A 70,479-nucleotide genomic window follows, 5' to 3' on the forward strand; every position below is an offset into this window, starting at 1 on the left:
TAAAATAAATATAATGAATAAAATTAAAAAATATATATATATTTTTATGTATTATAAGGCCAAGTTTGGCAAGTTGCCAAAAAGTCAAAAAATTACTTAAAACATTAAAAAGTTATCACTATTCACCAAAAGTCAAAAATTATGGTTGCACAGCTCATAATCCTAATTTTCCCCTACACACTAATTTATACAATTTTTTAATACACATTTTTCTATAAAAAGTCAAAAAAATTAACCCAAACAACCATATTTTTTTCCTAAATTTTTTAGTCCAAAAAGTCAAAAAGTGTACTTATTTAGGACATCCCAAACAATTTCTAAGCCTCCGTTTGGGAAGTGGGTTGGCTTTTTGACTTTTTGGCTTTTTTGGCTATTTTAGCCTGGGCTAAAAAGCTTGGTTTGGGAAGGGCTTTTTGACTTTTTGGCTTTTTTGATTTTTTTGTGAGAGAAGAGTGTAATGATTATGGGTTGGATGTGATGTTTTGTTTGTTGTGGCTAAAATAGCCTATTTTGTCTTTTGTGGCTATTTTAGCCCCAACCTTGCTTGCCAAACGGACCCTTAAGTGTGTGTGGATGTGTATGAAAGAGAGAGAGAGTGGAGTGATGTGAGTGTAAGTGTAAGTGTGTGTTAGAGAGAGAGTGAGAGAGTGAGTGTGTGTGATATGGGTGTAAAATTATTTATTATTTTTTATTGATGCGTGTTTTCAAAAAACACGTTTTCATGTTGCACGTTTTTCAATTGTGTTTTATTAATTAACACGATAATTAGTAAACGCGTGACCTTAATTAAAAGTGTATTTTCTAAACATTCTTTCATAATTTTGTTTATTTTGTCTGTCTAAACCACAAAAATATTGAAAGCGTGTTTAGTAAACACGTTTCAACTTAGTTTAGAAAATTCAGCAAAACTGGACTTAGTTTGAGAAATAAATTAGTGTAAGGGCTTAATTTGGAAAAAGCCCCGTGAATTTATGATAGAACGTACGTGAAAACTTATAACAATATAAATCTTATATAAACCCTTTTGTGTTTGTGTATTTTCTCTTTGAATAAAGATTGAGACCCCATTTTCCCTCCATCCCTTTGACCCCCTTTCTTTTTTGATTGGTCACTCTTTCTTTTTATTTTTTTTTTTTTTCTTCTCCTCCAATCACCACCCTCCACGTGTGTGTGGGGATGGTGGGGATTGAAGTTTGAAGGGGTCTAAATCACTGTTGTTTCTCTTTTCTATCAAACTGTTAAGTAAGGTCTTATTTGTCATAATCTAAAAAAATCAAAAAGTCACTATCCTATTGAAGTCACATTATCTTATTTAAGTCACATCACATCCCTATCATATCACTTTAAACTCAACCTATACCCAACCCATAGTTCATAAAAAATCAAAAAATACACTTATTTTGATCATCTCAAACAACTTCTAAGTTGTCGTTTGGCAATAGACTTTTTTTTCATTTTTTTTTTGTGTGACTATTTTAGCTTTAGATTAAAAATTTGTTTAGTTTAACTTTTTAAAATTATTTGACTTTTATGAAAGAAAAAATAAAATAATTATAATTTAAATATGATACTTTACCTTATTAACTTATTTAATATATTTTATCTTTTATGTTTTTTAAGTCAAAAACACCCATTGGCAAACGAAATCTAACTCTCCCTTTACTCTTCTTAACTGTAAAGTTGCATTTCTTTTTAAAAACAACTATTATTATGCTTTCTGTCCCAAAATATTAATTCATTTTGAAAATTTTAAATTTTTTGGTGGTAATTATTACATTTTAAAAATATTAAAATTTTAAAACTATCATTTGGTAGTACAGTTATTATATTTCAAAAATAATAATGTTAATAAATTCCAAAGAAGAACAAAATAAAAAATTTATATTATTTTAGTTCTTAATTTTTTAAAATATATTAATATTTTAAAGTAATAAAAAATAAAATAAAAGATTAATATTTTGAGAATGAGGGAGTATTTGTTCCATCTTTATTAAGAATCTTTCTACAGTATTTGTTTCTAGAATATCCTAATATTTAATTTGCTAAGTTCCCATGTCATAATGGTGGTATTTATAAATGGAGAATTCTATTGTACCATTAGTTGTATCATTTTTCTCTTTAATTATGATTAATTTTTTTTCTTTAGTTGTAATATTATTTTTAGATATTTAGTTATAACTTTTTTTATGTTTAATTATGACTTTTTATTTTATTTTTAATTATGACTCAGAAAATATGAAATTATGTAATTTTTTTTTATTGTAATTATAAAGTGCATATGTACACACCAGATCATAGTCTTTCTCTTTATGAATAGAGTAAATTACTATGCCTACAAAGTTTGAAAGAAAATAATAATTACATTGATACTTCATTTGTTTTGATGAAAAATATTTTTATAAGAAATGTTTTCTTATATTTGGTTTCATTCTTGAAAACTTTTTTCAAAAGATGCATTAATGCTTGCATTAGTAGGGGTGGTAGTGGCGGCGGCGAGTGAAAGTGTTGGGATGGTCGTGGTGATGGTGGTGCAAGAATATTAGTGGCGGCGGTGCTGGTAGTGATGAGGTAGAAGTAGTGGTGGTGTGGTGATGGTAGAGGCGGTGACGGTGATGGTGATGATAGTGGTCATGGGTGTAGGGGTGGCACTGGTGGTACAAGTGATGATTGTAGTGATATGTTATGACATTGATAAAGTTTTTGTTCAGAAAATGTTTTTTATTTTTTAAAAGTAAAAAATAATTTTCACCAAAATAAACTTATTTTCGATTGGCTATAAAAAAATATTTTTTGTTAACTTTTATTTTTCGTTGTACCAAACTTTATAAAATGCAGAAAACATTCCTATTGTTTGGTTATCTCAATTTTTATGAAAATTAAGTTTTTTATTTTCTGTTTTTTCTTGGGGGTTGTTAGTGATTTTTAAAAACATTTTATGGAATTTTTAAATTTTTGGTATACCTAATCTAAATACATTTTAAAAATACAATAGTTATGAAAAAAAATTACTAAATACAAAAAAAAATTATTTTGCAAACAGCCAATATGAAAGGAAAGAAATAAATAAATAGCGTGGCATTATTCTATTTAAAGAAGCAACATCAAAAATTATATTTGTGTAGATTATAATCATAGGCAATTGAATTCTCAAGTCCGCAAACAACTTTTAAAACAAACAATACGTGGTAGAGTAGACCGATAAACTACCAAATAGTTTGAACTCAAATTGTGTTTATATCATTAAAAGTTAATTTTAAGATAATTTTAAATACATTTTGAAATTCGTTAAAGTTTTTGAATAAAATTTAGACAGTCAATTTCTTATTTGGTTGGATTCAATTAGATGAATAAAACTATGGCTTCGTTTGGCAAGAGGAGTTTGGGGCTTTTTTAGCTATTTTAGCCACAAAAGACAAAATAGGCTATTTTAGTCACAAAAAATAAAACATCACATCCAATCCATAATCATTACACTTTTCTCTCACAAAAAAAGTCAAAAAGCCAAAAAGTCTTTCCCAAACCAAGCTTTTTAGCCCAGGCTAAAATAGCCAAAAAAACTAAAAAGCCAAAAAGCCAATCCACTTCCCAAACGGAGGCTATATAAAAATAATAAATTACTTGAGTTAGACTTGACAAAAACTCATTTGTAAAAATTTAATGAACCAAATATAAACAAATTTTAAAGTTTATTAAAAATTCCAAACCAAACTTATAGAGTTAAAAGTTTGGTTCAATCAATTCATTTAAAAATTTGTACAATTATATATTACGGGATGTTTTGAAAAGTGTTTTTTTTTTTAAATTTTGTCTTCAGTGAATTTTAAAAAAAAAATTAAAAAACTTTAGATTTTTAGACTCAGCTTGACAAGATGAATTGAAAAATTATATTTTGTCAAAAAAGTTCAAAAAAGACAAAAATAAGTATTTTTTTTTTACTTATTTTTTGTATTTAGTATTTTTTTGGAATTTTTCAAAAAAAAAAAAAAATTAGATTCGTTTTCGACAAGACAGGAGTAAAAAATTTTGACATAATTTTAAAAAATATTAAAATTAAAAAAATTGAGAAAAATATTTTACTTTTTGTTTTTTAATACCAAAATGGGCCTACATTTAGGCCAAGTTTGGCAATCCAAAATAAGTACATACTTTTTATCTTTTTATCTTTTTTTCATCACATCATCTCTCTACTTTTCTGCACATCTTTTCGTAAAAAGACAAAAAATGCACTTATTTAGGTCATCCCAAACAACCCCTTACTCACGGAAATGGCACTTTTGTAAAAGGGAGTAGTTTCCCTCTTGTTTGTCATAAGATTGGAAACTGTTATTGGATCTATGAGTCTTCATTATGGATTTTGTTTCGATAATTTAAATTGTTTAATATGTAGAACTCGTCGAGTATTATATACTCATAAGAAATCACGTTGATCGAATATCGATAATTATATGATCAAATCAATTTTTTATCAATTGTTTTTTTTCAGCTCATTTTTATATGTATATGAAACTGATTTGATTACATAGTTATTAATATCTGATCAACATAATTTTTTACGGATATATAATATTCGGCGAGTTCTACATATTAAACTTTCAAATTATTAAAATAAAAATCGTAATAAACTTTTATGGGTCTAACAGTACCACCAAATCTGATCACGGATGGAAAAAAACCCAGCCCATTGTAAAACCGTACTTGCTAATTGAATTGAAATAAAACATTGAATTGAGACAAAGCTCTTCTCTTTTGGTTACATAATTGAGATAAAGCTCTTCAAATAGGTTTTCAGGTGTACAACCCTCATTGGCCTTGTTTGGCGTTTTTGGCTATTTTTTTTGGTTAAAATTCATAATAAAAAAATAAAATAAACTAAAATAATTAATAAAATAAAATGTTACATTAAATTCATAATCAATTCACTTTTTTTTTTTTATAAACATTACATTCAATTATAAAAAAATCTAATTATTTTTCCAAACACAAAAATTTTAGTGTACTAAAATAGCGGGATGTTTTGAAAAGTTGGTTAAAAGTTGACTTTTTGATTTTTTTAACTTATTTTATTTTTTTGTGAATAAGTTATGTGAGAAGTGATGTTGTTGGAAAAATTGGTTTATATAGGCATATTTTGGGCTACCTTTGAGCCCAAAATTGAGTGGGCCCCAAACGTCTTTTGGGGTGGGTCCGAAGAGGTAACATGTTCCTTGCCGTGTGGCAAGTCACACGGTGAAGACGGTTTGTCAAAACCATTTATGAGTGAATGAGAACATGACGTCGTTTTCGGGTTCATAGAATGAACATTTAAAGTTTTTAATGTGGGTTTCCTTGTAATGCTTGTCTTACATTGAAACTATAAAAGAGTTTTGTTGAGTTTATAAGCTCTAACCTACAACACTTGGGTTGGGCCCAAAGGGGCACCCCAAGTTTGTAGAAGGGATGAGTTATGGACAAAGTGAACCTTAGCCCAAACCACCAAACAGGCGCGCGGGTGCCGCCGTCCATCCGGCCGTGCCGGACGTGGTTGTGGGTTGGGTCAGTTCTTGTATTAATTTTTTGGACAAAATTTATTTGAATTTTTTCAAAAAAAAATATTGTGGGAAATTAATTCCAAATTTGAATTTGAAATTCAAATTTTTTCCAAACTTTGTGTCTCTTCCTCATTCCTCCACAGGTTCAATTTTTGAACAGGTTCACTACCGAAACTGTCCAGCAAATCCAGGTTGTTTTCCAAACAGATTCAATTATGTAACTGCTATGAATCTGTTTGAATTTCAAAGCTATATCTGTTTGAAACAAAGTGGTATCTGTTCAAATAGGTTTCATACCTGTTCGTATTCCTCACAACACCTGTTCGGGTCAAATATTTGGCTATAAATACAGCCAATTTCCAATAGTCCGTATCATTCAAAATCAGTCTGCAAAATACCTTTTGCTGTCTAATTATCATCTTTGATGCATTGTTCTCCATATTAATTTTAGAATAAATATTCAGAGAGTTAGAACATAGGTTTGGTTCGCCGAACAATTTGTTTTGGAGTGTTACTACAAATTGGTTAAGATCATTGTATCCTGGGAGATAGACGCCACTCAATCGTAAACACCGTAGCGGGGCGAATCTGTCTTAAGGACAGATTGTCACACACTTAACTTGGTCTTTTGATTTTTATTTGGTTCGACAAAATAAATTCTGTAAGCTTTATTTTATTTTGTTTGAATTGGTTTCAGTTTATTTTATTTGCATGGAAGATTGTTCCTACAATCTTAAGACAGATTCGAATTATTCTGTTTACAGAATTTTTCGTTTGTTTCATTTTCTCTTTCTTCTTTTAAGAAAAATTATTTTCTGTGGATTTACAAAATAATATTCTGGTTGGAAAAACAAATAATAATTATATGCTATTTGACAGATAGTAGTAATATACTGTCTGTTTTCTTTGACAAATAGTAGTAATATACCGGTGTCATTAACAATTCATAATATATTTTTGTGGAATTTTTTTAGAAATTAATTTTGGTTTTTAGAAACTATTTTCTAAGTTTTCATTAATTAAAATTCTGTTTCAGTATTTTCATTATTGAAGTGAAACAGAAATTTAATTTTCTGTGTGGAATTAATTTGGTTAAATAGAATTTTATTTTATTTCCAAATTAATTGAAAAATAAAAGTCACATTCTTGTTTCTTTTATTTTTACAGAATTTAATTTTGTGAATTTAGATTAATTTTCTGTGTAGTATAAATTCTAATTATAATTTTGTTTGATAAATTAGAATTAATGGCTACTGAAATAAATGCTCAAACAAGTACTACTGTGGTGGCTACGATGACGCCAACCCACTCTCCTGTGGTGACAGTACTGGTAAATCACGCCGAGAAGCCAGAGAAGTTCTCAGGAACTGATTTTAAAAGATGGCAACAGAAAATGTTGTTCTATCTTATAACTCTAAACATGGCTCATTTCGTCCGTGAAGCTGCTCCTATTTTGAAAGAGGATGAAACCAACCGGCAAGTGGTTGCTGCAGTTGATGCCTAGAAACATGCTGATTTCCTTTGTCGGAACTACATGTTGAATGGACTTGACAACACATTATACAACGTCTCAGTCCTATCAAGACAGCAAAGGAACTTTGGGAGTCTTTGGAGAAAAAGTACAAAACGGAAGATGCCGGCTCAAAGAAATTTGTAGTTGGCAAATTCCTGGACTTTGTAATGGTTGATTCTAAAACTGTGATCAGCCAAGTTCAAGATCTCCAACTCATTCTGCATGACATTCACGCAGAAGGCATGTCTCTCAGTGAATTCTTCAAAGTTGCAACCTTAATTGAGAAATTACCACAAGGTTGGAAGGAATTCAAGAACTATCTCAAACACAAGCGCAAATAAATGTCTTTGGAAGAATTAATTGTACGTTTGAGGATTGAGGAGAACAATCACAATTCTGAAAGGCGGGCGGGTAAGCATTCTATGGAGTCTAAGGCAAATGGGGTGGAGCATGCTTCAAAAACCAAGAAACGAAAGCCTTCTGAAGAAAGTTCATCACAAGGCTCTAAAAGGGGGAAAATTAAAAAATACAAGTTTAATGGCAAGTGTTACATATGTGACAAAGAGGGACATCGGGCCAAAGATTGCCGTAGCAAAAGTAAAAGCAAAAGAATAACAAGCAAGAAGCCTGCTCAAGCCCATATGACCGAAGTGGACAATATTTCCAATGGTGTAAATGACATCAATCTTTCTGCGGTGGTTTCCGAGGCAAATCTTGTCAAAAATCTTAAAGAATGGTGGGTGGACACCGGTGCTACTCGCCATATCTGTGCCGACAAAAAGATGTTCACATCTTATTCTACAGTGGACAATGGTGAACAAGTTTTTATGGGAAACTCCTAAACTTCCAAAGTTGAAGGACAAAGCAAGATTGTTTTGAAGATGACATCTAGAAAAGAACTCACTCTCAACAATATAATGCATGTACCGAACATTCGCAAGAATCTTGTTTTCGGATCTTTCTTGAGTAATAATGGGTTTAGGCTAGTATTTGAGAGTGATAAATTTGTATTTACTAAGAATAAGATGTATGTAGGAAAATGTTATATGTCTGATGGCCTTTTCAAGATGAACGTAATGACCGTTGTACCCTCAGTTATTAATAAAAATACATATTCTTCTTACTTACGTGAGTCTTCAAATTTATGGCATGGTAGATTAGGACATGTTAATTATGGATCTTTGCGTAGATTAATTAATATGGAATGTTTACCTAAATTTGACGTTGATTCAAATCATAAATGTGAAATTTGCGCTGAGGCAAAATTATCCAAAACTCTTTTTCATTCAATTGAAAGAAGTTCGGAACCACTTGAATTAATTCATTGTGACATTTGTGATTTTAAGTCAATTCAAACAAGAGGTGGGAAAATATATTTTATCACTTTTATAGATGATTATACTAGATATAGTTATGCTTATTTAATTCGAACCAAGGATAAAACTTTGGAAACTTTCATTCAATATAAGAATGAAGTTAAAAATCAATTTAGTAAGAAAATCAAGAAACTTAGAAGTGATAGAGGTGGTGAATATGAATCACGTGAATTTTGTAAAGAACATGGAATAATTCATCAAACCACTGCTCCTTACTCACCTCAACAAAATGGAATTGTTGAAAGAAAAAATAGGACTTTAAAAAAAATGATGAATGCCATGTTAATAGGTTCTGAATTACCTCAGAATTTGTGGGGGGAAGCAATACTTTCTGCTAATTATATTTTAAATAAAGTACCCTAAAAGAAAGTGAATCAAACACCTTATGAAATGTGGTATGGTAGAGTACCACCCTACAAATACTTAAAAGTGTGGGGGTGTTTGACTAAAGTAGCTATTCCTAGTTCTAAAAAGACTAAGATAGGTCCTAAGACCATTGATTGCATTTTCATTGGTTATGCTAAGAATAGTAGTGCTTATCGGCTTTTGATTCATAAATCAGAACATATCGAAATGCACGAAAATACTATTATTGAGTCTCGAAATATATTATTCTTTGAATATGTATTTCCAAATAAGACTGGATAAGAGGCTAGTAACAATAAAAGATCTCATGATGCCATTACTAGTCAGGATCAAGAACATGATCAAGAACAAGAGCAAGAGTTAGACTAAAATGAGGAAGAAGAACCTAGGCGTAGTAAACGTGCTAGAACCTCAAAAGCTTTTGATCCAGATTTTCTAACATTTTTATTAGAAAATGAGCCTTTAACTTTTAAAGAGGCTATATTCAGTCCTGAAGCTCTTTTATGGAAGGAAGCTATCAATAGTGAAGTTGAATCCATCTTGTAAAATCATACTTGGGAATTAGTGGATTTGCCACCAGGTTGTAAACCTCTTGGGTACAAGTGGATTTTCAAAAGGAAATTGAAAGCGGATGGATCAATAGACAAATATAAGGCAAGATTTGTGGTCAAAGGTTTTAGACAAAAAGAAGGTCTTAATTACTTTGACACATACTCGCCAGTTACTATAATAACATCCATTAGAATGCTAATTGCCATTGCATCTCTATACAATCTAGAAATTCATCAAATGCATGTGAAAATCGCTTTCTTAAATGGTGAGTTAGATGAAGAAATTTGCATGGAACAACCATAAGGTTTTTCAGTTCCAGGAAAAGAAAAGAAAGTGTGTAAATTAGTTAAATCATTATATGGTTTAAAACAAGCACCAAAGTAATGGCATGGAAAATTTGACAAGGCAATGATGTCAAATGGATTCAAAATTAATGAGTATGACAAATGTGTTTATATTAAAAATACAGACAAAGGTTACGTCATTGTCTGTCTTTATGTAGATGATATGCTCATCATAGGTAATAATAATGATATGATTAAAACTACCAAGAAAATGTTAAATAAACATTTTGATATGAAAGACATGGGCATTGCTGATGTAATTCTTGGTATGAAAATTACCAAAACATCAGAAGGTTATGTTTTGTCACAATCTCATTACATTGAGAAAATACTTGACAAATTCAGCAAAGATGATGATCATCTTACTAGAACACCTATAGATGTTAATTTGTTTCTATCTAAGAATGTACATGAAAATATTTCTCAATTAGAGTATGCCCAAATTATTGGAAGCTTGATGTACTTGATGAACTGCACTCGCCCAGATATAGCTTATGTAGTAAGTAAATTAAGTAGATATACGAGTAATTCGGGAGTAGAACACTGGAAAGCAATTATAAGGGTTCTAAGGTATCTCCGATTTACTCGTAATATTGGGCTGAATTATACTAGATATCAAGCAGTACTTGAAGGATACTGTGATGCAAATTGGATATCAGATACTAAAGACTCAAAGTTCACCAGTAGGTATGTCTTTACTCTTGGTGGGGTAGCTGTATCATGGAAATCTTCCAAGCAGACTTGCATTGCTAGGTCTACTATGGAATCAGAATTCATAACTTTAGACAAAGTAGGGGAAGAGGCAGAATGACTTCGCCACTTCCTTGAAGATATTCCAATATGGCCAAAACCAGTGCCTGCTATATGCATACATTGCGATAGTTAATCAACAATAGATAGAGCACAGAGTCATATGTATAACGGTAAGTTTAGACACATTCGTCGTCGACATAATACCGTAAGACAACTACTCTCTAATGGAATTATTTCCATTGAATATGTAAAGTCTAAAGACAACATAGCGAATCCACTAACTAAAGGGTTAGCAAGAGAGTTAGTTGAGAATTCTTAGAGGGGAATGGGACTTAAGCTTATTAAATAAGAGTTTCCACAACGGCAACCCAACCTAGTTGACTGGAGATCCCAAGATCTAGGTTCAAAGGGACAACCGAGTTGTGTATGACTCAGAAGGATCACTGAGGAGTTAAAACCCTACCAATTTCTAGGATGAAGTAAGTGATGTCTGCAGCATTTTGGTTTAAGTAAAATTTTAATGATTCTTATATCTTGGTAAACCTAGTGGAGCATGGTAGGATACTCTTCATAAGAATCACCTATGTGAGTGTGAACTGGGCCGGTTCTATGAGATTTGTGAAGGGCTACAATTCCCTAGAGCACTCATGAAATACCAGGTTGTTCAGGGCCAAAATGAACACAATAGTGAGAACTAAACTGTGTATGGGGATATACTGTGTGAGTTTTATTGCCTTGGTTTACACAAACGACTGAACAATTTAAGTCATCATGTTCACTGGTTAGCTAATAAATCTGATAGTGTCTCATAAGGGAAGGTTCAAAGCTAAAAGCTACCTATCCTTTGCAGAATATTTCCAATTTATGTACTCTCTGAAATTAGATCATGTTGTTGCATTTTCTCTCCGTCAAATTCTATTCATGTGGGGGATTGTTGGAAAAATTGGTTTATATAGACATATTTTGGGCCAACTTTGAGCCCAAAATTGAGTGGGTCCCAAACGTCTTTTGGGGTGGTTCCGAAGAGGTGACGTGTTCCTTGCCGCGTGGCAAGTCACACGGTGAAGACGTTTCGTCAAAACCATTTATGAGTGAATAGGAATATGACGTCGTTTTCGGGTTCGTGAAATGGACATTTAAAATTTTTAATGTGGGTTTCCTTGTGAGGCTTGTCTCACATTGAAATTTTAAGAGAGTTTTGTTGAGTTTATAAGCTCTAGCCTACATCACTTAGATTGGGCCCCAAGGGGCACCCCAAGTTTGTAGAAGGGAAGAGTTATGGAGAAAGTTAACCTTAGCCCAAACCACCACACACGCACGTGCGTGTCGCTGTCCGTCCGGCCGTGCTGGGTACGGTTGTGGGTCGGGTTGGTTCTTGTGTTAATTTTTTGGACAAAATTCATTTGAATTTTTTCAAAAAAAAATATTGCAGGAAATTAATTCCAAATTTGAATTTGAAATTCAAATTTTTTCCAAACTTTGTGTCTCTTCCTCATTCCTCCATAGGTTCAATTTTTGAACAGGTTTACTACCAAAACTGTCCAGCAGATCCAGATCGTTTTCCAGACAGATTCAATTATATAACTGCTGTGAATCTGTTTGAATTTCAAAACTATATCTGTTTGAAACAAAGTGGTACCTGTTCAAATAGGTTTCATACCTGTTCGGATTCCTCATAGCACTTGTTCGGGTCAAATATTTGGCTATAAATACAACCAATTTCTAGCAGTCCGTATCATCCAAAATCAGTCTGCAAAATACCTTTTGCTGTCCAATTATCATCTTTGATGCATTATTCTCCATATTAATTTTAGAATAAATATTCAGAGAGTTAGAACATAGGTTTGGTTCGCCGAACAATTTGTTTTGGAGTGCTACTACAAATTGGTTAACATTATTGTATCTTGGGAGATAGACGCCACTCAACCGTAAGCACCGTAGCGGAGCGAATTTGTCTTAAGGACAGATTGTCACACACTCGATTTGGTCTTTTGATTTTTATTTGGTTCGACAAAATAAATTTTGTAAGTTTTATTTTATTTTGTTTGAATTAATTTCAGTTTATTTTATTTACACAGAAGATTGTTCCTACAAATGTGGCTTAGAATGAGTTAAAAGCTGGAAACTGACTTTTAACTAGCTTCTCAAAAGAGGCAAGCAACTTTCCAAACATCCACATTGTAATCTAGGGTTTTGGTTATGTTTTGATAATTCAGCATTTACTTACTAGGGTCAAATACAATATATTTGTAAAAAAATTAAATTAATTAGATATTAGTAATTCTTTAATTAAATAATAGTTGTAATCAATTTTATTTTTAAAATTATATTTATCATTCAATTTTTTATATATAAATGTGATTTAATTGAATGACTATCAATATTCTTTCAATATATCTTAAAAAATAAGCAGTATGAATTATCAAAATATAACCTAAAATGAATCCAAAATTTCACATAACAGTTACTAACAGCCTGTCAATCCCTTTTAATATAATTCCAACCTTATCCAACCTGAGATCACCGTAAAAAAACATTATCATAACAATTGATGACTTTGTCCTTTTTTAGATCGAATAATAATTGATAACGAATGATTGATGAATTTGTGACGTAATTAATAATTGAGAAAACATCATTTTCTCCCTCAAATTTTCATGTATTTTTTAATTGAACTTTTAGATTTTAATTAATATTAAATTGGCGTCTAAACTCTCGAAATTTTGATCAATTCAGTCATTATCATTACATTCCGTTTATAATTAGACAGAATATGCTGACTTGACACCAAAATTTATTTGAAATTTCATTTTACCTTTCAAATTATACCTTAAAAATCAATTTGCCTCCCAAATATAAAAAAAAATTAAATTTAAATATTTAATAAATAATTTTATCTCAATAATGAAAAAAATTAAATTTTAAATAATATATACTTTGCAAAAAAAAATAATAAAAAGAATATAAAAATTATCATTTAGAATTATCTCGACATTGTAAAGTATGAGAACTTTGACAAACATATCATACTCTATACCAAGTACTTATCGAATTTTGAATTTTTTTTCCATTCAATTTTGAAATTATTATTAATCGATTAATTCTATTAAAATTAATTTGGATAATAAACTAGTTACAATTGTACACTCACACACATATACAGTAGCCAATAAATTTTCGGCTCAATACGTTTTTCTAGGATTGACTCGAGATAATTTGAGACCTATAAAGCATAAGTACAGGTATGAGTATTGATATTGATGTGATACAGGTACGTCGACAAAATAAAATTCAAAAAAAGTAGAGTACAACTTAATACATTTGTAAAAAAATATATATATATTTTTAATATGAAATAATACAAAAAAATGATTAAATGGTTTAATTTGTTAAATCCAACATATGATTAACATTTAATGATAAAAGTAGAGGTAAAAGATAAACCAAAATTAAATATAATTATATTAAATAACTGACAAATCAAAATTTTAAAATCATACTAAGCACAAAACTAAAAATGAAAAATAAGTATCGTAAAAGGAATTTTACCTTTGTAGTAGAAGAAAATATTTTTTGATTGAGGTACAACACGACTTGAGTATATACTAGATATATCTGGGTACGTCAAAAATTAAGAAGGAAAAATTTGAGTATATGTTTTGTATACCCAAAATGTATGCATAAATATTATATGTCGGTAAGTATCCGGTACAGATACAATATGTTTATCGAATAATCTCAACATTATTCTAAATAAGGATTTATATATATATATTATTTAATTTTAATTTTAATTTTTATTATTATTGAGAAAAAATTATTTATTAAATATTTAAATTTAAATTTTTTATATTTGGGGCCAAATTGATTTTTAAGATACAATTTAGGAGATAAAATAAATTTTAAATGAATTTTAATACCACATCAGTATATTTTGTCAAATTATAGATAGAATGTGACAATGAAGGTCAAATTAATTAAAATTTCAAAATTTTAAATATAAAATTAATATTAATCAAAATTTAAAGTCAACTTAAAAAATATGTAAAAGTTTGAGGAGTAAAGGGTGGTTTTGGGATGATGTAAGGCTTGGTTTGCTATCTTTAAAAAAAAGTTAAAAAGTCAAAAAGTTACTATTTTATTTAAGTCATATCATTTTATTTAAGTCACATCACCTCTCTACAACGTAACTTCAAACTCAATTCATATTTAATAAAAAGTCAAAAAGTATACTTATATAAATCATTCCAAACCACCCCTAAATAAATACACTTTTTAATTTTTTATGAAATATGGATTAGATTTAAAATAATGTGTTAAAAAAATGATATAGTTTAAATAAAATGATATAAGTTAAATAAAATAATGACTTTTTAATTTTTTTTTTTTTTTAAAAATCATACAAAAACAAGGCCTAAAATGGTGTTTCCTCCTACTAACTTCGTCATAAATGAATAATAAAATAAGGCACCCAATTTCACAACTAAAAGCCCTCTCTCTCTCTCTCTCTCTCTCTCCACTTTGTCTCTCTACCTTCAGATTTTTTTGTTTTCAATTCTCCCTCGCTAGCCTCCGAACTTTCTGTATCATCTCTCTCTAAATTGATTGAAGACTTGGGAGAGAGAGAGAGAGATATGGAGCAGAATCAGGGGGATGTGAATGATATAGAGAGTGAAGGAATGGTGTACGAAGAGAATGAGTTGCAGAGAAATGGATCGTCGTTTTCGGAGAAGAGTTTGAGCGGTGGGATGATCAGAGAGCCTCTTCTGGTGAAGAGCAGGAGGACGAACACTACCTCTCAGATTGCCATTGTTGGGGCTAATGTTTGCCCCATTGAAAGCCTCGATTATGAGTACGCATTCAATTTTTTTTGCTGAAAATTTATGTCATTTGCTTATTTGGAGATTATTTTGTGGAGAAGATAATGATTGTATATCTAATGCTAAAAATTTCAAAAATTAAGTCCCATGTACATCTACGTGTGTCTCGCACTCATGTAAAATCTTCGATAAAATTTTTAGTATGTCTAACATTTTTACACTATTATGGACATCATGTCCAATTTTTGCTTGGTTCTGCTCTTATAGATGGGAGGAATGGGAGAAATGAGACTCCAACCTTATAAATATTTTATTTTAGTTTTCCTTATTTGAATTATATATATCAACCGTTAGTATGTGTGATTTGAAAACAGATATTTGATCTTGGATCCATCAAGAAAGCAATTATTTGATGTAGACTCCATTATTTTTTCACGATCTGGTGCTTTAGAGAGAGAGAGAGAGAGAGAGATAGACGTGTGTGGAAACATTTGAGGTCAACGTTTGGGGTGATGATTATTGCAAAAATTTTATAAGACAACCACATAAAGATTTTTAGTTATTTTTTCCTAATAAACTTTAAGCAGAAACTGCACGACTTTCAGGCCTTATATATGGGAACCTTGATTCTTAGTTAAAAACGAAAAAGTCTCGAGTTATCAAATTATTCTCTCTACTTTTTCTTTGTTCTTTTTTTATTTTGGGTAAAAGGCTAGAAGTACCTCATATAAGCTGCATCAATTAGCGTTAATTACATATACACTTTATTTGCACTTTGGGTTGTTATTTTGTTCAATTCCAAAGTATGTGAAGGAATTGTTTACTTTTTTCCAAAGCATTGTCCTTGCTTGTTTGGTTATGTGCACTTGGAATGTAGAACAAAATATTTTTAGTTACTAGTGTGCTCCTACTTTGTCTATAAATGAAATGATTAGATTATGTTAGAAAAATCTACTGATTTATTAAGGACACTATTTGCGGTGATTCATAGTATTATAAGCCATAATTGTGTCACTGTACCTGGAACTGAAACATTCAATGCGTGAGTTGTACGGTTTCAAAAAATGATTGCAGTCGTCTTGGCGGTTGTGATTGTAGAGTGTAAATGCCGTATTGTAACGGTTGCGGTAATCGGAATCGTAAATTTTTTAATATTTCACACAATTTGAAAAAAAAAATACCGATACGCATACTTTTTTTTCTTTTGAAAATCACATTTATAAGGGTTTAAAATAGATTTTGATTAATTTTTGTTAATTTTTAAGTATGATCTAATATATTTCATATTTTTAAATCACTATAAAATGACCTTTTTACATTTTATTTCAGTAGTTAATGACTTTAAGAATAATTGATTTTAAATGTCTGTAAAATTATTTTTAACCAATACCTGAACTAACTAAATAAAAAAATTTATAATTATTAAATGAAATGATTATAAAAAAAAATTATGTCATAAACAAAAAATATTTTTGAGTTAATGATTCTTCTTTTAAAAAATATTTTTTTAGACAATACTTTACAGTTAACTAAATAAAATTATTTACTATTAAGTAATAAATGAAATGATTATAAAAATAAAAATTGTGTCATAAATAAAAAATATTTTTGAGTTACTAATTATTTTTTAAAGACATTTTTTAGACAACACATTATACAGGGGCGGAGGCACTCAAGGGCCAGGGGGGTCACGTGCTTCCCCTGGGATTTTGGAATTTTTTTTTTTTTAAACATAAAGAAAATATTTTAAATAAAAAAATTTATAAAAATATTATTTAAAGTGAAATGTCAATGACATTTTTAAAATTATGAGAACAATAATGGTTATTTTGATTGAAAGTAAAGAGACTATGATAAGTTATATTATTATTTATAAATATTTCAATATAATGGTAATGTCTATAATTATTGACATGCAAACATAATTAACTTCAATGAAGATATATGAAATTTATTGGATTGTTACGTACATTTGACATGTAGAGTTTGTCCTTCATATGTTTTTTTCCCTTCATAACTAAAATGACCACTATATAAATTATAATCAAGTAACGCATCTTCAATTATAAAAAAAAAATAAAAAATTACAATAGGCCATAACTAATATTAAAATGAGTCATAATTAACTATTACTTGATATATAGTAATAACCAAAATAACAACCACAAGAAGTTATAGCTAAATTATATCTAACACTACAATGTGTCATAACTAAAGACCACGAAAATCATAATTACGACATATGATAGACACTTTTTTTATGGTGTGTTTTATAGAATTTCTCTACTAAAATATATTATTTCTATCTCGACTTATCTTTTTTTTTAATTTTTCAATCAACCTATAAATAGTTACTCCCCAATATTTATATAAAATTTAATCTCAAATTCTATAATTTAAAATTCACATTTATCCAAATGCACTCTTAATATTTAAGTTTAGTAATATCTCATTGTTGTTTATTATAAAAATAAATAAAATAAAAAAATTGCTTGGTTAGAGTTTTCCAAAAATACTTTTCAGAAATTCTATTTTGTTGTTTTTCGAATTTTTTTATTTATTTTTACTGAATTTTTTTAATATTTTAAGCAATTTTTTTAATTTTTAGATATATCAAACATAAATATACCTAAAAAGTAAAAAAATTGTGAAAAAAATCTTTTAAAAATTCACTAAATACCAAAAATACATATATATATATATGAAAATTTTGTACATTATTTGTATTTTTATGTATTTATTAATTTTTTAAAATATTTTTTCACAAATTTTTTAAATACATCCAAGTAAAATTCATCTAAAAAAGTAAAAAAATATTTTAAAAATTTTAAAAATATTCACCAAAAACCAAAAAACACGAAAATCAAAAAATTTAATTTTTAAAAAACTTAATCCAAAAAACTCAAACCAAACACACTGATCTTATTATTAATTTGTGCCCACTCTCCATCAAATTCCTGGTTACGCCACTGGTAACAAAATAAAAAAATATTTACAATTAAATATTAAATGAAATGATTATAAAATAAATACAATCACTATTTATATATTTTTTATTTTACATGCTAATGTAATGAAATAAAAATTTAAAATTAAATTATAAAGAAAAAAAATTCATACAATGTTTTTTCCTTGGACTTGGATCACTTGAATATGCGGTTTTTTTTTTTTTTTTTTTGGGTAAGATTTTTTTTTTCTTTGCAAAAAAGCTATTCAAAATATTATAATGGTGTGTAATGGGCCGTTATGGCCATTACGTAATATCGAAACGGCCATTACACATGTGAATTTCCGTCACACACAACACGGGTGTAATGGGTAATATTTACCACCGCAACCGTTAAGTAACGACCGCACCCGTTACATAACGTCGCTTTTTAAAACCTTGATTGTTATGTATTTTTGCAGGATTATTGAAAATTATCTTTTCAAGCAGGACTGGAGGTCTAGGAAAAAGGTTCAGATATATCAGTATGTTGCTCTCAAGTGGACATTTGCACTTCTTATAGGATTAAGTACAGGATTGGTGGGCTTCTTTAATAACCTTGCTGTTGAGAATGTTGCCGGTTTTAAGCTTCTACTTACTAGCAATCTCATGCTCCATGAAAAGTAAGCCTGTGTTGTCTTTATTGATTAATTCCTCTGGTTCTGTAGAGTACTTTTACTTTTGGTGCTAGAGTTTTCGTTGTTAGTTTGGAATATCGTCACATTTGGATCACTTTACGTCATCTCTGAGGTTATTATTATTAAAACATTGTCTTCATTGATCAATCCATCTGGTACATTTATTTTTGGTGCCACAATTTTCATTGCTAGTTTGGAATATTGTTTTGGACCATTCCTCTTCTTATCCGGACTTGAATTCTGTAACAGAAGAGAGTTATACAATATTGGCTTACCCTAATTTGGGTGAGACCATGTCTATATATAATCAATATAAGATACATAAAAAAAGAATTAAATAATTATACAATCAAACCCTAAAATTAAATTCCTAAATTAAATATATAATATTCTATATTCTAACATTCCATACTCTAACACTCTCCCTCAAGCTAAATCAAAGATGTCAACCAACCCCAACTTGTCAATGGAAGATCGAAGTAGGGATGGTCCTACAGATTTGGTGAAGATGTCGGCAATCTGATCAGAAGATGAAACAAATGAAGGACATACAATGCCAGCTTGAACCTTTTCTCGGATAAAATGAATATCAACCTCAATATGCTTAGTACGCTCATGAAGCACAGAATCAGAGGCAAGTAAGATGGCAGACTTATTGTCACAAAATAGCTTGGAGGAATTATTCTCCTCAAAGCTTAACTTAGTAAGAATGGACCGAAGCCATAGTAACTCACATGTCCCATGAGCCATGGCGCGGTATTCAGCTTCAGCAGATGATCGAGAAACAACAGCTTGTTTTTTGCTTTTCGATGACAGAAGATGGGTACCAAGGAAGGTGCATAACCCAAAAGTGGAACGTTTATCAGTCAATGAACCAGCATAGTTTGTATCAGTAAAACAGGACAATCCTGTCTAAATCCCACCATTGAAGAATAAACCCAAACCTGGACATGACTTGAGATATCTCAAGATGTGGTGAACAGCATCAAGGTGAGCAGTACGAGGTGAATGCATAAACTGACTAACCACACTTATAGCAAATGTCAAGTCTGGTCATGTATTAGTCAAATAGATCAAACGTCCTACCAATCTTTGGTAGCGAGTTGGATCAGAAAGCAACTCACTAGACTCAGCCGAAAGTTTCAAATTCGGATACATAGGAGTAGAAACTGGCTTGCACCCCATCATACCGGTGTCCCGAAGAAGATCCAATGTATACTTCCGTTGGGACAATGATATCCCACTATGAGAACAAGCTACTTCAATCCCTAAGAAAAATTTGAGAGGACCCAAGTCCTTGATGTCAAAAACTCGACTAAGCTCCTGTTTTACCTTAGCAATACCAATGGTGTCATCTCCCGTAAGGATGATATCATCCACATAGACCAACAAAATAATACATCCACCAGTGGGCTGATGACGAATGAAGCATATATGATCGGAGTGACACTGAGTAAAATCCATGGATAGGATAACAGAGCTGAAACGATGGAACCATGCATGAGGAGATTGCTTGAAGCCATAGAGAGACTTACGCAGACGACAGACCTTGTCAGTATACTCCCGCTCAACCCGAAACCCGGGTGGAGGATCCATGTAGATCGTCTCAAGTAAGTCCCTATGGAGAAAAGCATTCTTGACATCAAGTTGATGAAGGTGCCAAGAAGAAGAGGCAGCTAAGGAAATAAATAAACGAACAATGGTCAATTTAGCAACCGGTGCAAACGTAGCCCTAAAGTCCTTGCTAGGAACCTGTGTACAGCCCTTAGCAACAAGACGAGCCTTATAGTGGTCCACTGTACCATCAACTAAGTATTTGACGGTAAAAACCCACTTGCACCCAACAATCGTCTCACCAGAAGGTAAAGAGACAAGATCCCAAGTGTGATTATGCTCCAAAGCAGCCATTTCAGTTTGCAGAGCGGCAACCCATTGGAGATTCTGGAGAGCCTCAGACACAGACCGCGGGATAGAGACCGACTCAAGTTGGCCAAGAAAAGACTGATGAGAAACTGAAAGGGCATCATAACATAAAAACTGGGAAATAGGGTGATTAGTACTACTAAACCAACCAAAGATTATGGGACGGTGTTCACAGGTTGATACCGGGAAGGAGCGGGGGAGGGAATAGTAGAGGGTGTACCTTGGCCTGAGGACGAAGAAGATGCTGGAGGGGGTAGAGCACGAGGGCGACGAGAGTATGTCTGTAATGGCGGAGGACTAGCAGGTGCAGATACAGGCGATGAGGAAGAAGCAAAGGAATCAATGATAGGAACAGGGCGAGCACTTGGTGACACAGCAGAAGGCGGTGCACGCGAGGTGGAATCCTGAAACACAGGGTTAGAACCAAAAAATGGCATAGCTTCGCAAAATATGACATCCATAGAATGATAAAAACGACGAGACAATGGATCATAACACTATAGCCTTTAGAGAGAGCAGAATAGCCCAAGAAGATGCATTTAAGAGACTTGTTATCTAACTTGGTCCGAGTAGGACTACAATCCCGAACAAAACAAGTACAACCAAACACACGAGGAACAAGAGGAAATAACACAATATCTGGTCAAAGTAATTGAAAAGGGGCACCCGTGAAGAATCCGACTAGGTGTCCGATTAATGAGATAAGCAGCAGTAAGCACAGCCATATGCCAGTAGGACTTAGGGACATTCATTCCACAAAGAAGACACCGGACAACAGACATAATATGACAATTTTTATGTTCAGCAATCCCATTTTGTTCAGGCGTGGAAGTACAAGTGAGTTGCTGCAAAATTCTTTACTGATTAAGTTGGGAGCGAAATGCATCAGAGATGTACTCCCCCCCCCCCCAATTATCAGAACGAACATTGCGTACAACGGTATGGAATTGGGTTACGACCATTTGGAGAAATTGAATAAAAAGTGGAAGTATATCATACTTCTTTTTAAGCAAATAAACCCAAGTACACCTAGAATGGTCATCTATGAAAGTTACATAATAGCGATGCCCAGAAAAAGCCAAAAGAGGAGAAAGACCTCAGATATCAGAGTGAATAAGGTCAAACATACAGGGGGCACGATACATGCGAGGAATATAAGAAGTACGAGTATGTTTAGACACAAACAACACAATGAAACTAATGATCCTTGCAAGCTTTATTAAGTGACGGAAAAAATAAACATAAATAATTAAAATTTGCATGTCCTAAATGAGCATGCCACAAGGCTAAAGTTTGAAAAGAAAACACATAGGAAGACGACTCAGGTAACACAGCTGCTTGTAGGCCAGAAGTGGTAAGTGGTAAGATGAGAAGGTAGTGGGTCCCCGAAGTAGTATAGCCCGTCGCGCTAAAACCCCCTGCCAAAAATCTTCTTCGAAGTCAGGTCTTGTAATAAACAATGAGTAGATAAGAAAATAACAGCACAATGAAGGTTTTTAGCAAGGCGACTCACATAGAAGATTATAAGCAAAACGGGGCACAGGTAAGACAAAAGTAAGTGTAATATTAGATAACAATGACACATCACCCTTATATTGGACATGTGAAATAGACCCATCAGCAAGACATACAGTCTAAGCAGTAATAGAGACAGGAGAGGATAAACAAGAAAACTCACCGGTCATATGATCATTGGCCCCAAAATCCAATACCCAAATAGGTGCAGTGCGAACATGAAAGGCTGTAGGAGTATCTGTAGCGAGCGTAGCAGTGGAAGGAACACTTGGAGACATGGTAGTGAATGAACCAAGTTGCTCTTGAAGGGAACCAAGTTGCTCTTGAAGGTGACCAAGAAGAGAGCACCACGAAGCCGAAGTAATGGCGTCACATAAAAGAGATGCTACCGAATACACCGGTAGCCCAACACAATAGAAAATCAAACTAGAAAGTGTTTACCACATCAACACATGAACCCTAGAAGGGTAAAGAGAGAAGAACAACACCCAGGAGGGGAAGCCGCACTAGACCCAAGGCAGGGAAGGCCTAGTTGGCACCTAAGGAAGTTGCGGCAGTGAGGAAAAGGGATTGTCGAGGGGCTGAGAAGGAAGAGGAAAACTTTCGGCTGGGTGGAGGGAAGAAGAAGGGCTATCGCGTGGCTGGGTAGGTGGTTTAGGGCCGCCAGCAATAGAAGATAAGGGTGGTGGGTGGCTAGGGTTTGGCTCTAATACCAAGAAGAGAGTTATAAAATATTGGTTTATCATAATTTGGGTGAAACCATGTCTATATATAATCAATATAAGATACATGAAAAAGGAATTAAATAATTATACAATCAAACCCTAAAATTAAATTCCTAAATTAAATATACAATATTCCATATTCCAATAGTAACAATTGGAGGTACATTGAGATGTCCAATTGTATTTTGGCCATCACATTTGTACATTCATAATGACTCATTCCCAAAGGTTTCGAAAAGCGGTCATAGTAACGGTTGCGGTAGTGCGGTTGCAGTTGCGGGATGTAAAGGCCATAACATAACGGTTGTTGTAACCGGAACCGTAAATTTTTTAATTTTTCGCATAATTTGAAAAAAAATTACCGATATGCATATTTGTTTTTTTTCAAAATCACATTTATAAGGGTTTAAAATAGATCTTGATTAATTTTTGTTAATTTTTAAGTATGATCCAATATATTTCATATTTTTAAATCACTATAAAATGAGTTTTTTACATTTTATTTCAATAGTTAATGGGTTTAAGAATAATTTATTTTAAATGTTTATAAAATTATTTTTGACCAATACCTGAACTAACTAAATATAAAATATTTACAATTATTAAATGAAATGATTATAAAAAAAATTGTGTCATAAACAAAATTTATTTTTTGAGTCAATGATTTTTTTTTTAAAAGACGTTTTTTCAAACAACACTTTACAGCTAACCAAATAAATTATATACTATTAAGTAATAAATGAAATGATTATAAAAATAAAAATTGTGTCGTAAATAAAAATTATTTTTGAGTTACTGATTATTTTTTAAAGACATTTTTTAGACAACACATTACAGTAACAAAATATAAAATATTTACAATTAAATATTAATGAAATGATTTATAAAAGAAATACAACCACTATTTATATATTTTTTTGTTTTACATGCAAATGTAATGAAATAAAAATTAAAAATTAAATTATAAAAAAAAAATTCATACATGGTTTTTTCTTTAGGCTTGGATCACTTGAGTATTCATTCTTTTTTTGTAAGAAATTTTTTTTTTTCTTTGGAAAAGAAGCTATTCAGAATATTGTAACGGTGTGGCCACAAATACCAAAACGGCCGTTACACATGTGAATTTCCATCACACCGCAAAAGTGGGTGTAACGGGTAGCGTTTACTGCCGCAATCGTTACGTAGCAGCCGCAACCGTTACGTAACACCACTTTTTAAAACCTTGATTCTTGTATTGTAAGCAAGAGAACTATTTAAAGTTGTTTACAATTGAAATACGGGTGTAACGGGTAGCATTTATTACAGCAACCGTTACGTAACACCACTTTTTAAAACCTTGATTCCTGTACTGTAAGCAAGAGAACTATTTAAAATTGTGTACAATTGAAATGCCGTGCATTTCTTGAGGAAGGAGTAAATTTTTGCTTGATCTCATGTTTCATATAGTTCCATGTGGCTTGGTGGTGTATGTTATGCACACTGTTATTGGAGTGTGATGAATCCATTAAAATTCATACTATTACTATTACATCAATGACTTGGGCATTTGGTTGTTACTTGTATAAAATTCATGGTCATTGGCAGTTAATTCTCACACTTGCACCCAAAAAGCTTGGTTTTCTTTTTGTGTTTGTAATATCTAAAATAATAGTAGGCCATAGGACATCCCATAAAATTATTTTCTACCCCAACAGAGTAACTATAAGTGGCTCTAATTCCAGTGCAGGTACTATCAGGCTTTTGCAGCATATGCAGGTTGTAACCTGGTTTTGGCAATTGTTGCTGCAGCCCTCTGTGCTTATATTGCCCCTGCTGCAGCCGGCTCTGGCATACCTGAGGTGAAAGCCTATCTCAATGGTGTGGATGCTCATTCTATTTTGGCTCCAAGTACCCTCTTTGTAAAGGTTTGTCAGAACCTCACTATAATTCTCTCTGTCTCTAACACGCACAAACACACTAAAGTCAATTACCTTGTGAATTATTTCTGAATTAGTTATGATATATTTATGAATTAGTTGTGCATTAGAGGGCATCTGGCGTGACCAGTGACTAATGCTATATGTTTGTGTCTCTCCATTCTGTTCATTTTAATCTGAAATTCAGTATTTCAGTTGGGGCATCAAGAAATGTATATTTAGAGATTTAGCCATTTTCTTGTGGAAGGAAACTAGTAGTGGTCTTTTTTTAGTTGGCTAATTGTTCTACTTGTCCTTAGCATTGGTGTCACATCTTAGATAGTTGCCTATGTCTTTGTCAGACTAATTTTTTCCCCAATTGGACTCTTCATTCAGTGAGTCAAGGACCAATTCTCTTGCCCTTAAAGGAGTATGTATATCTTCTTGATAGCATGCTATGATACTACCTAATGATCCATTTTGAGTTTTTCATCTTTGCTTTGGTTTGCTCTTTTTTCTGTCATTGTTTAGCCCATTTCCTCTGAATTTTAGGTGAAGATCACTCCTCTTCTGTACGTGTTCATAGTCCTTGCTTTCTATTTCTTTTATTGCGTCTCTCTCTCTCTTTCTCTCTCTCAAACGTTCCTTGTCCTTAGAGGAAGAAGCTAAAAATAATAATTTAGATTTGGAATCTTACAGTTGTCCTTACACACATTAACCTTTTTGAGTGTTCCTAGCTTTTATTTCTCTATCTTGTCTCATCAACAAGGAGACGGAGCTTGAGAGTACATAACAAGTATGTTTTCATTTTCCTTAGGCACAAGAAAGGACCATTTAAGTCTATTAACTTAGCGAGTTAAACATGTTTCAACATGTCACACATCCCGAATGAGAAATTTGAACACCTAGACAGCATTTGCTGATACTTTTCCAATGTTAACAGAATTGAGTTTATACTGACTAGACAAGTATATTCCATTGGTTTGGTTTCAATCTCTTGTCTCTTCTGAAAAGTACATGAATTCAAATCTGAAGCTTCAGTTCCATTTTCAATATAACCATTCTTATTTGTAATTTTCTGCGTCTACCCTTGTCACTTAAATCTTAGGGTAAATTACACTTAGTGCTATTGTACTTTGACCAAACTCTCACTTTAGTCCCGTAACAGTTAACTCCCTACACTTTAAGTCAAGGTGCATTCTCTCCCTTCCATCCATCTTCCATTAACGAAGTTGACAAAAATTTTCATTTGAAGCATATGTGACATTTTTGTTGTCTCATTAACACCCTTACACTCTTACTAAAATTTCACTTTAGTTCTTTTCTAACACTTTCACAAAAATCTCACTTTAGCCCCTTCACTTTCAATTGTAGTAGTCAACTCCCTACACTTCAAATTATAATCAGTTTTCCAAGCTGTCTAATGAGCTGGGAGGAAGTGTTGGTCAGCCCCAAAACCTGTCTCATAAACGGCTGGACGAGCTACGTTGCCAGGTTTAATGCAGCCTGCTGCTCTCCTCGGAGAATTCCCCTCGCGGATGGGGGATCGACACTCGCTCTACGATGTTATTGAGTTCCCTCCTAGGCAGTCCTATAATGCTATCTCCCCCCTTTCCAGAAATACGTCAGGAACTACAGGCGCTTGCTGGCTTCCTACTAATGGTGAGGATATCGGGACGAGGGCGGTGTCCACCTGAAACTAAGCAAGCTGTCCAACCCCCTACACTTTAAATTGAGTTAATCTTACCCTTCCATCCATCTACCGTTAATAAAGCTAATGGAAATTGAAAGTGGAAGGACTAAAGTGAGATTTTGGTGAAAGTGCAAGGGTGCCAAGTGTAATTTACCCTAAATCTTATCACCAAGCACTCGAGACTTAGCATGCAGACTGACACAACTCATTGTTTTGCTGTTAATCCATGTAAGATTTAAATTTTTTTCTGCTTCTTTTTTATTGGCTATAGCAGTTTGAACCTCATTGCATGTCAATAGATTGTTATATTAGTGTATGTATGCCACTTTAGTGCTCAGAGTGAGTTTTGATTTAGCAAGGTGAAAATTAGAATGGTTTGTTTTTCTCGAGGCTTGCTCAGACTGTTAGTTGCTTCACGGCTGCTATCATAAACTTATTTTCAATGCATTTCAATTCTGACAGATTTTTGGTTCCATATTTGGAGTTGCTGCTGGATTTGTTGTGGGAAAGGAAGGACCCATGGTACATACTGGCGCCTGCATAGCCAATTTACTTGGACAGGGAGGTTCCCGCAAGTACCATTTGACTTGGAAATGGCTCAGATACTTCAAAAATGATAGGGATCGACGGGATTTGATCACTTGTGGAGCTGCTGCTGGTGTAGCAGCTGCCTTCCGTGCCCCAGTTGGCGGAGTTCTCTTTGCTCTTGAAGAAGTAGCTTCATGGTCTCTCTCTCTCTCTCTCTCACACACACACACACACACATGCACACACAACCTGTACATTTCGACTCGTGTTGTCGTTGGATTCATTATCATTACATCCGAGATCATGTTTGTTGATAACAAGGGATTAGCGAACATGTTAACTCTGTAGATTTATATCTGGCTTCTTTTGCAAACCATGGCTTCAATTTTGTTAGTTATTTTTGTCAATGTTTTGTTCTGCTTGATGGCCATATCTACAGTATAAAGTTACTTGGAGAGAAAAAACGGATGAAAGAGTGAAAAAAATAAAACGAGGTATGAATTGAAGTAGAGCACGGTGATCACTTGGTAACCTAAAGGAATGATGAAATTGTTCAGATATCTAGTTTTGCTTTCTTTTCTCTTGTAACTGTGAATAGAGCTTTGAAGTTCATTCTTCTGTAGGCACTTACCTTATCCTACTTTATGTCTTTTAGGTGGCGGAGTGCTCTTCTTTGGAGGACTTTTTTCACAACTGCTGTAGTAGCTGTGGTTTTGAGATCTCTGATAGAATTTTGTGAGAGTGGAAAATGTGGACTATTTGGGAAAGGAGGTCTGATCATGTTTGATGTCAATTCTGCAGTGCCATCTTACAATGCACCAGATTTGTTGGCAATTATATTACTTGGAATTATTGGAGGTATTTTCGGAAGTTTTTACAATTATCTTGTGGACAAGGTTCTTCGCACTTACAGTATCATCAATGAGTATGCCCTCGTAATCCCTCTTTTATTAATAAGAATACAACTTATTATAGTTATTGAATGCCGTTGAAGTGACAATTAGCTGATTTAATTGGAAATAGAATTCAGAAATCTACCCAATATTTTTGTAAAGCATGTGTCACATAATGATAAATATTGTATTTCAATATCCAATCAACTTTTCATCATAATAAATAACCAAACCAAACCTTAAGTCCCATTAAATGAGGTCGACTACATGAATCCTTCTTCTCCACTCAATTCTATTAATGACCATTTGGTTAATCAAATTAAGGAGATTTATATCTTTATTTACTACACTTGCCCACGTCAAGTTAGGTGTGCCCCTTCCCCCAACACTTCCATCTACCGTCACTCAATCACATCTCTTCACTACTGCTTATGTTGGCCTCTGTTGTATATGACCAAACCATCTCAATCTATTATCTTTCAACTTATCTTTTATCGGTGGTACTCCTACCCATTCACGAATATACTCATAATACTGTCTTTTCTAGTCTTGCCACACATCTACCTTAGCATCCTCATTTCAGCAACACGCATCTTATCTACATGTTTCTTAGTTGCTCAACATTTCGTCTCATACAACATCACTGGTCTATAGCTGTTCTATATAACTTTTCTTTTAGTCTAGTGCTCGTTTATCACACAGTACATCAGACGCGCTCTTCCACTTAACCCATCATGTCTTAATTCTATGGACCACTTTCGCTCCAATCTCTCCAACCGTTGTGATAATCGATCCTAAATAACGAAAATGTTCACTCTTAAGCAGTTCTTGGTTCTCAATCTTCACTTCTCCTCTACTTCCATGGTTAGTGTTACTAAAATTACACTTTATGTACTCTGTTTTAGTTCTAATTATCCTAAATTCTTTAGATTTAAGTGCTTCTCTCCATGTCTCCAACTTAGTTTTAACTCCTTCTCTAGTCTCACCCACTAACACGATATCATCTGCAAAAAGCATATACCATGGCATGTCATCCTGAATATTTATTGTCAACTTATCCATAACTAAAGCAAAAAGATAAAGATTTAAAGTTGATCCGTAGTGTAGCCCCACAATAATTGGAAATTTACTTTCACTTGCCTTTTTAGCAGGCGATCTAATAGTGATCACCACACCTTCATGCATGTCCCTAATCATATCAATATAACCTTTGTCACCATTTTATTCTCTAACACCCACCAGATTATATCTCGAAGTACTTTATCGTATGCTTTCTCAAGATTGATAAAAATCATATGAATGTCTCTTTTCTTTTCTCTATACATTTCTATTACTCTCCTCAAAAGATAGACCGCTTCCATTGTTGACCTATCCGGCATAAATCTAAATTGATTCTCTGACACATCTGTTATATCTTGCAATCGACATTTCATCACTCTCTCCTACACTTTCATTATATGACACATCAGTTTGATTCCTCTTTAGTTGCAATTCTTGACATCTCTTTTATTCTTATGAATTGGCACTAAAATACTCGTCCTCCACTCTAGCATTTTCCTAATCAACAAAATCTTGCTAAATAACCTAGTCAACCAAGCAATCCCCTTTTTAGGAATATTATCGGGTCCTAAAATTTTATTCAATTTCATATTCTTAAGTACAATCTCCACTTCAAAGTTCCTAATCATGTGATAGAACCTATAGCTTGGTTTTCCTTGTTACTGTCTACTTCCTCCCCTTTTGACTTTCCTCCATGTTCCTTATTTGACAACTTCTCAAAATAGTTCTTCCGCCTCTCCTTAATCTCTTCATCTTTCACTAACACCTTAGAGTCTTCACTCTTGATACACTTAACCTAATTAACATCTCTTATTTTCCTCTCTCTCATTTTAGCAAGTTAGTATATTCTCTTATCTCCCTCATTACTATCTAGTTTAGTGTATAGGTCATCATAGGCTTTCAACTTAGCCTCTCTCACTACCTTTTTGACCTCCTTATTAGCCAATCTGTAGCTCTTAAGGTTTTCTTCAATTCTATCTTTCTGCCACTTTTAAAGCACTTTTTTTTTCGTATTTACTGCTGCTTGAACCTCCTTCCTCCACCACCAAGTTTCCTTAGAGTTGAGCCCCTTTCCTTTCGACTCTCCAAGGACTTCCCTTGAGATTCTACTCATACAATTGGCCATCAAGTTCCACATAGTATCAGCATCATCTTCCAAGTCCCAATACCTTCTATATCTATTCTTTTGTTAAATATTTCTAACTTATCCCCTTTTAGGTCCCACCATCTTGTCCTACGACGCCCACTATCCTTCCTAGCTTGGTATTGCCTTTTAAAGCATAAATCTAGTACAAGTATCCTTTGTTGAGACGTCGGGCTCTCTCCAGGAATTACCTTACAATCGTTGCACTTTAGACAGTCTACTTTTCTTACTAGAAAGTAATCTATTTGGCTCCTAATTGACCCACTCTTAAATGTTATCAAATGCTCCTCTCTTTTTATACCTAGTATTGGCCTCCACCAAGTCAGAAGCCAACACAAAATCTAAAATACTCTCTCCAGTCTCATTTTTATCACCAAAACCATACCCACCATGCACCCTTTCATAACCTAGTTTATCGATTCCTACATGGCTATTGAAATCTTCACCTATAACTAGGTTCTCTCCTACGGGTATCTCCTATAATACCTCATCCATTTGGTCCAAAAAATCTCTTTGTCTGATTATTCAATCCTACTTGGGGAGCGTATGCACTAATAACGTTCACTATATTCTCTCCAGTAATTAGTTTAACGAACATAATCCTATCACCTTTCCTAATGGCCGCAACTATATTTTCTACAAGATCCTTGGCAACTATTATTCCTACCTCATTCCTGTGCCTATCCTTGCTACTATAATATAGTTTAAAACCGGTATCCTCTATTTCCCTAACTTTCGCACTCGTCTACTTAGTTTCTGATATGAAAGCTATACTAACTCTCCTCCTAATCATGACATCTACCAATTCCATAGTCTTACCAGTTAAAATTCCTACATTTCATGTGGCTACCCTACACCTATAGTCTTGGACTAGCTTCTTTATTTGCGCTCGTCTAGGAAAACACAGCAACCTTTGCTCAATTTTCATTGCCCCTAGGCGTCGATTCGGCGCCCCTTGCTCAACTTTTCGAAACACCTGGAGGCAAGCGCAACGCGTAATTTAGGGGGAACGACCTAGCATTTAATCGATTCAAAGTAGGAATCATTTTCATAAGGGATCCGAGCGGTGTTTTTACCTGTTGGTTATTGGTTACCTAACACACAACCCTCCTCCTTTACCCGGGCTTGGGATTGGCAGATTGTTAGACATCCTAGGCGGAGTTTTTCATGACAATAAATCTGGTGGTAAATTGGTTTCATTTTTAAAACAATTAATTTCATTTCATTACTTTATTTTCTTCTTTTTATATGCGAAATAATTTGTACTTGACCAATTTTTATATGGCGTGATATCCTCTGCTTGATTAGCTAATTTAGCTCCCAAGACTCCAACTTTTAGACCAAATTATTCCAAACTTAACATGATCTCATGAGCTTTCAACCTGTCATGCAAAATCTGTGGTAGTGTTTTGCTCTTGCTGATTATTGAGAATGAAATTGCAGGAGAGGTCCCAGATTCAAAATCTTTCTTGTTGTCGCCATCTCCCTCCTGACCTCTTGTTGCTCTTATGGCCTTCCATGGTTGGTGAAGTGCACCCCATGCCCCACTGGGCTTGAAGTTGAATGCCCCGGCACAGGTCACTCTGGAAACTATAAGAGCTTCCAGTGTCCACCAGGCTACTACAACGACCTTGCCTCCCTCTTGCTCAACACCAACGATGATGTCATCCGCAACTTATTTAGCTCTGGCACTATATACGAGTTTCATCTCTCAACCCTTTTAATTTGCTTTGTTGTTATATTCTGCCTTGGTATTGTCACTTATGGCATCGCCATTCCATCTGGGCTCTTCATCCCTGTTATACTTGCTGGAGCCTCCTATGGACGACTCGTTGGGACCCTTTTAGGCTCTTTCTCTGATTTAGATGTTGGCCTCTTTGCGCTCCTCGGGGCTGCTTCCTTTCTTGGTGGAACCATGAGAATGACAGTTTCACTTTGTGTCATACTTCTCGAACTTACAAATGATCTATTAATTCTACCACTGTTGATGCTAGTTCTCCTTATTTCAAAAACTGTGGCCGATTGTTTCAACAAAGGGGTCTATGACCAAATAGTGAAAATGAAGGGATTGCCTTACATGGAGGCCCATGCCGAACCATACATGAGGCACTTGGTTGCAAGCGATGTTGTCTCTGGTCCCTTGATAGCATTCTCTAGTGTTGAGAAAGTGGGCAATATAGTACATGCACTAAAGTTAACAAACCACCACGGGTTCCCTGTGATTGATGAGCCGCCTTTCTCAGATGTGCCGGAGTTGTGTGGGCTTGCTTTGAGATCCCACTTGCTTGTTTTGCTTAAAGGAAAGATATTTACCAAGCAAAGGGAGTTGAGTGGATCAGAAATTTTACAGAGGTTTCACGCGTTTGACTTTGCAAAGGCAGGATCGGGGAAGGGGCTCAAACTGGAGGATTTGGAAATTAATGAGGAGGAAATGGAGTTATATGTCGATCTCCATCCGATCACTAATACATCCCCATATGCGGTAGGGGAGACAATGTCCCTAGCTAAAGCTGCAGTCCTGTTTCGGGAGCTTGGTCTCAGGCACATGTGTGTTGTGCCAAAAACACCTGGGGTGACTTTCTATCTATTTGCTTACTATTCTGTTTATTTGCTTTCATTTGCTTTGCTAAAAAATCAGTAGACTTGCTGTCTATTTCTTTCTTTGGGTGGAAAACTAGGAAAAAATAGTGAGGATCAGCTATAGAAATTGTTGGAGATGAATAAATGTTGTTGTTACGCTCCGTTTGTTTAGGTGGGAAACATTTTTTCTGGCGTTGGGTAAGATGGAAAACGAAAGTTAATGGAAAACAAACCTATTTTGACAGAAAATGTTTTCCATTTTTAAAAGCCAAAAAACGTTTTCCAGACTAAACTCTTACTAATGTCACCACACTACCACCGCCACTCTCATCCCCACCACCATTGCCACAGCCTTGGCTACCATCACTGTCGCCATCAGAGGGAGTATATATTAACTTCTTTTTTCATTTTTGTAGTCCTGATTTTCATCTGTCTGTTGTCAAAGAATTGTTTCAAAGGAAAGTAGATAGTTGTTTACTGGAAGAACAACAACAAAAACAAGAACAAGCAGACTGAGAAGTGACCGTGTCATTGAACCAGAATGCATAATGTTTCTCTTCACATAATTTCTGGAAATTGTTATAACTTGTTGGCAATTATTTTTTGGAAGTTCTTCTACACAACACAAGGTTTGGATATGATTCGTGTATTGTTTTTTTTCAATGTTTTGCAGAGACCTCCAATTGTAGGAATCCTGACAAGGCATGACTTCATGCCGGAACACGTTTTGGGACTTCACCCGCATCTTAACCCTCACATGTAGCTTGAGAATTCGCAAAAGTGCGCATCGCCTACCATTATTTATCCTTTGTACATTATCATGTGGATAATACAGATTAATTATCGAAATTAAAAATTCTACAATTCTTGTTGTTCAAATTCTGAGAGGTTAGAGAGTAAGAGAGGAGTGCAATTTTTCTGAGACTGCATTTTATGTCTTTGTGGATACAGCATACATGTAAACTCTTGTGAACAATCCAATTCCATTTAATGCACAGGTGTGTTTAAAAGTTAGGTGCAAGTTGGCCCGGCTTTAATCTAAACCCAGCCTTAAAATTTTAAGGCTGGGACAGTATAATTTTGAATTTGGTCGGGGCTTCTGAATTTCATTAATATACATAAATTACTTATAATTAATATAAAGAGTTTGGTTAACGAGTGTCTTAAAGTATTAGTAAACAATATTTAAATTGATTGTACATTACATATTGAACACACTCTCATGCATTATGTACAAGCATTATAAGTTTTTTATCAAGTGTACTAGGGACACTTATTAACAAAATCCTAATATAAATTATCATAAATTATTGATTATTTTATCACCATTTAAATTAAATCCTATTGTTTTGATAGACGAACAAAAAACTGTCCCAGTGGAAGTAAATTATCATCACAATAATGTGGGTATCCCATGATAAGAAGTGCATAATTCTGATTCCCTTCTTTTTTTTTCTTTTTTTTTTTTGGGAAAAAATAATAATCTATAAAAATCTAAATGTAAAAATAAAAATAACCTTAAAATTCATTCCAACAAAAAATAAATAAATAAAACAAAACAAAATTAAAAAATGAAAATTGTTAGTCTAGATTTGTTATGAGTATGTAGGGTTGATTAGTTAGGATTTTGTGGTTTGCTTCCACTTTTTGTGGTTGAGTAGTCCACTTTTTCCTGATATTATATCACCAATTTGAGGGAAAATGTTTGGTGAGTATAAATTCTGTGGCTTAAATAGTCTGAAAATATCAAAACGACGTTATTTTGACATTTTCAGAGTTGTTTTGTACCCAAAACGACGTCGTTTTGACATTTTCGGACCATTTGAACTACAGAATTTGTGACCACCAATCATTGTCCCAATTTGAGTGCATATGATACAACATTAAGGGACAATCCACAACCTTTTATATTTACTAGTTTTTTTTTTAAACTAATATTTACTAGTTGGATAGTGGGTTTTATGCCGCGTTTGGTTTCATTTATTTAACTTAAAAAATTTAAAATAATAATGTCTAAGCTCTACTTTGAAAAGGTAGGAGTGTTTGGTCCTAGTTTTTAGATTTTTCAACTTATTTGTTCCCAGTTTAAAAAAGTCAAAATAAACTATAACAAAAACAAATAAATAAATTCTTTTAAAAGTTAAACTTTTTTGGAACAATGACAAAAAATTTCAAGGGGTTGGCCCTCTTAACAAAATAAATTATGAATTTTTTATTTTATTAATTTAGATCTTAATTTTTTAATTTATTTTCAATCTAAACCATCAACCTATTTTTGTTAATTAAAGCAAAAAATATATTTTAGTTAGTAAACTCAATATAGGTATACATAAATACTATTTTCGTTGAATTTAATTACTAAAATATCCTTTTTCTTGCCGGTTTAATTAATGAAATGGACTGATGATTTAAATGGAAAACAAATCAAAAGTTTAGGTTTAAATTGATAAAATAAAAAATTCAAGATTTATTTTGCTACAAATGTCAAACTTTGGATTTTTTTTCGTAATTTTCTCAACTCTTCTTTTTTTGTGTGTCTGTGTGTGTATATTTTTAAGCTAACTTTTGTAAGCTAAAATCTTCCTTTTTTTCATTTTGTTTTTATGTATGTGAGTACTTGCTTGAAGACTTTTTTTTGTTAATCGGTTGCTTGAAGACTTCATCGTTGAGTATTTGATAAGGTTATGCTTGAGAGTTAGAAGGTAAAATAATTATTATACCCTTAATTTTTATAGAATTAAATTTTACCTATCCAAAAAATCACTTTAAAAGTCTAAAAAAAAAAAGCACTCTAGAGAATCATCACTCATTTTATTCATGTAAGAGCAAATTGAATAGCCTCTTTAAATTTGTGTGTTATATAATAAAAAAATGATAAAAGTGATACCTAATTTATTTATTTAGTGTTTGTTAATTTAGCAATTAAATGGGTGCTCCAACTATGTTGTTAAAGTGTCTTAAAATGATAGAAAAATCCATTTAAATATATATGTGAAAGATCAAAAATAATTAAAATGTCACAAGGGTATGGGGCTTGCCATCAGCTCTCCCCCCCCCCCCCTCATAAATTAAAAAAATTATATCAAATTAGTGAAAGTAATCATGATATGTTGGGTTTGCAGTTGTAATTTTAGTGTTTGATTTATTTATTTATTTTTGAATTTTTAATATTTAGAAGAATTGATGTCTTTGATAATTGCTAAAAAAAATAGTGAATAATTAAAAATATATATACTTTTTAAATTGCTTTTCCAACCTTATCCAAACGAAATTTTACCTTTTAAATTATTTAGCCAAAAATTATATTTTTATTGGTAGAAGGTAGTTTTATGTAGATTTATGAGTGCATTGTTGCGTAGATAAGCATGCGCAGGTCATAGACGTGCAATTGTAATGCATAAATCATTTAGGGAAAATGTTCGAGAGTCGTAATTTTTGTGGTCATAATAATTTAAAATTGTTAAAACGACGTCATTTTGGGTGTAAAACATGTCAAAACGACGTCGTTTTGACAGTTTTGAGCTATTGTGGCCACAAAAATTGTGGCCCTCTAGCATTGTTGATCATTTAGCTAGCCATTAAAATTTTAAGGGTACATTATGCTGATGTGTCCTTGAAATTTAAATAAAATATAATAAATTTTATAAATTTAATTTAATTATATTGATTTTTTTTAATAAGGTTAAAGTGACAAAAATTAATGCAATTGACATAGAACATAAAGATATATAAGATAAAATATATATTTCAACATAAATGATATGATAACATTATTTTTTTCATTCATGTCACTAACGAATTTTTAATGAAAAATAGGCCCAAGTGTTATATTTAAAATCTTAAAGGAGCATGATGTAATTATGCTAAAATTGTGGGATAATTCTATTTTTACACACTAATTCCTTTTAGTGCACACACTTAATGAACAGCTTCTTAATACATACATCAGTAAAATAAAAAATCTTAGTACACATCTTTTTATTTCAATAATACCCTCATCTTCAATTTTAAAGATATTTTTCTTTTTCTTTTTCTTTTTCTTTTTTTCAGCTACTCACATCTCCTTTGTCACCGTTGTTGGTACCCTCTGTTAACATAAATTTCAGAACATAAACTTTACACTTTGGATCATTTACCAGGTATATTATCAAGAAATCAAGACAAAATGACATACCTGAATCCATTGATGAACGGTTAAACGGAAGCGTGATTATCAATGAACTCTTTGTTATTGATTATGTTATTGCCTTCTAATCCTTTCCCCTTTGGTGCCTTATGTTTTTCCTTGAGAGGATTTAAAAAAAAAAATGGCAGTGTTCTTATTTCCACTTGGGAAGGAATAGGGACCATAACCTTTTAAAGGTTGTAATTGGTTTTCAAAACTGAAAGGTTGTGGAAGTTCAAAAGGAATGAAAACCAACTTTAACCATTATTGGTTTTAATTTCTATTTATTGGTTTTCAAAACTGAAAGGTTGTGGAAGTTCAAAAGGAATGAAAACCAACTTTAACCAATATGTTTTAATTTCTATTTTTGCCCCTCATAGAAATAGAAATTATACAACTAGTATCTACACATTAGGTCCATAACACATATACCCTTAAGCCTATTAACTAAATTGAATCACTTAAATTGTAGGCTTCTTATAAATGATAATACCACATTTAATTATGCGGTCCCATTGAGACATTATCTAACAATCTCCCACTGAACCACATATGTATCCTGAAAAATGTGCTTAACTTTAGTGAGCTCAGAAATTTGTTATCATAACTTGAGGGTATCCAAACAATCTTGTCCATTAACTATATTAACATAGGATCAAAGCGATCTTCGTTACATCAATCGTAACTCGACCCACCAATGGTCACGTATACTAATACAGCTAAATGACATAGATCAATCATGGATGCGTAGCATGAAAATTACATGTGATGTGATCCATACATGCCTATTTCCAACTGGTCCTACTTAACTTTATTGAGATCAATATTTCACAATACGTAACAGAGCGCAATAAACTGAATATTTCATTTCTGCAGAAATTAATCTAATTACATAGATAAAACTCAAGGCTGACATAAAGCAGTAATATAAATATAAACTCCCACTAAACCAGAATGTTCTCAAATAGAACAACACCCATCTGAGCAGTGTGCTCATGAAAGACCTTGGGTGGTAGTCCCTTCGTAAGTGGATCCGCTATCATGGAGTTTGTCCCAATGTGCTCTATGGAAATCTGTCCACTCTGCACTTTCTGTTTCTTTGGTTCCGGACCCTGAGGAATAGCAACTTCCTTTCCCTTATGCTTTCTTTTGCCCGTATGCTTGGAGGTGCTTGCCAGATGAGCACTTTCAATCCTTTCTTGCTTCAATCTCTCTTCTTCTTGCACACAAAATGAAATGAGCTCATTGAGAGTCCATTTCTCCTTCTGGCAGTTATAACTGACCTTAAATTGGTTAAATTGTGCAGGAAGAGAGATGAGAACTAAATGCACGAGCAAATCATCAAATAGGTCGAGCTTTAGTGCCTTAAGTTTTGAAGCAAGATGAGACATTTCCATGATGCACTCGCGAACATTACCCTTGCCTTTATACTTTATTGAAATCAAGCTTGCTAAAAGCGTGCTTGTTTCAGCCTTATCGTTTTTAGCAAAACGCTTTTGAATTTCTGAAAGAAATTAGAAATTCACCAGCAACGGTAACATCCTCTGTTATTGCACCCCGAAAAACTTCTGGAATCCCACGCTTCATGATCATAAGACTTAGCCTGTTAGAACGATCCCACTTTTCAAAGTACATAGTTTCCTCAGGAGTACTTTGTGCAGTGAGAGAATTCGGTTTTGGCATCCTTAATGCCAAGTCTATGTCCATGCAGCCGAGAACAATCAATATGTTCACTATTGACAACATCTTAAGATACCTAGCACAACATTAATACCAAGCCTTTGGGTAGTGATATTAACTGTAAGTGGTATTCTTGTTGTAATGATCAAACATTGACAATAAGTTATGTCAAATAACAAATCTATCTTTTGATGGATTTATTATTCACATCAGGTTTTCTTGACAATTGGCACATGTTTATCACCACAAAATGTGTGTGTAATTCTGCCAAGTCTTAATCATGTCTTTGGACCGATAAATACCCGCATGAGATACACAGACATGAACTTCAAAACATTCCATATAAAACAATCTAGACAAGAGATATCACTTTTGTGACATCTTGTTTGAATTGACTTATATTGAGAATGTTAGAAAATTAAATTTCTGTAGACGTTGTATGAAATTACATTAAATTTAAAGATTTCTAAATTTGTGACCCTGTATATGTTATATAATATGAAGCAATTCCAATTATATATATACATATATAAATAGAATTGACGGGTCCAAAAACAAATAGTTTTTTTTTTTTTATGATGTTCAAAATTAAACCGATCAAATCGCAAGATATATCTATATATATATATAAATACATGATGTTCATCCATTTGAGAAAAAAAAGAAAAAAAAAAAATGCCCACCGAATCATTTTACAATTCCAGAAAACAAATTGCCATTTTCACAGAACAAAACAGGAAAAAACAGAATTTACATCCATAAGAAAATTCAGAATCTGTTTCCAAGAAACTAAATAGAATGAATAAAGCATATCAATTCTGATAAGACACATGATAACTTGGCTCTGATACCAATTGTTAACATAAATTTCAGAACATAAACCTTACACTTTGGATCATTTACCATGTGTATTATCAAGAAATCAAGACAAAATGACATACCTGAATCCATTGATGAACGGTTAAACGGAAGCGTGATTATCAATGAACTCTTTGTTATTGATTATGTTATTGCCTTCTAATCCTTTCCCCTTCGGTGCCTTATGTTTTTCCTTGAGAGGATTTAGAAAAAAAATGGCAGTGTTCTTATTTCCACTTGGGAAGGAATAGGGACCATAACCTTTTAAAGGTTGTAATTGGTTTTCAAAACTGAAAGGTTGTGGAAGTTCAAAAGGAATGAAAACCAACTTTAACCATTATTGGTTTTAATTTCTATTTATTGGTTTTCAAAACTGAAAAGTTGTGGAAGTTAAAAAGGAATGAAAACCAACTTTAACCAATATGTTTTAATTTCTATTTCTACCCCTCATAGAAATAAAAATTATACAACTAGTATCTACACATTAGGTCCATAACACATATACCCTTAAGCCTATTAACTAAATTGAATCACTTAAATTGTAGGCTTCTTATAAATGATAACACCACATTTAATTATGTGGTCCCATTGAGACATTATCTAACACCCTCAACCATCCATTGCCACCACAGCCATTGTCCTTCCATCCTAGACCTTCACTTTTAACATCGAAAGTTGATGGTTTGTGATGGGGGCTTGTAGGAATATATGGTTCATAGCGAAAAGTGATTGTAGGTGAAGTAAAAAAGAGGTGACGAGAGAGAATGACAAAAGAAAGAGGTAGTGCTGGCGATGGAGGAAGGTTGTAGTGTTTTAGAATTAGAGGTTGGGTGGAAGATGATAAAGATATTATGATATTTTTATTCTAAAATAAAATTGTATAAGAAAAATTTTCACTAAGTGTGAATTGTGGAGAATTACTGTGTAAAAATAGAATTACCCGAACTTGTAGGACTTATTGTATTTTTTTCAAATTTCATGAGAAAAAAAGCTTCATAGCTCGAAACTTTTGGCTTGAGTGGCCCGAAAAATATATTTCTATCATATTTTATCTCTTTTCTCGCTATTTATTTCCATGCTCCGTAACTCGAGAAAGTGAGGCTCGAATGGCGCGAATGATACGGAAAATATTATCTTACCGGTAAGAGAATAAAAAAACATCCTAAAACGACGTCGTTTTGAGATTTCGAGCCATAAAAATTCGAGATACGAATCGGAACCGTTATCTCTACCTCTATTCGAAGCCAAAAACCATTCCCTCATCTCAGATCACGTTCACCTCTGCTCAGCAGATCTCTCTCATCTCAGCCCAGATCTCTCTGCTCAGCAGATCTCTCTTATCCCCTCCCAGATCTCTGTCATCCTTCTCATCTCTGAACGCTCTCTAATCGACGACAAAGAAGGACGAACGAGGACAAACGATGGCGAATGTTAGCAAACCACAGCGAACGATACAAAACCTGAAGTAAACCTACGAGAAGATTTGAAATATGAGGTAAACCTAAAATCCCAAATCTAGGGTTTATGTTTTAGCTTCAATGTTTGTAGAAATTAGTCGATTGCCCTAAATAACTTACAATGACCAATTTCCAAGCTGGGTTCTATGTCTCGATGATTATCTTTATACCATTGAATCTCTTCGCAAGAAGTAGAACCATCGGTTGATGAAGTGCAGAAGCAGAACCACCGGAAATATTTGCAATCTTATCTGCATTCCCATCAGAGAAATTAGTTAATTTTTGTAAAATTGTAGGTAATTCCATTTTTCTTGTTGATTAACTCTCTTTGAATTTTGTTTTATTCTTTTCATGTATCACTGTTGAGTTCAATAACAAGCAAAGATATCTCTTGTTTTTCATGTGCTCAGTTCAGTTGTTTTATTGTGACTGTTTGGGTTTGGATTTTGCTCTGAATTTGTGTTCGGGTTTGGGATTTGGCTTTAATTTGTGATGTGTTTGATAAGTCTCTCCCTTTTCGCTGAGAACACTAGCATTGGTTAGGTAAATTAATTTGTACAGATTAAGATGAGGTTGGTTTGTTGATACAGATATGAAGCAATTCTTTGAATACTGGGTTTTTTGAATTGTGTTGTTGATAGAGATATTCATTTGAATATTGGTTTGTTGTTGTTGTTGATAGAGATATTAATTTGTTGTTGATAAAGTAATTATTTGAATATTGGTTTGTTGTTCATAGAGATATTAATTTGTACAGATTAACAGTTGTGATCTGCAATAGATATTGGGTTTTTTGAATTGTGTCCTTTTGTCATTGTCCAGCTGAAATAATAAGCTGCAAAAGTTGATCATGTTTGTAATGCTAACCCATAAGTTATAGTTGCTGAGATTATGTAGTTGGTCTTGAGTTTACTTCAATTAACTTGAGTGTAATCAGGAACAAATTGAAATGCATTGCGTATTATGTATGCAGATTACAGAACTATGACTTTTTCTTCTACTAAAAATAGCAACAGAAGATCAAAATCTAGATTGTGAGATTGTGGGAGAACAGCGGCGATGTATATTGTACGAACGAATGAGAATGGAAACCAATGACGTTTGTTCTTTGTTTGCCCATCGAAATATATAAGTATGTATTATAGAAATTGATCTTTTACTATGTACAAAGTTAATTTTGTGATTTGATTGACTATTTCTTATGCATTGTAGAGTTATAAGAAATACTATAATTACTTCAAATTCGTAGATGAGGATGATGATGACACTAGCTCCACAATTCGTTCTAATGTTGGACCTTAGAAAACTATAAGAACAGAAGAAGTAAACGATCTAAGGACAAGGCTTGGTGAGATGAACAATGAAATTCATGAACATGGTAGAAGGATTCACATGATGGAGAAGAACTTCAAAGCAATGATTTATGTCATTGTGTTTTGTTTGTTTTTGCACTTTATCATGTAAATGATTGACTCTCTGTCGTTCTGGCGAATTTCATGGATGTAATCAAAAACTTGTTTTGTATTTTGTATGTTTTTGGACTTAATGATGTAAATGACTTAGTTAGGTTTTGGGAAATGTCATGAATACCTGCCCTATATATTTTGTGTTGTATGTGGATGATTTTGGAGGGTACTAACGAATGTGAGCCTTCCAGGTTTTATTATTCAATTTTTCTGGAATTAATAAAAATGTGACTCTATTGTCAAAGCAATAGGAACAGTAGAAATGTGAGCAGCTTAAGCAGCACTATGTTGAAACTGTCCTTAGCTTTTACAAGATATAAAGTGTGGTTGGAAAAGGAATAAGAGGATTTTGTCAAGGGGGGAAAAAAAAGGAATGTTCATGGAATTACTAGATAAAGTGATGCATTCATTCAGCATCCTTCAAATAAGAACATTATCAGAAAGCTGTCGAAGTTGGGGTATTTTAGCTATCTATAGCCAGATCTGAAAATTCCCTTAGGGAGTGAAAAAACAATGCCCAACGATATTCTAAAAGAAACCACATCTTCACTGCAAACAACTAAAATCTGAATGAGATGTTTTGAAGGAAAAATTATGTATTTGACAACTAAAGAATTTATTTATTGTATATATTAAAACTGATAAGCATGGTTGTACATACATTTAAAAAAGGAAAAACAAAAATACTCAAATTTGCTCATTCAAACTTGCTGAATTCAAGTGCTCAAATCAAACTTGTTTGTAGAACAACACTGTTAAATACTGAAATCAAACTTGCTAAACTCAAGTGCTCAAATCAAACTTGCGTGCAGAACAACTCAAGTGCTCATCAAACTTGCTCTCAACTCAAGTGCTCAAATCAACACTGTTAAATACTCAAATATCAAGAGTATGCAATTGCTTACAAAATAACTTAATGAAAACCAAACTATTTGAAGTACATACGAATGTCATACATTTACTAGAGCAAAACTTTTTTTTTAAAAAAAAAGGGGACATTTGGATCGGCATGTACATTTAAGTCAACAAATTGTGATGCTACTGTCGAACTTTGACTGCTTATATTGTTGACCATTCCTAATTGAGTATGAGATGTGCTTCCAATATTGTCCGCTATTTGTATTGGGCTAACCCAGGCCTATAAACAAAGTAAATATTACAAATATTGTTCACAAACATATTGACCAATCTAAAATTGAATTCATCATTAAAATATGTGTAGTCATATATTCAATACGTACCGGAGCAAACATACTATCTAGTGTGCCCACCATAGAAGGAAAATAGTAAGGTTGATCATGTGGTACCTTATCATTAAATAGTAATACAATTTGCGCATGCGACCATCTTCATCAAGGTCAATTGTCGAATAGAAGTTTGAATTTTGTTGTTGCATTTTATGAAAATAAAGTGCAACTAATTCGGCGTTTCCTACCCCAAGTGTTAACCTTCTAGCATTCTTAATGAAATTCCTTGTATCTCATTCATCAAACGTTAATGCCTCATATTCCCTCGCTTCAATAACTATGGAATGAAAATTCCTAACCACCCCAATCCCTACTGCATCGTTAACTTCTAGTCTCCTCTTCACTAGAGTAAGAATCCTCTTATTCATTGCAAAATGTCGTAAGTCAGTGGGAACAAAATCATGAGTGTGCTCAAGCACAATTGTGGTTAACTTATATATTCCATCTTTTTGTAGACTGGCTCTTACCCTTGCTTTACAATCAATTTTTGATGACAAAGATGGTTCCAAGGGATTTACTTATGATCTTTTTGTTCTTTCCAAAGTACTTTACTTCCCCATCACTTGTTAGATTTTGTGTTCCGTAAGCCATAGCAAATCCGGAGTGTTTCGCGTATTTTTGCATAAAATGCGTACACTTCTTCCTTTGATTCCTTTGAGGTAAAATACATCCCCTTCTTAGGTTCTTCAACTTCACCACTCTCATTAAATGAAAGAGCGTTAACCTGTTCTTCAACTTCCTCACTCCCATTAATTAAATTATTGTTCGAATCAATATCCATTGTAGCTTCAAAGTGAAATAGAATACACAATTTTAGAGTTAGTGGACAAAACATTGATGCAAGGAAGCAAACAAGAACAATAATTGGGAGGTCAAAACATAGAGTTAGTGGACAATTTTAGAGTTATGGCCTCAAATTGTTGAAAACATGAGAGTATATATGATGAAGGGGTACCAATCTTAGACAAAAATTCTATTTATACCACCAAAAATTTATACCAACAATGCAGTACCCAGTGCCTAATTTATACCAACATTTCAAGTATTCATGTTAACAGAAACTACCAACTGCTACAATATGAGTAAAATATATTCATATATATATACAAATTATACAAGGTAAACTTGTTACAATATATTCATATTAACAATTCAAGTATTTTATGAAGAATAGTTCAAATTTGGTCTTTCATAGTAAAAAAAAAAAATATCTTATTGTAACAAATATTGAGATTTTTATTAGTAACCTTCTTAAAAAAAATATAAAAAAAAAAGACTAATTAAAGATATTTGAGCAAATTGAATTTATGTTCACTTGTTTTTCCCCTCCAAGTAACCTTGATTAGTAAATTAGATTATCATATATATAGCCCAATTACAACTGTAAAAGCTCTCCTTCAAGAAAAGAGACATTACGAGGTTTGTTTTCTAGATATCGCTGGTGTCTAGAGGGGATATCTGTACTCTGAATTAGTACATTATCTTTCCAAATTAATGTGTAAAAATATTATTTTTAATGTTTTCTTGAGTCTCCAAATTATTATTATTAATTTCTTGAAGCTTTCTGCAACTCAAACATTGCAGCCACTTTAATTTCTGCAACTCAAGCAGTGTAATTCAGAAAATAATTTAAAATCCATAAAATTTCTGCAACTCAAACATATGGCAGCCACAATGGATAGAGCAATTGAAGAGCGATGACACAAGGGGAAACAAAATACATTATCCACAAGTCAGTGAAAACTCCTCATCTTCTTCCATAATGGGTAGAGCAAAGCTCATTCTCTTTCACTCAGATCAAACTGCGGCGGGACCTTTGTGGCACACACAACAGCAACAGCAGGACCCTTGCGACAGACACAACAGCAGCAAGACCTAGATCGGTGCTTAGAAGTGGCACACGAGTCTGTTACCCGCTCTTCTTACGCTATGTTTGGATTGAGTGATTTGGAGAGAAAAGAAAATAAATAGAGAGATATGTATTTCTCTTACTTGTTTGGATAACCTAAGTAGAGAGAAATGGGAAGAAATAGAGAGAAATAGAGAGAAACTCATTTCTCTTATGAGCCTCATTTTCAATCTTCCCAAAAGTGGAGAGATTGGGAGAGAAAAGAAACTACTATTTTCATAATACCAATTTTGTCCCTATAAAAATAAAAGAAATAAAATGATTGAAAATATAAAAAGGTTATTTTAGTAATATAACATAAAATAATTTCTTTTCTTTTCTCTTAATGAAATCTAACCAAACAAGAATGAGAGAAATCACAATCATTTCTTTTCTTTTATTTATTCCTTATCCAAACAAAAAGGAGAGAAATCACAATCATTTCTTTTCTTTTCTTTTCTCTTATAACTTAAGTAATCATTTCATTTATTTTCTCTCGTAGGCTCCCAAACACAGTGTTACTGTTCCGATAGGTTACAAACGAAACGGTGCTCCTTTCTCTCTAATCTCTGTTCTTGTCTTTCTTTCGTTTTTCTTTTTCTTTTCAAATGAAATGTGTGGTTGTAGGAGTTGAGTTCAGCATACGCCCACAGTAGATAGAAAATCAAATTCGGAGCACTCAAGCCATAGTGTTTTGAGCTACGTAACGGGCTGTTTCATGAGAGGTTAATGTAATTTACTCAATAATAAATCACACTTTTACCCCCAAACTCCCATGGAGTTGCTTGGGGACACAAGAAAAAGTCAAGTTTTGATTAAAAAAGTCACTAAATTATTTATCATTGACTAACAAAAATCAAATCTCACATCTTTTTTTTTTTTTTACTCATAAAAAAATAATTTTGTAACAACTTCCCAATCACATTAATTAAACAAAATCAAAAAATTGCAAAAAAAAAAAAAAAAAACACCAAACGCTCTGTAAGTATTATTTTGTCAATCTCAACTTAAAAGTATTACACTCCATCAAAATAAATAAATGTTACACATTGCCCACCTTGAAAATCTATTTGTATCAATATGTACATTTCATTAATGATTTATTACATAATATAATGAAAAATTTACATTTACATATATATATATATATATATTATACATAACACCTCGAATATTAGGACATGCTTTTCTCCTATCTACACACCAGTAGCCATGACTACATATTGTTAGGAAAATGGTTTTTTGACAATTTTAATGTGAAATTAAAGTAGGTCCCAACCTTTGGTTGAAGTGAGATTAAATGGATTTAGATTCTTTGTAACAAGGTCTTTACATCATAAAAAGAATGACCAAAAATCATTGAGATTTGAATGAAAAATTGTCTTATAAAGATGGCCTCATGAATGAGGTATTGGGAATTGTGTATAGCTACCAATCCCACATTGATTGTAGAGAAAAGTTTTTATGGATATTTAAACCTCAAGATTTTGATAAAGGTATAAGCTCTTTAGGGCATCCAAATTTTTCGAAGGAATGGAGTTATGGATGCTTCAAGGATGGGTTTGGGCCAAGACTATGGTCCAAGTTGGTTATGGTAAAATTGCCATATGCGCGTGTGTGCCGCCCACCCGAGCCGGGACCGTGATCCATGGGTTGTAGATCTTGGGCTGGGCCGGATTGGTGGTCTACCAACCTAAACTTTTTGGGCTAAATCTTCTGCAGATATATACACTTGTGTATACAGAATATATATCTCATATAATTGTCCCATTAGTTTTAATGGGCATTGGTTGCTAGCTTTCATGAGCATTGGTTGCTAGCCTTCATGGTTAGAGGTTCCTCCTCTCTCCCCCATGGTGTATAAAAGGAGACCTATCCTCTTGCTATTTTGTCACGACCCAAACCCGGCCCTATGGGTTTAGCACCGTAACCGGCCAGTAATCCGAGATTACCGAAGGCCTGCTTAACAGTAATACAGTAAAACAGAGTACAGGGCCTGGCGGAAGCCAATATAGTAATTAAACAATGTCCAACGAGCTGTGACAGTCTGTTTGCCAAAACGATTTTTCATGCATTCAAACATATACAAACAGTACAGTCTATACAGAATTTACAGTCACACAGTACAGGGACCTAATCCCTTGATAACAGTACGGTAAACATTCAGTCTATACAGAACAGTTAGACAGTATGAAGACAGGCGGGGGAAAACAAACAAAACACCCCCAAGCCATAGCATAGCAACTCAGAACCTCGCAGTGAGGCACAAAGGCTGGCTTGACAAAACTGGAGTTACACTGACGCTCCTAGCTCCGATCTGGTGCCTGTACACCTACATATATATATGAGCAGTGAGCTAAAGCCCAGTGAATAACATAAAGCGTAAAGGGGTTTAGAATGAATGTCCTTACAGTAATAAAAACAGCTCAATTCAATCAGTATTTCAGTTGTTCAGTACAGTAAACAGTCATATGTGGTACATCCATTAGCATAACAGTAACAGTAGGTCTTAAAAGACCAAACAGTAATGATGGCCATCAGTCAGTAAACAGTAGTGGTTCCACGAGGGAACCGACAGAGATCTCTGTAACAGTAACAGTAACAGTAAACCGTAGGTACTAAGGATGCCACAGTACAGTTCAGAAATAAAGGACATACATTCATTCAGTAATACCAGTTCAGTAAACAGTTCAGTTCAGTATTCAAAAGATATCAGTTGAACATATCTTTACACAATTGTTACTCACAGAGTTCTGGGCTACAGTATGCTAGAGCGTGTCTCCCCAGTTGCCAACCCTACACAGTTCACAGGTTGAACACACACTAAGCTACACAGTTGGGAAATATTATAACTTAATCCCTAATTTGCCTTGGTGTGTTCTACAACGATATCCTCATCTAAATGTCTTAAACTAGGCCTAAGAATGCCTAGGATGGAATGAGGATGCAAAAATACACTTAGAAAACATTTCGCAAAGTTTGCTGAAAATAGGAGCCTCGCTCGAGCGAGACTTTCTCCGCTCGAGCGTAAGTCCAAAATCAAAGACTTCGCTCGAGCGAGGAATCCTTCGCTCGAGCGGTCTGCAAAACAGTAAAAGTACTGGATGCTGAGATTTTACGCGCGATGGTCGCTCGAGCGGAGCCCTGGACAAAGGTTCTCGCTCGAGCGGGGAATCCTTCGCTCGAGCGAGGAAGCCAAATCTGGAATTTCCAGATCTGCCTCCCAAGCTCAAACCAAGCATTCTACCACTCCAAACTCGACCTCTTGGGCCCAAATTCTGGAAAACATCACTAAATTCAATGTATAACAAGTTTCAAAGCTCAATTTATGAATTCAAGCCCCAAAGGTGAGTCAATTAAAACCACATTCAAACCCATTTTCAAGAATAACATTCAAACATGTCATGTATGAGTTTTAAACCAAATTAAAGCTCCAAAGCTTGATCAAATGAGCTCATTTCTTTTCAAACCAGTTGGAAACATGGTCTATAACAACAATATGAGCATGCATGCACTAATGTCCATGTAATCAACCTCAAAATGCAACAATACCAACATGCATGCAAGAAATGAGCTTCAATCCACCATTAATGAACCAAATCATGACTTAGCTCTACATATTAACATGAACCATGCAAGAACTAGCTCAAACACATCAATAAAGGTTGAGTTCTCTTACCTAGAGCCTCAATTACAAGTGTAGGACCACAAAGCAACAATCAACCTTCAACTCTCTAAGTTGCTTAAGCCAAATCTCAAGAACTACACAAACTCTCACTCTCTCTTCCTCAAGGTCGGCTAAGCTCAGGAGAAATGGCTGATGGAATGTTTTTGGCTCAAGAATGCAAGGCTCTAGCATCACTAGGTAGTGTGCCACTAAGGGTGGCAATATGGTAAATAAACCAACTCTTTAATTAGCTTATTTTAATCTAATTTAATCATACCTAATCAATTTTCAGATAATTGTACAGTAAAATCACATAAATTACGAGGGTCGCAGAACACTAATCGGTTTCAGATTCGGCCGCCGATAAGGCCTTCAATTAGCAGTTTAAACATATAAGTATGAACAGATAATCATACAATCAAACAGATAGAATGCAATTTAACTAACATATACTCAATCAATTCAGTTTCCAATTTCGGTCAGTCAGTTATCGGTCATTATCCGTTTCGTTTAACAGTAATCGGTGATTATCGGTAATCGAGCAGTCATTAATCAGTAAACAGTATGGGGGTTGTTACATATTTACACAGATTTTTTAATTCCAGAATACATACAGTCAGTTTGCTTCTGCCTATAATTTTTCTTCATGTGTGAAAGAGTGTTGCCATTGTCGCTTCGCTAAAGCTAACAGAAGATGCTTCTGCGTTAGTCGGTCTAAACCATTTTATTCTGGGAGACAGAAGTCGACGTTCCTTCAACACCCATAGTGAGACGGCTAATCTGTTTTAAGGACACTGTGGTATCACACAAAATTCGGTTTGATTCCTTGTTTTCAATATTTCAATTAAATATGTATTTCTGTTAATCATGTTTCATGTGTCATGCTCTAGAATGTAATTTATCAAATATGACTTTATTTGATGTTCTATTATTTTATTTAATAAATCATGAATTTATTTATCTTATTTAAATTGCATAATTTGTACAACAATCTTAAAATAGATTAGTTATGTTTCTTATGAAATTAACAAATAGATTCATAGAGAATAAGCCCACTGGTTCAAATCTTCATATGTTGTTCTTGTTTATATATTTATTTTGACAAGCCCACTGTATGAAGTCATGATAAGGAATTTAGCTTTAGTATATATATATATCCTATGGCTTAGATTATTAATATGAATAAGTTACTGTTGCACTTCGGTAATTAAAATAAAAAATAAAAAGTTCCATGTTGCTTGCTACCTGTTATTCAATTTTAATTGGTATGATATGCCATTGATTACATATATAAATTTATGATTACAAATTCCTGTTTAGATTAGTAAATTCATATATGTAATAGTATGCATGAATTGTAATTTGTTTTTAATCAAAATGCTTCTCTCTTGCATAAGTTGTATGCTTATTTGGTTCTAATACAGTGTTATTTTATGAGCATGATTCTGTAATGTATTATCATGCTTTGTGTGTCTTTTTATTATAATTTTATAATATAATTTGCATGTTTATAAGTGTTTAAATTTTATTTTATATGCTAATTAGGTTATAGTATAATCAACATGTTCAATGTGTTTACATACTAGATTAATTTACATGTTTCTTTATTTTCTAGATTTAAGTCAATTTACATGCTTCTTATTCTAGAATTATTTACATGTTAATTACTATGGACTTATTTGCATGTTAATTGCTAGAATAATTTACAAGTTTATTACATGTTCATTGCATTAGGGAAAAAAATTCATATAACTCTTGCCTATTAAATTTTTAATTTAAGTATTTGGAGTTATAAAAGGTTTTGTAACTTATCTATTTATGTACATGTATATTGTGTAAATTAAATTGTAAATTTATTTTAGAGTTTTTGTTTAATTTGTGTAACTTATACAGCATTTTAATTTTACTTAATGTTGTTATTCATTATATATTGTTAAAAGGATTAAATACAAGTTTCTTTCAATTAGTTGCTTTGTATTATATTGTAGTTTGTTATTAACTTTCTTTGTAGGCATACCTATGCGAAAGGGAATCGAAACAATCTCAAAAATTTTGGGCTTCTTATAATCATCAATTGGATTGGTTTACTCGTCTTATATTGGAGTAATTTTTGCTTGAGATTTATTTGGTTTGTTTACCAATTTGTAAAAGCAAGTTTTATTTGCTTGTAATTGTTAAAGCAATTTTTTACATTGCTTGAAATTTGGTTAGCAATTTTAAAATTGCATGTAAATTTGGACCTTGGTTTGTTTTAACCTAGTTCATTCATTAGAAAAGTTAATTCTAAAAATTGTTTCCCATGGGTTAAGAGTCAACATACTCTTGAAAGTTTAATCGAAAGGTTAATCAGGTTTTAAGTAGGACTGATGTGACCCCTCCAGTCTTCTTGGGAACATTCTTGACCATATTCGATTCTAGGTTAAGTGATGAGACTAGTTTTGAATTAAATTTCCAACTGTAGGATTTTCTAGTGTTAAGTTTAATTTCTGGAAACACAGAAAGTGAAATTTTGTTGTAATTTTTAGAAATAGCAACTGTCACCGATGCTGCTGTTACTGCTAACGTTGGTAGGGATCTGAACCCCGAGGCAACTGGCTTGTCAGCCCCAACTATGACCTCTGTGGTCAACCCTGGTGTTACTCCGCCTGTTCCAGGCGGACCACTCAATCACCATGAGCGCCCAGAAAAATTTGCTAGGGTGAGCTTCAAGATATGGCAGTAAACGATTTTGTTCTACTTGACCACGCTGAACCTTGCAAAGGTTTTGAGTGAGGATTCTCCAACCGTGGCAGAGAATAAGCTAGACAGGCGGAAGGTCTAGGCGCTTGACACATGGAAGCAGACAGACTATCTTTGTCGAAACTATGTGTTCAACAGCTTGACAGATTCACTCTATAGTGTGTTTTGTGCCAAGAGCTCAACAAAGGAGTTATGAGAGTCTCTGGACAAGAAATGCAGGACTGAGGATGTCGAGGCAAAGAAATTTATCGTTGGCCGATTCCTGGACTTTAAAATGAAAGATTCAAAAACTGTGATGAGCCAAGTCCAGGAGTTCCAAGTGATCTTGTATGAAATTCATGTTGAGGGAATGCCTTTAAACGAGTCATTCCAAGTTGATGTGATCATTGAGAAACTTCCCAATGGTTGGAAGAACTTCAAGAACTACTTGAAGCACAAGCGCAAAGGAATGTCAGTTGAAGAACTGATTGTCTAACTCCAAATTAAGGAGGATAATAGAAAGAAATGAGGGAGTACCTCTTTTGTGAAGGCCAATGTCATTGAGCGTGACAAATCTTATAGGGTGAGAAAGAAGCCTCGTGTAAATGAGGGCTCAGCGCTGGGCCCAAGAGGTGGTGTTGTAAAGAAGCCGGCATATAAGCCGCAGGAACCTGTTTATTGGTTCTTAGGGAAATGCTACAATTGTGGTTGCGAGGAGCATCAGACTAGTGACTGCCACAAGCAGAGGAAGCCATACATAACCAAACCTCATGCTCACATGGAAGATATGCAAGAGCACTCCCATGATGAGGATGACATGCACTTGTCTGCAGTTGTCTCTGAGGTGAATATGGTGGGTTCAAACCCAAGACAATGGTGGATTGATACTGGGGCTACACGTCAAATTTGCTTCGAGAAGAAGCTCCGATTACAAATGGCAAGAAGTTGTTTATAGGAAACTATGCTACCTCAATTGTTAAGAGGAAAGGAAAGCCGGTCCTGAAGTTGACTTGAGGAAATGAGCTGACCTTGAACGAAGTCCTATATGTTCCGAACAATCGTAAAAATCTTGTCTCGGGGTCTCTTCTAAGCAAACATGGTTTTCGAGTCCGATAAGGTCATTTTGACCAAGAGCGGAGTGTATGTGGGTAAAAGATATATGTTGGGGGTATGTTTAAACTCAATGTAATGACTCTTATCCCAAAGATGAATAAAGATGCATATTCTTTTGCTTACATGCTTGAGTCTTCCAATTTATGGCATGGTAGACTAAGACATGTGAACTTTGAATCTTTACGTAGATTAATCAAGTTAGATCACATACCATCTTTTAAGATTAATCCAAAACACAATTTTGAAACTTGTGTTGAAGCGAAATTGACAAGATCTTCGTTTCATTCTATTGAAAGAAGTTCAGAGCCATTGGACTTAGTGCATAATGATGTGTGTAACTTAAAGTTTATACAATCACATGGTGGCAATAAGTACTTCATCACTTTTGTTGATAATTGCACTAAGTATTGTTATGTGTATTTGCTCAAAAACAAAGATGAGGCTATTGACAAATTTGTTCTTTATAAGAATGAAGTTGAGAATCAATTAGGCCGTAAGATTAAGACTTTAAGAAGTGGTCGTGGTGGTGAGTATGAATCACTGTTTATTGAGATTTGTGCTCAATTCGGGATTGTCCACCAAACCACGGCGCCTTATTCTCCTCAGTCAAATGGGATCACTGAGCGGAAGAATAGGACGCTAAAGGAAATGATGAATACAATGCTGATAAGTTCTGGATTGCCACAGAACTTGTGGGGAGAAGCAATTCTCTCCGTGAATTATATTTTAAATAAAATCCCTTGGAAGAAAATAGACAAGACTCCATATGAATTATGGAAAGGCTGCAAGCCTTTTTATAATTTCCTACGAATATGGGGGTGTCTTGCAAAAGTGGCGATACCTACACCCAAGCGGGTTAGGATAGGTCCGAAAATAGTGGATTGTGTATTCATTGGTTATGCACAGAATAGTAGTGTATATAGGTTTCTTGTGCACAAGTCTGATATTTTAGATATCCATAAGAATACTATCATGGAGTCAAGGAATGCGTTTTTCTTTGAAGACATATTTCCTTGCTGAACCCGAGAAAAAGATCAAAGTTCTGAGAAGGAACTTGAAGATGACCAAGATGATGATCAAGTAAATGATCAAGATGATGAAGTAGATGAGCCAAGAAGGAGAAAAAGCGCTAGAACTGCCAAGTCCTTTGGTCCGGACTTCTTGTGTCACGCTCCGCTTTTTATTACTCGAATTCCATTACCAAACCATTATTATAGACTCAATTTTAGAGATAACATGCGGAAACTCTTAACATTTACAAGAACACATGAATAAAGATTCTCTCGTTTGAATACAATATGAATGCAACAGGAGTTATAATTAAATAAATTGCCCGTAGGCTTACATCTTTTAAATTAAGAGAAAGGGTTTAACCTTTTTACATCAATGGCATTCCGCCCACAAATAAAAGACTCTGTGGCCAACAAATAAAGAAGATCCATGACCTTGAAACACTTCTCGACGTTCACTTGAAAAAGGATTAGCAACGTGAGATGAACATAAAGTCCAGTAGGGATCTCAACATGATCCTAAATAATAACAACATACAGATAGCTATGATCATGAATGCTTAGTCTCATACTATATAAATAATGCGACGGTTTATAACCAAAGAATATTTACATAAGTACTTTTTCCAAAATTATTCAATTCCTTCAATAATACAGACAGTTCACATTTCCTTTTTATTTCCCATTTCAAAAATATCTCATAACAACCATTTTGTTTTGGAGTTTGAAACATGTTCATAAATCTCTAAGTTCCTTCACATTATTAACTTAACACATGGTCTACATCATTTTCCAATGCGTTCAAAAATACAAATGTACACCTAACACGAAAAACGAAAACAATAAACAGCCAACAACTATCTACTCAACATGTGAGACAACTCGGCCTTCATGAACTATAACCATCATAACACATGATATACACAGGTACACTCAGATAATAATGAAAAACAAGCTCTGCTCTACCTGCCTTAAGCACGGTAAACCAGACACCGGTTGGAAGGTAATCGTACCTCTGCCAAGTTCTCCATACGCTAGCTAGAAGGAACTAGTATCTCTCATTCTAAGCGCAATCAATTCTTCAGGCGCTAGCTGGAAGGTACTGGTACCTCTCATTCTAAACGTAGCCAATTCTCCAAGAGCTAGCTGGAAAATAATGATACCTCTCATTCTCAGCGTAGTATACGTTACCAATCGTCATAACATGACAAAGTACAACCAACTCAAGTTTAATGCATACACATAAACTATTCAACACAACAATGTCATCCTCCACCAATGACCTAGGACAAAACCTCTAAATGTACGTAATCAACACACGTATTATAATAATCTAACTCTCATGAGATTTTAAATCCAACAACAACAATAGTAAAATAAAATATTCATAATCTAACCTCAAGTTCATTTATGAAATTCACATATTGTTATGATTTCTTTCTTTCTTTTCAAAAATCAATTCTCTTATTTTCTAAGTTAACATACTCCACTTTTTATCCCAATTCATTCTTTTCATTTCACAAGACTAAATCCATGGATATCAAAACCACAACCCAAGTCAACTTAATATGATCAATTTAAAATTATTCCATTGTCATAGTTAATTCTCCATTTTAGCTATTAACATATTTACACAAACCATAATAACAATTTACAAATATTATTCAACTTTACCCCTTTTAAATTCACCAAGTCAAAACATTAAATTAGGATTTTTTTCTCTGTTTTAATACAAACATGTTAGACTACTCCCTAATTAACCAAAACAACAATTAATTTAACAATCTCATTCACAAATAACAAACCCTAAATCCCATTTCATGACTTTCAAAGAAATCTATAATAGATTTGATTTTTATACAATAAAATCTACCACGTATCTATAGATAAGGTGTTGAAAAGTAGCAAAGAAATCTCTATCTCAAGATTCGAAACTAAAGATGAAGACCCAACTTGAAACTCCAATGAAATCGCAAAATAATCGGTAGAAGTCTTGATTTGTGCTTGCTCTTCAACCATCTTGAAATATTTGGGGTGAATCTTGGGTAAAAAGAAGAGAAATCAAGCGTTTAGGAGGTTAGGGTTTCGGGTTTGGAGGATGGGAGGAGAAGAGAGGGAGAAAAATAAAGTTTTTGGGCCAAAAAGTCATTTTATAATGTCTATTAGTGACCTGGTCACTTGAGCGAAGGAAGCTTGGCTCGAGCGTAGAAAAGAAACTCCCAGAATCTTTGAAAATCACGCAGTTTGCTCGAGCGAAGAAAAGCTTGCTCGAGCGAGCATGCTTTTAGCATAGAAACTCAAAATTCAAAAAGGTATAACTCTTTTGTTTGGACTCCGTTTAAGGTCGTTCTTATGCCCAAATTGAAGCCCAGGAAGTAAGCTTTCTAATGGTTATAGCCTTACATCAAGATTCAAAGTAAGGAGAGAGAAAATTATGAAAGAGTGAAAACTACTCAATGACAATTATTCGAATTTGGAGTTTCTGATTCAATCTCACCCAACCACTATGGTAACACCTCAACCAAGGCTCAAATATCAACTAAAAAGGCTCTCAATCAAGATAATCAAAGAGTCAAATATAGTTCTATTAAAACAGGAAGCACCGAGTGCTACATCTTGACTTATATGTTAGAGGGAGAACCTCAAACTTTCCATGAAGTTGTGACTTCACTTGAAAGCCTCTTATGGAAAGAAGCAATTAAGAGTGAAATTGACTCCATCTTACAGAACCATACTTGGGAGTTGGTTGATCTACCCCCAGCAGTAAAGCCTTGGATAGTAAGTGGATCTTTAGAAGAAAGATAAAAACGGAGGGGTCAATTGATAAGTATAAAGCTAGGATAGTTATCAAAGGATACAAAGGTAGTGAGAAGGCCTGGATTACTTTGATATGTATTCACCTGTGACAAGGATTACATCCATTCACATGGTGATTGTGATAGCCGCTTTACGTGGTCTAGAGATACATCAGATGGATATAAAGACAGCTTTCTTAAATGAAAATTTAGATGAAGAAATCTACATGGAACAACCCGAGGGGTTTTCAGCTCTAGGGAAAAATAAGAAAGTCCGTAAGCTTGTCAAATCATTATATGGTTTGAAACAAGCGCGTAAGTAATGGCATGAGAAGTTTGACAACGTTATGTTGTCAAATGGGCTTAGAATCAATGAGTGTGACAAGTGCATATATGTTAAAGACACTTACAGAGATTATGTTATTTTGTGTCTATACGTAGATGACATCCTCATTGTTGGTAGTAATGATGAAATGGTTCGAACTACCAAAAGATTGTTAAACTCTAAGTTTGACACGAAAGATATGGGCCTTGCAAATGTCATTCTAGGTATTAAGATTACTAGAACATCTAGTGGTATTGTATTTTCTCGGTCTCACTATGTTGAGAAGATACTTGAGAAATTTAATAAATCAGATACAAGTGTGTCTAGGACACCGGTAGAAGTGAGTCTACATTTGACCAAGAATAATAGTGAGAGTGTCTCTCAGCTAGAATATTCTCGGGTCATTGAAAGTTTGATGTATCTGATGAGTTGTACAAGGCCGGATATAGCCTACTTTGTTAGCAGGCGTATAGTAAATGCACGAGTAATCTAAATGCCACTCATTGGAGAGGCATTACACGGGTGTTAGGTTATTTTCGCTACACTCGGGATTATGGGTTGCATTATACCAGATACCCAACGGTACTAGAAGGATATAGTGACGCTAATTGGATGTCTGATATAAATGACTCCAAATCCACTAGTAGTTATGTGTTTACCTTTGGAGGGGCAGCCGTGTCTTAGAAGTCTTCTAAGCAAACGTGTATATCGAGATCAATGATGGAATCTAAGTTTATTGCATTGGATAAAGCAACTGAAGAAGTTGGGCTTCGCCAGTTCGTTGATGATATTTCATGTTGGCCGAAACCTATGCCTGCTATTTGTATTCATTGTGATAGCCAATTGGCAATTGAACGGGTACAGAGTCATATGTATAATGGAAAGTCTAGACATATCCGTCGTAGACATAATTCCATACGACAAGTACTCTCTAATGGAGTTGTCTCTCTAGACTATGTAAAGTCTAAGGACAATATTGCGGATCCGCTAACCAAAGGGTTAACTCGAGAGTTAGTAGAAACGTTAACTAGTTTAAACCATCTTTTCCTGGGAGTCGACGTTCCTCCAGCACCCATAATGAGGCAAGTAATTTGTTTTAAGGTCATTGTAGTATCACATAGAATTTGGTTTGATTCATTGTTTTCAATATTTCGATTAAATATGTATTTCTGTTAATCATGTTTCATGTGTCATGCTCTAGAATGTAATTTATCAAATATGGATTTATTTAATATTCTATTATTTAATTTAATAAATCATGAATCTATTTATTTTATTTAAATTGCATAATTTGTACAACCCATGCACTATGATTGATTATCCCTTAAAGAAAAAAGATACAAAATAAGAAAAAAATTACACATTGGGCTATCTTTTTTAAAAAAATAAATAATTTTTTTTTATAAATATTAATATTTAAATTTATAATTTTTTTCATTAATTTGAAAAAACTCCTGTGGTATGTAATTTTTTCAAAAAATAAATTGTCATTTCAAGCATTTCATTATATTTAAAATGTCATATACAATCTACATATTAAATTTTTATCAATTTATATAACGGATTCTTAATAGAAGGTTCATATTCATATAATCTAATAATTAAATATGATAAAATGTAAAAATTATATTAAAATTGATGGTTTAAAAAGAGAAAGCATAATTTTCGAACTTTTTTAATTGGGTCATGAGGATTAGTCGTGCACCTACATTGATGGAACTAAGGCCATGTTTGTTTGGGCGGACTGGATTAGCATTCCATGACTAATAGTCCTAGAACTATGAATCTGTTGGATTATGTATTCTATCTTAACTAATAATCAAGTTTAAAATAATTAATCCCTACTTCAATTGTTTAACCAAACATCGGATTAATAATTTTATTGGACTATTAGTCCAATCCCAAGCTCATGTCCACCCAAACAAACATGGCCTAATAGTACAAGCACTATATTCATGCATATATTATTTCAGTTTAATAAAATGATTTTTAATATAGCTCTAGTTCGTGGTGTGTATGTGTTAAATATTTTGGTGTTTTGGGGCTAGATATTAAATTAAGACTTTATTTTCGTGTTCAAAAAAAAATTAAGACTTTATTTGGAACGTGATTAAATTAGTTAAAAATTTATAAAATATCAACTTATTCTTTTTTTTATTATTATTTATTGAAAAATTCAAAAAATAAAAATAAAAATCAATTACCTAATCAAACCAAATTATTAGAAAAGTCCAGTTTTGCTTAGTTCACCCAGCACATGTGATGGCTAAAGATATCTGTAAAACCTCCTGACATTGTAATATTTGATTTATATATATACTGATCATGATTTATATATGTGTGTGTGTGAGAAATAAATAATAAAGAGCTTCATTAGATCATCAACAAAATATATATAATACCATCTTACAACCAATGAACTAGGTTTTTGGATTGGTTTTTTAATTTTTTGCTATTTTGGTCTCTTTTGGCAAAAGGTTAAAAGCAATTTTTTTGATTTTTAATTTCTTTTGAATCACATCATCTCTTTATTTTTTTACACATTTTTTAAAAAAGTCAAAAAGTTAATTTTTAATCTACTTTTCAAAACAATTGCGTAAGGCTAAAAAGTCTCGTTTTGGTTGGACTTTTTGACTTTTTTTAAATTTTTATGAGAGAAAAAATAAAATAATTATGGTTTAAATGTGACATTTTGTCTTATTAATATTTTAACCTATTTTATTTTTTTGTGGTTATTTTCACCTGTAACCCCTCAACTGAGTTGTCAAACGAGAACTAAGCTGTCATTCGGCAATAGACTTTTTTAGCATTTTTTATTTTTTGGCTATTTTAGGTTGGGACTAAAAGTTTGTTTACGTTGACTTTTTTTACTTTTGTAAGAAAATAAATAAAATAATTATGATTTAAATGTGACATTTTGTCTTATTGAATTTTAATCTATTTTATTTTTTTGTGGCTAATTTAGCAAAAAAACCCATGGCCAAACGAAGCCTAAGTAATTCTTCGACTTGTATTACTTGTTTAAGATTAACTATAAATAATCCAATAATTCAATAATGAACTAAGATTAACTCGTTATACAAATAAGTTAAATTTCAACCTCTTTTATATAACTATAAATAATTCAATAATGGATAAATTAAAATAACCTTCCTTAAAATTTAGAGAAAATATTGTCAGTCCTATAATTTTAATATAATTATATTCAGTTACTTTGAGATTTTATTTTATATAACACCTAACTCTTTTTTTATTAATAATTTGTTAGTTGTATGGATGAGAAAAAATAATATTATCATTTATTTTACACAAAAATGTATATTTTAAATTTTTTTTTTTCACATCATTTAAATTAGTTTCAATCCGTTTAACTTTACTAAAAAGAATGTCAATATAATCATGTCAAAATTGTATTTTTTCAAACCACAAGAGACATTAATTTAACTTACCTTTCAATAATGTAGCTTGAATTTTAGGTTATTGCACCTAGAACATTTTCCACATGCCGTATCATAAATTTAGCCTTAAAAATTTAGGGCCAAGTTTCTCTCTCTAGTTTGAGATCAAACTAGAGTGTACTATTAGTCCTGTAGAGGTTTATCACGGGTCATATTTCGATAATCTGAACCGCTTAATGTGTAAAACTCGTTGAGTACTTTATTTATGTAAAAAAACATATTGATCGGATATCAATAGCTATTTGATCAAATCAGATTTTTGTCAATGGTAATATGATTTTTAAAATAAATTGTTGACAAAAATTTGATCTAATCAAGTGGTTATTGATATCCAATCAATGTGATTTTTGACTGGAATACAATACTCGACGAACTCTACACATTAACGGTTCGAATTATTAAAACATGACTTGTGGTGAGCCCCATAGATCCAACAATACCATCTACTCAGCCTAGCCAAAAAATTTAACATACCAAAATACTTTTGTAGAAAGGATGCTTTTTACCTATCAAAAAAGAAAGTATATGCTTTTTAGAATTGTATTAAACTTTTGAGATTTTTAATGAAATTCAAATTCAACATGACAATTAATTTTGAATTATTTGAAGATTTTATAAAGTATTCAAAAACTAAATATGAATTATAATTTTTGAAAATATAATAAAACAAAAAAATAATTATAAAAAAATAGAGTTTGTCCAAATAATTGCCAAAAAGTCCATGAATCAAACGATAATCATAATATATAAAATTTACTATTACAATTATTAAAATGTCCCTTCTTTGTTTTTATCTCTTTCTTACTACCTTTCTTTATTTTTCTCCTCCGATCAACCACCTCTAGCCAACCCATACACCTATCCTCAACCCTTTTCCACTCACCACTACCATTACACCATGCCTTCTCCACTTTTTTACCTTAACCATTCTCATCAACCAATATTACTATCATGACACATAGCTATTTTTCACCTCAGTCTCATCATTTATACCTTCAATCAGTTACCTCTTTCCAATCCATTCGCCAACCCTCAATTCCTTTCCACTCATCGCTACCATAACACCAAGCCCTCTCCATTCTTTTACCTCAACCCTTCTCATCAGCCATTACTATGACACTTATCCATTTCTCACCCTATCCTCAACCCTCTTCCACTTGCCACTACCATAGCACCAAGCTTTCTTCACTCTTTGACCTCAACTCTTCCCATCAACCATTACTATTACTATGATACTTAACCATTTCTCACCTTAGTCTCATCATCTATACCCTTTCCCTTACCTCAATCCTAATTTATCAATTGTTGTTACGAAGAAATAAAATACAAATTGAGAAAGATGGAAGGGAAATAAACATAGATTAGACTTTAGATTTGGACAATGGTCACGTGGTGGTGAATGAGGTTAGGTTGAGCTGGTTGACTTGGTAGAAAACTAGGGGTATGTGAAAAACTGGTAGGCAATGGACTATTGATGATAGTGGAAAATGGTGGGGATAGAGTGAAACGGTGTCAAGTAAGGACTGAGGGTGGCTAATAAGGAATAATAATTGTGATGATCGATTGAAAAAGACAACGGTAAAGGATTACAAATAAAAGGAAAAAATATAACAAATAAAATGAAAAATATGATTTTGTATTTTTTTTTGTTTGGTGTTGCTGCTATAACACATATATTTTCTTTTCTTTTTTAGACACCCCATGTTCCTATTAATTTTTGTATGATAATGCTATGATATCATAAAATTCCAATTGCTACTCCTAGCCTCTCTCTACCTCTGACTGCCACATTTAACCTTTCTTTACCTCTTAATCTCTCTCGATTTTCACTCATTACCCATAACCTCTCTTTATTTTCAATCACCACCTCAATCATTGATTGCATTATTTCGCCACTCTTTAACTCTTTTGCACCATCCATAGTCGATTTTTTCTTTCCCTACTCATCTTTAGCTTTGGTCATCACCTTCCGACCACAATCCCTAATCTTTCTAGCCACTATTCAACCTTTTCCAACCACGTTGTCATCTCTAATGACCCTTATAGCTTGCTTTTTGTACTCCTCTGATGGGTTTAGTCTCCTCGAATATGATAGCCCTACAGTTCGGACTCCCGTGATTCTGAATTTGATTTCACAAGTGCAATGTAAAACAGTGAAAACACAAAAGAGTCTAAATCTGACAAATCTTTGAAAAATCAATTTTTAATCAAAAATGCCAAAAATGGACCGCGTTGTCAAATTTCAGAGTCGCCACCTAAATATTTTTGGAGAAATTTAGGAAACCCATGACTCGTGCCAAAGGTCACTTGTCTGTCATAACCAAAGTGTCTCGGCTCAAGAACTTAGGTATGAGAGAGAAATGTCATGAATTGAGCACCCCACTCACCCGATTGAAGATCGGCCTCTACTAAACATGATGTGATTCTTATGTACAGTATATGCTCTTATTCCAATTATTATGCTATCTTCACTATGTAATACACACAAGTATAGACTAATTCGCTCACTTTAGAACATTTTGATTTCATGTTTGTTTTAAAAAGAGTTGTGAATATGTGCTACTTGAAAAAGTAAGCTCACATCTACAATCATTGTAACAACTCTCGCCACTGTTTACCGATTAACTACCGATTATTACTAAACTGAGACTGATTATGATTGGTAACTGAATTGATTGAAGTACTGAACTGACTGACTAAAATCTGGGACTGAATTGATTAAGTATACCTGTTTAACTGTATGTCTATCTGTTTGTCGTTCAATTATCTGTTCATGTTTTTGTGTTTAAATTGCGAATTGAAGGCCTTATCGGCGGCCGAACCAGAAATTGATTAGTGTTTCATAATCAGTAGAATTTATGTGATTTAGTGGTGTAATTATCTGAAAACTGATTAGGCATGATTAAACTAGATTAAATTAAGCTAAATTGCATTAGGTGGACTTAATTGCCAAAATGCCACTTAGTGGCCACCATCTCACACATTTAGAGGCTTGCATACTTTTGAACACAACCTTTCATCAGCCAAACTCCTTGTTCTTGCCGACTAAGAGAGTGAGGGAGAGAAATTGAGTTTCCTTCTTGTGATTGCTTTGAGAACCTAAAGAAATTGAAGGTTGATTTCAAAATTGTGCTTCCATTCTTGAACTACAAGACCTAAGGTAGTGTAATTACCCTCTTGTTTACATGATTCATGTCAATTTAGTGGATTAAGTCATGAAATAGCTTCACATGTTGAAATATAACTTAGTTCATGCATGCATGGTTGTATTGATGACTTTTAAGTTGTTTTCATGGCAAATTGTCACATGCATGTTCATAATCAAGCTTAAGTCCATGATTTCATCTTGTTTTTGGAACAATTGGCTCACTAGAGCATCAATTGAAGCTTTGAAATGATTTAGATTTCATGCAAGTCTTGGTTGTAGCATGTTCATAAAAAATTGGTTTGAAGTTGAGTTGTTTGAAACACCCTTGGGCTTTGATTTTATAATTGAGCTTTGGAATCATGTTAAACTATGGATTTTGGGATGTTTTCTGGAAAATTGGCCCAAGAGGATCGAAATTTATGCTTTAAATGTTGAATTTGAGCTTGAGGTTCAAATCTGGAAATTCCAAATTTTGAACTCACGCTCGAGCGCCAGATGTTGACACAAATGTTGAATTTGCTTTAAAGCGGGGTGACTGACGCTCGAGTGTGAAATTCGTGCTCCTAGTACTTTACACTGTTTTGATGTCCGTTCGAACGGAATAATTGACGCTAGAGCGGGACATTGTGTCTCATGCTCGAGCGGGTGTCGAGCGCCCAATCGAGCATGATTTTCACCTATCCAGCACTTTTGACTGTTTTGCAGAACACTCGAGCGGGTAAGTCTACGCTCGAGCGGAAAGCTTTGCCTGCATGTCCGCTCGAGTGGAGTAACATACGCTTGAGCGTGACCCTTGTTTTCTAAAAATTCTGAAAATACTTTTAAAGTGCATCTTTGCATCCTCATCTCATCCTATGCATTATTAGGCCTAGTTTAAGGCATCTTAACGAGGATATAGATGTAGAACACACCGAGGCAAATTAGGGATTAAGTTATTATCTTTCCCAACTGTGTAGCTTAGTATGTGTTCAATCTGTAACTGTGTAGGGTTAGCGACTGGGGACGCACTCTAGCTTTACTGTAGCCCAAAACTCTGTGAGTAACAACTGTGTAAAGATATGTTCAAAATGATTATCTTCTGAACAATTGAACTGTACTGCTTTCTGAACTGATACTGTTAATTGAATGAATGTATGTCCTATATTCTGAACTGTATTGTGGTATCCTTAGCAACCACTGTTTACTGTTACTGTTACAGAGATCTTTGTCGGTTCCCTTGTTGGAACCACTACTGTTTACTAATTGATGGCCATCATTTACTATTCGGTCTTTTAAGACCTACTGTTTACTGTACTGTTATGCTAATGGATGTACCACATATGACTGAATGACTGATATATCGAATTAACGAACTATTTTCATTACTGTAAGGGCATTCATTCGTAACCCCTTTACGCATTATGTTATTCACTAGGCTTTAGCTCACTGCTCATATATATATGTAGGTGTACAGGCACTAGACCGTGGTTAGAAGCGTCGGGGTAAGCTCCAGTTTTGTCAAGCCAACCACTGTGCGTCACTACGAGGTTCCGAGCCTGTCAAGCTATGGCTTAGAGGTGTTTTAATTTCCCCCGTTTGTCCCTGTATCTGTTTTGCATAACTGTATAGACTGTTACTGTAGTGTTTAATAGGGATTAGGTCCTTGAACTGAATGATTGTATATATGTACATACTGTTCTGTACTGTTTATGTATATGTGTAAAAAATCTTTTTGCATACAGACTCACAGCTCATTGGACATTGTTTATTTACTGTTTTGGCTTCCGCCAAGCCCCTGTACTCTGTTTTACTGTATTATTGTTAAGCAGGCTTTCGGTAATCTTGGATTACTGGCTGGTTACGGTGCTAAACCCATAGGGGCGGGTTTGGGTCGTGACAATCATCAAACCATCCCAACTTAGGTGAAAAAGTCTTTATCCACCGACATTCAAGAGGTATATTCACTAAGCACTTAGTCTCATGGTAAACATGCTTGATATGACAACACCAACACACATGTAATATGCTAAATCAACAAATGTTTACCCAGTACTCAACTGAGGCAAGCTAAAAGAAATAAAATCGTTAGAAAAATACATGCTCTACTATGCAAGTGACTAATGCAACACATACAAAATGCAACTACGAGGTTCGGTTTACTAACATGGCATATGGCTCAACTCAAAGCATGCGATAGTGCACGTATTCAATTAAGTAAGAAATGACAATAAAGTTAGAATGATAAATGGAACCCAATGCATGCAAAAATGGGTATTCACACATGGTAATGATATGAAATCAAAATATAGATGCAACCATCATAAGCAAGTAAATAAAAAAGAGAAAGAAGTGGGGGTTAGAAGACATACACAATATTATAATCCTGCCCTCATGCAAGAGGGTCCGAATAAATGTCATAATTAGCTAAATATTACAAACACCAAATGAATAAATAAGCTAAATTTAACTAATTATACAAATCGAAAGAATTTAATTAACTAGTTACAACACACTAATTAATTTAAGGGTTACAAGCTAATGAATGCAAACGAGAGTCAAAGAACCACACGTGCAACCGAGAACATCCTCCCGGAAACCCCTCTGTTTTGCTGCCAAATTCTGTTTTGTTTACTGTCAGAAAATAATTCTGCTTTTGTCTCAGCTTCTGCTCTATTCTGTCATGAAAATGACACTGTTTGTGCAAAATATGATGGCTGGCCAGCCTTGAAAAGTGGTCAGCAGGATAGAATGGTGGCCGGTCGGCCACTGTTTTTTGGTACTACCCTGCTGCCACAAAAATGAAACAGAGCAAAAACATAGATAGCATTTGGTAGAGTTTTTTAAATATGATTTGATAATAGAGTTGTATTTTGAGTTTGTGAGTTTTGGAATTATGATTTGAGTGTGGAAAATTTGTTTGGTTATGAGTTTTGGAGAGAGTTTTGAGATTTTTGAAATTAGAAAAGTGATTTAATTCAAAAATTTACAACTCATAACCAAACATACAACCTAAAATTCTATTCAAAGCTCATATAAAAAATAAAAAAAATTCCAAAAGTATTTTTTATTTACAATATAAAAATAACATGTGTCAAAAAAAAAAAATGAACACTGTTCTGGTCAACCGGCTAGTCAACCGGCCGGACGTCTGGGTTAGCCAAGTTTTCCCACTTGGTAAGGAGTTTTTAAAAGTGGGTTTAGAATTATAATTTGAAAACTCAAAACAAACACCATACTCATGAAAATGGGTGGAAATGTGTTTGACAAACATAACCAAACACAGCCAGAGTGTTTCTAGGGGATGTTTATCATTTCTGTCTCTCCCTATTATGAAACTGATCAAGGGAGGGGTAAACTCGATTCACAAATCATCAATTGACGCAAACTCATTGCATGATGATCTATGATTCGATGGGACAAAAACTCAATAAATGGAAATAAAAGACCAACAAAACCTTTTCCCTATCATGGAGTTACCTCAAGGGAAGTCGTAGACATTACTTCTTGAATCATTAACATCACTAAAGAGTATGTAATAACTCGAGACGCAATAGGTTCAATATAACGTCTGATTGAACCTAAACTAATTCTATTACTCTTGTTACCACTTTTAGTCCAATTTTAACCTCTTCTACATCACCTCGCCATTCTTTATTCATTTTTGTCTAAAATTGATAATTATGTCCACAAATGAAGAGAAATGTTAAACAAGAAGTTGTGCTTAGCATGAAAAAGATGTAATACCCTGGTAATGAACCTCTGACGAGATTAAACCATTAAGCATGGAAAGTCTCTTTCTCATGCCTTGAACAATAATAAATTATTTGAAACAACTCTTAAAAAAAAGAAAGAAAACCAATAAAGGAGGGAAGTTACAGAGATGATTATTACAAGTGTGAGTATATGTAAAAAAAGTATGTGTAGACACCCCATTTTTGACCGACCTTAAGACTCAGACATCACCGATTGAGCGCTCGGTGACGTTGCATATCGTGCTCGTTCAGAAGTTTCAGAGTCGCGGCCGTGAGCCCTGCCTCCGGACTTCCGAACCCTCTTCTGTGCCTTGCCTCGGTTTGCGAACCAGACTCGATTTTCTCTGTTTCTTTTCCCGAGGGGAGGGAGAGGTCCTGTAGACCATCTCTCAGTGGCCGTGGGCTACATTTTGTGGCCGCAGGCCATTTTGCCCATTTCGGAGTCCGGTTTCCGGTTTTTCGGGACCGTTGGCCGTGTGCCTCAGTTCGGGACCGCCTAACCATCTCCGTTTGTTCTGAATTTTGGCACACATCTTATTTTATCCCTTTAAAGGGACACTGGGGTTTGAGAAACCCACTTCGTGGCCGAACGCCACTTTCGGTGCTTGGCAGCCCATTTTCGGGACCCCGAACTACGTGTTTTGGCCCCCGAGCATTCGTTTTGTATCGGTTTTCGTTCATTTTTGGCAGGTGCCTCTGTTTCATCACCAGGAAGGTCACTGGAGGGTGGGAGGCCAGCAATTATCTTGGCAACCATTTATGTTCCATTTTCGCCCTCCGACACCCGTTTTTCGTACTTCCGAGCCAATGTTGAACACCTTGGGGCCACTTTCTTCAACCCCAAACCACATATTTGTGTTGTACACACATGGGAGGACCCTAAAATTTTATGGTCGGCCAAAAATTCCATTTGACCCTTTTGAACCCCTCATAAAAATGGCCTATTCTCTCTCATGTTTTACAATTTCCAAATTCGAACCACAGGGTTGTGATGAGGGGACCTGGGAGGCCACCTTTTTGTGGTGGCCGGCCACTAAAGCAACTTGGCCTTTTTGACCCTTGGCCGGCCGGTTAGGGAAGGTGGCCGGCCGGCCACCTGCAAGTCCAAAAACCAGCCGGCCATTTTCCTTGTGCCTGGTACTTTACAGCTGTATAGCTTTTTCCCCCAGAAAATATCTGTATCCGGGGGATATTTTGTGGGGGAAAGCCTTGGTCCTTTTCCCCCACCCTTTCCTTCCATGCTCCCCCTCCTTTTGGTCCTTATAACCAGCTGCAAGCATTGGTATTGGGGGTTAGAAAAATTGGTCTTCAAGCTTGCATGCAAAGATCCTCCTCCATCTCTCTCATTTCCTTGAAAACCTCCAAGTCCAACACCACCATTTCTTCTACACCACCAATCCCCACCCTTCCATCCTCCATTCCAGAAGTTTTAAGGTGTTCTCCAAGGCCTAAGGGTGCAGCAAACTCAAGCCAAGAAGCATCCAAGACTTGTCTTCAAAGGTAAGTCCTATTTCCCCTCTTTTGAGCTTAATTTTGCAACATTTCTTAGCCATACATGCTTATTGTTTTGAGCTCCGGCCCTAACTGAAAGTGGCCTTATTTTGAGCTCTTTTTCACTTTTTATTAAGGGCTCAACCCTGTTTGAGCCCCCCATCTTGCACTTGCTTCAATATCTTCCTTGAATGCTATTTTCTTGCATGCTTTGGCAGACTATTATGCTTCTGTTTTTGGTCATTTTACAGAACTAAAAATAGTCTTATTTTGTCCCATTCTTCATGTTTCATTAAGGGTCTTTGGATTTTTGATGAATATTTTGTATACTTTGTGTTATAGCCACTTTTGAGCCTCATTTTGCATTGCATTCATAGCATGTTTGTATACTGTTTTGGGGTTTTTACAGTTCTGTAAATATGCATATTTTTGGTCCCTCTTCAATGTTGGTCCCTCTTTGGCCACCTTTTGGCCCTTTTTCTTGCATAAGAGCTTAGCCATATCTATGTTTGTTTTTAGGGTTTTTACAGTTCTGTAAAGTGGCTTATTTTTGGCCACTCTTCAATGTTGTTGAAGGGCCCTAACCTATTTGGAGTTAGCAGCTGTGAGTTGCTTCATAATCTCATGTTTAGGGCCATTTTTGCATGCCATTGTTGCCCTATCTTTGCTTGCTGTTTGGCCATGATTTGTACTGTAAAAATGCTTATTTTGAGGCTGCCTTGCTTCTGTCTTTTTATCTCGTGTACCAATTATGCATGCTTTGTATAGCTGTAGTTCATTCTATGCGCCTAATTTGCATTTCGGGAGAGATTCCATGCATCGGGTGTGTTTTCGCCTCATTTCGGGGCTGTTTTCCCCCATATTTCATTGCTGAAAATCCATTAGCATGCTTGCATATCATTTTCCATGCCATTGCATTGCGTATGCCATTGCCTCGGTTTGCGTGCCCGTGTGCACGCATTTCGAGGCACTTCATTTTCATCCATCTGCTTCTTATGTGAGTGTGGCTGAGGCTCTCTCATGTTAGTATAAGTCCATGTTGCATTCTATATGCCATTTTAGCCCTATTGCATTGCGTATGCCATTGCCTCGGTTTGCGTGCCCGTGTGCACGCATTTCGAGGCACTTCATTTTCATCCATCGGCTTCTTATGTGAGTGTGGCTGAGGCTCTCTCATGTTAGTATACGTCCATGTTGCATTCTATATGCCATTTTAGCCCTATTGCATTGCGTATGCCATTGCCTCGGTTTGCGTGCCCGTGTGCACGCATTTCGAGGCACTTCATTTTCATCTATCGGCCTCTTATGTGAGTGTGGCTGAGGCTCTCTCATGTTAGTGTAAGTCCATGTTGCATTCTATATGCCATTTTAGCCATATTGCATTGCATATGCCATTGCCTCGGTTTGCGTGCCCGTGTGCACGCATTTCGA

General features: G+C 33.9%; 1 protein-coding gene and 1 long non-coding RNA gene across 2 annotated transcripts; both read left to right on the top strand.

Moving 5' to 3' along the window:
• Positions 1–14,853: 14,853 nt before the first annotated feature.
• Positions 14,854–33,841, top strand: CLC-C (chloride channel C). Its single transcript, XM_082914617.1, has 7 exons — positions 14,854–15,284; positions 18,661–18,861; positions 24,766–24,943; positions 27,090–27,352; positions 27,811–28,080; positions 31,695–32,823; positions 33,505–33,841. Exons 1-7 carry the CDS (start codon positions 15,067–15,069, stop codon positions 33,592–33,594), a joined length of 2,349 nt encoding a protein of 782 aa, XP_082770743.1. The 5' UTR covers positions 14,854–15,066; the 3' UTR covers positions 33,595–33,841.
• A 6,921-nt stretch (positions 33,842–40,762) lies between these two features.
• LOC114290612 (uncharacterized) lies at positions 40,763–42,591 on the top strand. Its single transcript, XR_003639072.2, has 2 exons — positions 40,763–41,029; positions 41,965–42,591. It is a non-coding gene; the product is annotated as an uncharacterized LOC114290612 (long non-coding RNA).
• The last annotated feature ends 27,888 nt before the right edge of the window (positions 42,592–70,479 follow it).

The sequence above is a fragment of the Camellia sinensis genome, chromosome 2, assembly GCF_055761805.1.
Source record: "Camellia sinensis isolate YWXY chromosome 2, ASM5576180v1, whole genome shotgun sequence".
Lineage (NCBI taxonomy): Eukaryota > Viridiplantae > Streptophyta > Magnoliopsida > Ericales > Theaceae > Camellia > Camellia sinensis.

Coding starts and splice junctions, on each gene's coding strand:
- CLC-C (XM_082914617.1), top strand. CDS start 15,067: ATGGAGCAGAATCAGGGGGATGTGAATGATATAGAGAGTGAAGGAATG. Junction 18,862..24,765: donor AATCTCATGCTCCATGAAAA/GTAAGCCTGTGT, acceptor ATTCCAGTGCAG/GTACTATCAGGCTTTTGCAG. Junction 27,353..27,810: donor CTTGAAGAAGTAGCTTCATG/GTCTCTCTCTCT, acceptor TATGTCTTTTAG/GTGGCGGAGTGCTCTTCTTT.